The 72,089-nt window shown below is 42.5% G+C and overlaps 1 pseudogene across 1 annotated transcript; it reads left to right on the forward strand.

The window, feature by feature from the left end:
- Positions 1-36,182: 36,182 nt before the first annotated feature.
- On the forward strand, positions 36,183-45,032 carry LOC308512300 (solute carrier family 25 member 36-like; annotated as a pseudogene). The gene is made up of 3 exons: positions 36,183-36,573; positions 36,645-37,009; positions 44,946-45,032. The product of its transcript is annotated as a solute carrier family 25 member 36-like (transcript).
- The last annotated feature ends 27,057 nt before the right edge of the window (positions 45,033-72,089 follow it).

Here is a 72,089-nt window from a genome sequence, read left to right on the forward strand (position 1 = left end):
CTGGCACAATAACTCTATAGTCCTGACCCTCAGGGCTGTGGACTATCAAATTCATCAATCCTCCAATACCATGCAGTGGATGTGTCATAAGTAACCTTCCCCTGGCAACACTCCCCTACTATGGGGAATTTCAACAGACTTGTCTATCATACTACCAAGTGCACTTCACACCAAAAGCCAGCCTCAAGGAGGTCAGTCAGGATAGCATAGAGCAGTCCATATAGTCCAGCCTACAAGCAGTTCTGCCCAAATTAACCTGGCTTTTACCCCGTTTGGGCCCCCTCATACTACTTCTCCTACTCCTGATATTCAGGCCCTGCATTTTCAGGATAGTTACCAAATTTGTACAAACAAGATTACAAGCCCTAGTTAACCAGACAGTAGGATAGTTTGCTTTTGCCCAGATCAAGGGACCCTACAGGCTTATACCCCAGGAAATAATTTAAATTTACTCCTTAGGCGTCCATGACAGACCCTCCCACGCAAGAAGCAGACAAAGAAATGATGACCTCATCTCCTTTCTTTTCCTTTATATATAACCTTTAAGACAGGAATGAGAGGGTTAAAGACGATAAAATGGGCAGAGGAAACTTACTGTGTTTAGCAGATATCTTGAAGAAAGCTTGCAGCCTTGACCTCTGTGTAGCTTAGATAACCAGGGGACATCTGGTGATGGGAGGAACCATGGACCAAACTCATTAGTGAAGCTGTGGGTCAGCAGAAACTGCCTGCAGCCAGCAGAAGCTTATAAAGCCTTGCCTTCCTCTTCAGTTGGGGCTGACTCCCTTTTGGGACTCAGCCTATCTGCACCCAGGTTTTTGAAATAATTTTTTTTTTTATACATTATGGCCTCATGTTATAGGTGCACAACCCTAGTCCACTCTGAACCTTTCACTAAGGTTGGGATGGATTAAATTTCTTTTTATATGAAAACTATCCTGATGCAAAACTTGAGCTTAGCTTTCTCTGTTTTTGTTTAGGTTTAAATAAGGTTTTCATTTACTATTATTATGCTTTTAAAAAGAGATTATAAAGGAAATATTTTATGTTTTTTTGAAATTACTTTCTGTGCTGTATTTCATTAGTTCTTCTTAATGTTAAAACAGCTAGATTTTGCTCACAATAATTTAACTTTCTGTATTTACCTACAAAGTGTTTTGTAACCATGACTAAATGGATAGCAAATGTTTCACAGTAACCAATGACCCTATTTGATCAAGTGTTTTAAAGCTCTCAATGTGTTTGACCAATATTCAAAAATATTCTTTCTCTAACCTGAATGTGCCTTTGAGAGTTTTCAGAAGGATCATTTCAAAGTATCTCTCTCAATACCTCTCTCTCTCTCTCTCTCTCTCTCTCTCTCTCTCTCTCTCTTCTTTCTCTCTAAAAAGGAGAAGTTAAATATACTAGTACTAGTAGCTTGGTGCATGAAATTCATGCACAGTAAAAAGAAATTAATTAGCAGAGATATTTTAATATTGCTATTTGCCCTTTCTCAATAATAGAAGTGTGAGAGATGAAAGAAAATTAGTAAAATGTATATGAAAATAATATATACATTTATTAATAAATAAACAATAACAAAAGGATATAACAACAGAGGCATGATATAAAGATGACAAAAACATGATACAAAAACAATAAAAACATGATATAAAAACAACAGTGATGCAAACAATGACTGAAAAAGTGATTAAACTTATTCTAATATCTCCCTGTACATCACATTAAGAGTGAAAACACTTTTCAGGGTGCTTGACTAATTTCCCTTGCAATGAAGTATTTAGAACTTTAACTGTAATGTCACATGCTCTTCAAACTTGAGAAAAAGCAACATATAACTGACCATGTGTAAAAACGGGTTCAGGTTGGAATATTCCTACTCTGTCTAGAGTTTTTCCTTGTGATTTATCAATAATCATCACAAATGCTGGCATCATGGGAAACTGTCTTTGAATTAATTTAAATGGGAGGCCAGTGTCACATGGGGACAAATCAATTCTTGGAATCAGAACGTCTCCCTCTGAAAATCCTGTTAATACATCAGCTTCGATAATGTTAGGTCATAATCTTTTGATAATAAATCTGGTACCATTACAAAGACCCCGTTTACTATTAAGATTTCTCAATAGCATGATGATTGCACCACTTTCATTTTTAATTTATGACACAGCATTCCCAAAGGAGTAATACTATTAAGAAATTCGATGGCAAAATTTTCCTTTTCAGCATCATCTGTTGAATCAATGGAATCATTACTCAAATATGTGTGAAAATCTCCATCAGATATATCCAAAATTTCTTCATTTAATTTTTCAACGTGCTCATTTTTTTGGACAAAGAATTTCATGTTTAGATATATTTTTAATATTATCTACAGATATACTGTTTCCAAAGGTAGCTTCAGTAAGAGATCCATTATAAATCATTTCACAGGGGATTTCAATAATATCCATTCCTAAATGAAAACTGCTATCAAGTTTGCCATCTCCAAGTTTTACTAACTATTCACTATAAGCAGAATCCTCTGATCTCATATTTGTTTTAAGAGACAATTTATTGAATCATCCCCAAACATTACAGTACTTTGAACTCATTTGTACTATGGCCGATCCCATAACCTGCGGTACAATACTGAGACATTGTTGAAAATCCCCTCCAGGAAGAAGAACTTTCCCACCAAATACAACATTCAGATTCATAATTTCTCTTAGTAATCTGTCTATGGCGTTTATAGCATGACTGGATGCCTTGATGCATTCCTCAATAATGAGAAGTTGGGCCTTTTTCATAGTTTTAGCAACTTCACTGTTTATATCAAGTCTAGAAATTGAAGTTTCATTTAATGGAATTGGTCATTTATATTGGGAATGAAATGTTCTTCCACCAAGAAGTAAATTTGCAGCAATTCCTGTAGATGCTGTGGGTAAAACAATACCACCACAACCTCTAATATAATGTATTAAAACTATTGTGGGGAACTACAGGTTCAAGCCTTGGACTGATGAGAAGGCACAGTCCTCTCATTGCCAGGTGCAAGCCCCAGCTTGGAGGGCAGGGCCCTACCAGCACAATTATAGCTAACAGCTATAGTTGTAAGCTTGAACCTATTGTCCAAACATGTGGCCCCATGTGCCTGTGTGATATGGGCTTGATAGAGTACAGGTGCATGTAGTTGAGTAGGATTGAAACGAAGGCGAATGTTGTAAACATCTTGGTCACACCCTTACTTTGCCTCATGGCATCTACTATAAAATAAAGACACGGCTGTGGGTGTGGTCACTGTCTCTCAGAGAAGCAGTGTCCCACTGAGACACAGATTTCATTCTTTTGTCTGTCTTTTCTAAGCCTTTCAGCAGCCCCCACTCAGGTTCACCCTTGGTCATGCTGGCGCAGCACACTTTATAAATATATGCCTCCACGCTCCAAGGGCGGGTTCCTGCCTCAAGCCCCGCCCTCACCAGAAACAGCTCCAGGAAACAGCTTGGGGGAGGGCACAGCTGTTGCCAAGACAACCCCTGCAGGACTGACTTCCTTCCACTCGGCGGTGGTTCTGGCTGTGATGTTATACCCAGGGTTTTTATATAAGTAGATTAGGCCTATTAGACATGCTAATATTACATGGTCAAGTAAGTGTGATGGCATCTCTACTAACACCAGAGAGGTCTTACTGGACAGCCCTCTGAGTCAGTGTGAAAGGGTTGTCCTCAATCTCCATCTTTGTTTTCTCCTTGAATTTATATGAGAGACCTTGACTCTATTGTGAAAAAAACAATTTATTAAACTAAAGCAAGTACCTATATTGAAAAAAGCAAAGCAAATAAGCATGCATCTGGCTTAGGAAGCACAGATGGGCTCTCAGCTAATCTGAAGAGCAGGTTGGGTGGGGGTCCAAGGCATTATATAGTCTCCTGTCTATAGGCTTCAAAATTACTCTGCTGACCATTTTGGTACAGATTAATTCTTAAGGTCCCTTTTGACTTTGTTGTGGCCTTCCCCAAAATCATGAGAAGCACCTGGCAACTTTATCTTGCCAAGCCTTGAGACTGCTAGCTTCTCTGCTTAGGGAGCAAAACTGCTCTTTTTTCCTTTTCCCTTCTCCCTGCGCCCTTTCTCCATTCTCTCATTAGGGAGGGTCTTAACCATTTGCTCTGGAGTGTCCTTTACTGGGGAAGATAAGGCTTCTTAGTTACAAGCTGGCTGCAAATTACCCACACTGTTGGCCTTGTTTTAACTTTCCTGTCTCAGTTTCCCTATTCTTCCTGCCCTGGAATCCTATAACAGAAGTATAATAATAGTTTTATTTATATACATATATTATTGTTAGTAAAATAAAATGTCCTAAAATTTCACAATTTCTAAAGAACTGAAATAATTTTTTTCATTTGTAACTCTACTTGTTATCTTAAAATGCTGTGTGTTGCAGAGAAAAGCAAATGTATTTGTTAACTGTGTTATAATGAGATACTTAACCATATCATTTAAAGTCTTTATTATTCACAGAGAGTCATTGTCTTATTCTGTTGTCTTGGGCAAGTATTTTTCACTTCAGAGAGATTCATGGAGAGGACTCTGACACTTCATCTACCAAATACAGGTTACTGATAAATTTTTAGATCAGAATATTAAACTGGATGAGGATTTATAGAACTAAAGAAAAACTGGATTCACAAAATTGCTAACAAAAATATCAATATTAATAAGAATTAATAAATGGGACTGTGAACCTAGAAAGATAATTATAATTTTTCATATTGTCTATTATTATTTACCTCTACCAAAATGAGTGCCTTACTAGTGTACCATGGCAGATTCTTGGTTTGGGAGGAGCATGTTGTCTCTACCTCTATGCCAGATTTCCTAGATTATCAGCAGCATCCTTCCTACTTCCCTCCACACTTCTCCCCCATATCTCTTTACCCTTCAGAGTCTTTCTCCACTGGCAGTGGTTTGTAAGGATGAGATTCCAAAGGTTTCTAGTGCTGTAGTTTTCCCTCATCTGCTGTGGAATCTAGCTGCAGCTCCAGGCACCAGTTTTCCATTCAATGGACTTTGCCTGCAGTTCTGGAATGCACACCAGATTTACCATGTCCACATCTATGAGCAGTTGCATCAACAATGCTGGGGGCCTGAGATGCCTGCTAGCATAGAGGGGCACTGGGTATGGCTAGGTATGGGAGAAGGGTGGGGTCAATAGCAAGAATAGGCTATGTGGTTTGCTACAACTCAGCTCAATGAGTTCCCACAATTCCCAAGTGTGTAACTATGTAGGGTGGGCTCTACCTAACTTTTCCCTGATAGCAGGTAGAAGCAGAAGTCTGGAGCTCTGGGCCCAAAAGAGGAAGACTACTAAATCTTACTAGTGTACCAAGATTTAATTTACTAGTGCACAGTGATTTAATCCTTCTCAGCTTTTCATCTTTGACATTTAAGTGACAGACAATAAACTGTACATAACTGATATATGATAAACTGTACATATTCAAAGTGTACATTTGTATGAGTTTTAAGAACTGTGTATATCTGTTAAACAGTAACCACAATTATAATTCACTTCAACTACTTTTTTCATCTTCTTCCATGTTGTACCATATTACTGAGGAGACAGAAGGAAGCTAGATAGTTAGCATCAGGACCATGGGGGGAGGAAGTAAAACTGGGCAAACCAGCTGGCAGGAGTTACTAAGGCAACCCATCTGGGCAGGAAAAAAGAGCACATGTAGAAGAATGAGCTCTAAAATGTATAGATGTTGCTAAGATAGGCAGCTTGCAGATAACCAATCTCAAAGCACTGATGTGTAGAGCCAATCCCAAGAATGTTACTAAGGCAAATTTTTTAAAATAATCTATCAGAACCCAGGAAAGCATTTATTTACTCCTACACAAAGAAGCACACTCCCATTTTCCCCTTTCTCTCTGACACACTGGGTTGCTGGCTCTCTTGTGGCAGGGGACTCTTAGGTCGGAGAGAGCCCATGCAGACATCGGATACATGCAGACATGTGATGAGACAATGGACTTCCCCTGGAATTTCTCACAGATCAATGTGCCAGACACAGATACTGGCTTCTCCACGACCCCCTGCAGCTGAAACTTCCTCAACTGAATACCTCAGCTCATGTCCCCACCCCTCACCCAACTGCAGTATAAAAAAAGCGCCCCCCTCCCTGTTGGTGTGAATCCACGTGCCCTGTCCTGGGGGTACGTGGGTCTCCCGGGGACTCAGAAATAAACCTTTTCCTTTCCTTTCTTTTCTGATTCACTGGACTCTATTTCTTGTGCCGCCTCCTGAGCCACCTAACCTAACATTTGGTGCCTTGAAACCCGGGTGGCGCGAGCACTCCATTTGGCCGTTCCTCCATGGCTCTGGGTGCCCGCCTCTCCCTCCTCGTGGCTCTGGACCCATAAGGACCTCATCTCTTCAGCTTAGCAACTTTTCCCAGTTTGGCAGCATCAGCGGTGAGTCCCGCCCCACCCCCGTGCTGGTCCCATGTGGCCGCCTGCCCGCCGGCATCTCTGTCCGTAAGGCGTGGCCACGTCAGAGATTGCCTCTCAGGACCCTTCCAGGAAGGCTCCTCCGGACCTGGGGGGGGGGGGTGGGTAGCAGGGACGCCTCTACCCCGCCCACGATCCCTCAGTCCCTCCGTAGCGTGGGTTAAACCACTGGGATGCCAGCCTTTAGCCCCGCTACAGGCCACGGGTATCGAGCACCGGGAATCCAAATTCCAAACCTGACCTGAGCACACCTCTAGGGTGCCGGCTCACCGATCTGGCTAAACATGGGGCCTGTCCCAGACCTGCGTCCTTTTTCTGTAACTTAGCATGGCCCCAGTATGAAAACGGGACCCTGACTTTACCATCACACCGATCTCAGTAATTTCTGCCAGCGAACTGGGAAATTTGCCCAAGTCTCTCTCTCTCAGTCTCTCTCTCAGCCTCTCTCCATCTCCCTGCGTTCCCGTCCCTACCCCAAAGTTCCTTCCACTATCTTTCCTCATCCTGTCCTTCCTCCTCCCTCCGGGCTGTCCCTGCACTGTGCCGCTCCTGCACCTCCGAGCCCTACGTGTGTGTGGTGGTGCATGTGGGGGTGGGTTCATGTGCTGTGTGTGGGTGGTCGAGCGCCATAATCATCATCATTGTCTCCGCGTTCTCCCACCCCCCCCTTCACCAGAAGCCACCACAAATTCTCCCATGGAGTAAGCCCCTGTCCGTCCACACTCTCCCCTCCTCCTCCCTACAGGACCTTCCTCCAGCCACGCCTTCCATTGACCCACTGACCCCGCCTCCCCTCTTCTACCCGCCCCATGGCGCCCGAATTTCAAACCGCCTTTTACAACCCCATGCCCCACACGCTGCCGCCATGAGCACTGTGCCCCTTTCCCCGTTCAGCTGCCGCGCAGTCGGTCCCTCCGCGCACCCGGTCCCTCCGCGCACCGCCACAGCCGCTAACCCCATAGCTGCTGCGGGACCCGAAAACTCAAGTCCCCTGCCGCCCCCGCCCCTGCCTGCTTTCCCAGTTGGTACACACATGCATCCGTAGGCTCTACCTTCCTTCTGTCCTTCCTCCTCCGTTCTGCCCGGGGAGGTTGCGGCTTTTAAACTCAACTGCCGATACCTCTCCCAAGCCCACCCAAGCCACCTCTCCCGCTCTCTTCCCTCTCCTTACAGGCCTGCCTTAGTAACCTGTACCCCATGCAGTGCCCTCTGTAAGTCCTAACTGCCCGCCTTCCTCTGTGTGCTCCGCCGAAACTCCGCCCCCATGACTGCCAGCACTTTAATTCACAGGTGGCCGGCCAGTTCCCTTTGCGAGAGGTTGCAGCTGTGCTCTCTTCAGACCCTCTTAACGGGAAGCTTCCTTCTCCCCTAGAGCCCAAATCCTAAGAACCTCAGCTCCAAAATAGCCTCTTCCATTCCTGCGCCCATTCTACCCCTGCCATAGTCCCGTCCAGGGACTGAGGGCATAGTCTGAATCTCTACCCCCCAATCTCTAACCCAACCTTTAAGGTCTTTATTAGTCCTCAAACCCAGGTCCGAGGTCCAGTGAAAAATGGCCTTGAAGGTTCTTTTTTTAAAATATTATTATTAGTTAAGGTATTACAAATGTGTCCTCATCCCCCCCTTTAACCCCCAACCTCCCCCCCCCCACACAAACTCATGCTCCCATCCCCCCGTTGTCCATGTGCATTGGTTTGACTTATATACATGTATACAAGTCCTTCTGTTGATCTCTTCCCCTTACCCCCGCCCTCCCCTACTTTTCTTCTGGGGATTGATAGCCTGATCGCTGTTTCTCAGTCTTTGGGTCTGTCCCTTTTCATCAGTCTATGTTGTTCTCTATAATCCACAAATGAGTGAGATCATGTGGTATTTATCTTTCTCTGACTGGCTTATTTCACTTAGCATAATGCTCTCCAGTTCCATCCATGCTGTTGCAAAAGGCAAGAGTTCCTTTTTTTTTTACCGCAGCAGAGTATTTCATTGTGTATATGTACCACAGTTTTCTAATCCACTCATCTGCTGATGGGCACTTAGGCTGTTTCCAAATCTTAGCTATGGTGAATTGTGCTGCTATGAACATAGGGGTGCATATATCCTTTCTAATTGGCGTTTCTGGTTTCTTGGGATATATTCCTAGGAGTGGGATCACAGGGTCAAATGGGAGTTCCATTTTTAGTCTTCTGAGGTAGCTCCATACTGTTCTCCACAGTGGCTGCACCAGTCTGCATTCCCACCAGCAGTGCAGAAGGGTTCCTTTTTCTCCACATCCTCTCCAACACTTGTTGTTTGTTGATTTGTTGATGATAGCCATTCTGACAGGTGTGAGATGATAGCGCATTATCGTTTTGATTTGCATCTCTCATATAATTAGTGACTTTGAGCAGGTTTTCATATGTCTTTCTGCCTTCTGTATGTCCTCTTTCGAAAAGTGTCTATCTAGGTCTGTTGCCCATTTTTTAATTGGATTGTTTATCTTCCTTTTGTTAAGTTTCATGAGATCCCTGTAAATGTTGGAAATTAAACCCTTATCGGTGGTATCATTGGCAAATATGTTCTCCCATGTAGTGGGTCTTCTTGTTGTTTTTTGATGGTTTCCTTTGCTGTGCAAAAGCTTTTTATTTTGATGTAGTCCCATTTGTTTATTTTCTCTTTAGTTTCCATTGCCCTAGGAGCATTATCAGAGAAGAAATTTCTTCGGCATATGTTTGCGATTTCGCTGCCTGTGGATTCCTCTAGTATTTTTATGGTTTCCCGTCTTACGTTTAAATCTTTTATCCATTTTGAGTTTATTTTTGTGTATGGTGTGAGTTGGTGATCTAGTTTCATCCTTTTGCATGTATCTGTCCAATTTTCCCAACACCATTTATTGAAAAGACTGTCTTGACTCCATTGTATGCTCTTGCCTCCTTTGTCAAATATTAATTGGGCATAGTGGATTGGGTCGATTTCTGGGGTCTCTATTCTATTCCATTGATCTATATGTCTGTTCTTGTGCCAGTACCAAGCTGTTTTAAGAACAGTGGCTTTGTAATACAGTTTGATATCTGGTATTGAGATCCCACCTACTTTGTGTTTTCTCAGGATTGCTGCAGCTATTCGGGGTCTTTTTTTATTCCAGATAAATTTTTGGAACGTTTGTTCTAGATTTGTGAAATATGCCGTTGGTAATTTAATGGGGATTGCATTGAATCTATAAATTGCTTTGGGTAGTATGGACATTTTGATGATGTTGATTCTACCAATCCATGAACACGGTATATTCTTCCATCTGTTTATGTCTTCCTCTATCTCTTTTTTCAGTGTCCTGTAGTTTTCAGCATATAAGTCTTTTACCTCCTTAGTTAAGTTTATTCCTAGGTATTTTAATTTTTTTGGTGCAATGGTAAATGGGATTGCTTCTGTAGTTTCACTTTCTGTAAGTTCACTATTGGTGTAAAGAAATGCCATGGATTTCTTAGCATTAATTTTGTATCCTGCTACATTGCCGAATTCATTTATTAAGTCTAATAATTTTTTGATGGAGTCTTTAGGGTTCTGTATGTACAGTATCATGTCATCTGCAAATAAGGACAGTTTTACTTCTTCTTTTCCAATCTGGATGCCTTTTATTTCTTCTTCGTGTCTGATCGCAATGGCTAGTACTTCCAGTACTATGTTGAACAGGAGTGGTGAGAGGGGGCATCCCTGTCTTGTTCCTGTTTTTAGAAGGAATGGTTTTAGTTTTTGCCCATTGATTATGATGTTGGCTGTGGGTTTGTCATATATGGCTTTTATTATGTTGAGGTATGATCCCTCAATTCCTATCTTGCTGAGAGTTTTTATCAAGAAAGGGTGTTGGATTTTGTCAAATGCTTTTTCCGCATCAATTGATATGACTATGTGGTTTTTTTCTCTCAATTTGTTTATGTGATGTATCACGTTTATTGATTTGCGGATATTGTACCATCCTTGCATCCCTGGGATAAATCCTACTTGGTCATGGTGTATGATCTTTTTGATGTACTGCTGGATCTGATTTGCTAGGATTTTGTTGAGGATTTTGGCATCTATGTTCATGAGGGATATTGGCCTATAGTTCTCTTTCATTGTATTGTCTTTATCTGGTTTTGGGATTAGGGTGATGTTGGCTTCATAGAATGAGCTGGGAAGTGTTCCTTCCTCTTGGATCTTTCGACATAGTCTGAGGAGGATAGGTTTTAGGTCTTCCTTGAATGTTTGGTAAAACTCCCCTGTGAAGCCATCTGGCCCCGGGCTTTTGTTTGCTGGAAGCTTTTTGATTACTGCTTCGATTTCCTCCATAGTTATTGGCCTATTGAGATTTTTAGATTCTTCCTGGTTAAGTTTTGGAAGGTTGTATTTATCTAGGAATATGTCCATTTCCTCCAGGTTGTCTAGTGCGTTGGAGTAGAGTTGTTCATAGTATTTTCTAACAATCCTTTGTATTTCTATGGGGTCTGTTGTTATTTCACCTCTTTCATTTCTGATTTTGTTTATTTGGGTCCTCTCTCTTTGTTTCTTGGTGAGCCTGGCTAGAGGTGTATCAATCTTGTTTATCCTTTCAAAGAACCAGCTCTTGGTGTTGTTGATCTTTTGTATTGTTTTTTTGGTCTCTATGTCGTTTATCTCCGCTCTGATCTTTGTTATTTCCTTCCTTCTGCTTACAGTGGGCTTTTTTTGTTGCTCTCTTTCTAATTCTTCGAGTTGTAGAGTTAGGTCATTTATTCTCATTGTTTCTTGTTTCTTGCAGTAGGCTTGTAGAGCTATGAACTTCCCTCTCAAGACTGCTTTTGCTGTGTCCCATAGGTTTTGGATTGTTGTGTTTTCATTGTCATTCGTTGCCATGATGTTTTTTATTTCTTCTTTGATCTCACTGGTGACCCAGTCATTGTTTAATAGCATGCTATTTAGTCTCCATGTGTTTGATTTTTTTGGATTGTTTTTGTTGTAGTTGATTTCCAGTTTTATGCCTTTGTGGTCTGAGAAGATACTTGATATGATTTCAATTTTCTTGAATTTGAAGAGACTTTGTCTGTGACCCAATATATGGTCTATCTTTGAAGATGACAAATGTGCACCTGAGGAGAATGTATATTCTGTGGCTTTGGGGTGAAATGTTCTGAAGATGTCAATTAATTCCATCTGATCTAGTGAGTCATTTAGGATTGATGTTTCTTTGCTGAGTTTCTGTTTAGAGGATTTGTCCAGTGGCGATAATGGGGTGTTAAGGTCCCCTACTATGATTGTATTGCTGTCAATCTCTCCCTTGATCTTCTCCAGAAGCTTTCTTACGTATTTGGGTGCTCCTATATTGGGTGCATATATATTTACCAGAGTTATTTCTTCTTGTTGGACTGCTCCCTTTAGTATTATGAAGTGGCCTTCTTGATCTCTTTTTATGTCCTTCACTTTGAGATCTAATTTGTCAGATATAAGTATTGCTACCCCGGCTTTTTTTTCACTTCCATTGGCCTGAAAAACCTTTTTCCATCCCTTCACCATCAGTCTGTGTGCGTCTTTTTTTCTGAGGTGGGTTTCCTGTAGACAGCAGATATATGGGTCATGTTTTCTTATCCACTCATTTACCCTATGCCTTTTGACTGGGGAATTTAATCCATTTACATTTAAAGTTATTATTGATAGAAACTTGTTAGTCGCCATTTTTGTTCTTTACCGCTGCGTTCCTTCTTTGTTTCCTGTTTTTTCTATTTACAGCAGACCCTTTAGCATTTCTTGCATTGCTGGTTTGGTTGTAATAAACTCCCGTAGACCATTTTTGTCTGTGAAGCTCCTGATTTGACCCTCAATTTTGATTGATAGCCTCGCTGGGTATAGTATTCTTGGATTCAGACCCTTCCTTTGCATGACTTTGTATATTTCATTCCATTCCCTTCTTGCCTGATGTGTTTCTGTTGAGAAATCGGTCGCTAGTCTGATGGGGGATCCTTTGTAGGTAACTTTCTGTCTCTCTCTGGCTGCTTTTAAGATTCTTGCTTTGTCGTTGGTGTTTGCCAATTTAATTATTATGTGCCTTGGTGTCGGTCTTTTCGGGTTCATTTTGTTTGGGACTCTGTGAGCTTCTTGGATTTGTGTGAGTTTTTTCCTCCCTATATCAGGGAAATTTTCTGTTACTATTTTTTCAAACAGGTTTTCTATTCCTTGCTCAGTTTCCTCTCCTTCTGGCACCCCTATTATTCGGATGTTGTTTCGTTTAGCATTGTCCCAGAGTTCTCTTAGGCTCTCTTCCTGCTTTTTAATTTTTTTTTCTAGAAGCTGTTCTGTTTGGGTATTTTTTTCTACCTTGTCTTCTAGCTCGCTGATATGGTCCTCTGCTTCTTCTAGTCTACTGTTGACGCTTTCTATTGAGTTCTTTATGGCAGTGATGTCGTTTTTCATTTCTTCTTGGTTTCTCTTCATTTCCTCTTGGTTCTTCTTCATTTCCTCTTGGTTCCTACACATATTGTTGAATTGGTCTTCCATTCTTTTCATCCACCTTATGACCATTACTCTGAATTCTTTCTCTGACAGGTTGCTTGCCTCCATTGCCTCTATTTCGTTTACTTCCTTTTCTGAAGATGCCTGTTTTTCTTTCATATTTGGGTTGGTTCTTTGTTTTACCATGATTTCTCTTCTCAAGGTGTTTGGTTATGTAGATCTCTCTCTGTTGCGCTGATTCAAAGGCACAAAATACAACACAACAAGGCACAACGTACAAGGCACCGAACTAAATGCATTCACAATATTAATAACCCCAAATAAAGGTGACCCCCCCGAGCGATGAGAATTAGGGGATAAAGAAGAAAAAAGAGAAAAAGATTAGAGAGAAAAATAAAAAACAAAAAGGAGTGCTGAAATGAGATTTGGAAAAGGGAGAGAAAAGAAAACAAAAAAAAACCACAAAAAGACCAAAAAAAAAAAAAACCCCAAAAAAAACAACAACAAAAACAAAAAAAAAACAAAAAAAATTAAGAGAATGAAATAGAGGTGGGGAAGAGGCTATTTGTATGGGGAGAGCGAGGGATTGGAAATTAGATATATAAGTAGGGTGAAATTTAGACAGTGGGTAGAAAGAAGGAATAGGTAAAATCCAAAGCAGGAATAGGGTAAGAGAAACAGGACAACAAAAGGGGAAAAGTGAGGAAGAGAGTTTTGGCTTAAGGGTAAATGTGAAATAGAGAGAAATGATGCTAAAGGAACGATGAAAATAGAGTGTAGAACACTAATCCCAAAATACAATAAAGAAAAATAAAAAAAAAATAATAAAAAATAAAATGACACTTGAAAAAATGGTAAAAGGATAGCAGTAATACTGGTTAAAAAATGTAGTAATTAAAAAGGTAAAATCAGGTGATGAAAAAAATAAAAAATAAAAAATAAATAAAATAGGTTCTTAATGAAATGGTGAAAAAAGAATTAAAAAAAAATATATATAAAAATATTCGGAAGTGAAGGTGCTTCAGATCTTCCACTCTTCTTTTTGGCACGCCTCAGTCCTGCCAGGCATTCAGGGGAGTGTTGAACTTCCCTGCGATGCACTGTCCCTCCGTGCAGTAAACCACAGACCTGATTTTAAGGCAGATTGTATTTTTTTACCAGACTGCCTTTATTTGTGATCGCAAAAGAGACAGTTCGTGGCTCTGCCTCTGGATGGCAGTGTGTCTGGATTTACCACCGAGGCTCTAAGTCCTCTCTATCAGTAGGGTTTTGTCCTCTATGGTATTTCCAAACTGATTCAGGAAAGACCACTGCCCAGAGCTGGTTCCTTGCCACTGTCCGCTGTTTCCCAGGCTCCCCAAAAAGAACTTTCCCCTACAGGCTCTGCGAATGACCCCAATTGGGGAATCCCATGCGCTGGGTTTAATAATCAAATGCACGGATCTAAGGGGAACTATAACAAGAGCCTGATAGTTGTGCAAATTCGCAAGCCTCCACCTTCCAGGTCTGCGCACAGTCTCCGCGCGCAGTCTCCGCGCGCCCACTCGCCCCTGGCACCAAGCAGCCAGCAGATTGGCAAAGTCCAAGGCTGCTCCTTTACATCCAGTCCAGCTATGGGCTCATTTTTCGCGTTCCCTTCTGCCAGCAGCCCTGTGGGGCCCCTTCCCCACTCGCGGGTCACGCTGATCCCAGCGGCTGCGGACTCTGTGGGGCGCAGATTCCGCCCCGCGCGCGCGAGCTCGGTCCTCCCTCCAACCCGAACTGCAAACCGCACCTTTAGGGGATGTCCAACCTTTCTGTGAGAAGAAGCAGTGCTCTTCTGAGTTCACGCAGTCACGCTGCTTGAGATCCCTTGTTTCCAGGTTAGTAGCTGGTCTCTGGATGCCGGCAACAATCACCCAAGATGGCGCAGTCTCCGCTGCTTAGCTGGCGCACCAGGAGAGGCTTCAGCCGCAGTCTCCAACCGTCCTTTTTTTCCCCTGGGGGGTTCTCAGTCTTTCCTAGCTGCAGACTATCTCTCAGCTGAAAATCCTCTACCTATTCGGGCTGAATGTTACCCGTTTCAGCTGCTCACCCTTATCTGCTCCAGGACACGGCACAGGACACGTCTGCTTATACCTCCGCCATTTTTCCCATCCCCATCCTGCTCTTCGGGGTCTTTTTTTATTCCAGATGAATTTTTGGAAAGTTCGTTCTAGATTTGTGAAATATGCCGTTGGTAATTTAATGGAGATTGCATTGAATTTATAAATTGCTGTGGGTAGTATGGACATTTTGATGATGTTGATTCTACCAATCCATGAACACGGTATATTCTTCCATCTGTTTATGTCTTCCTCTATCTCTTTTTTCAGTGTGCTGTAGTTTTCAGCATATAAGTCTTTTACCTCCTTAGTTAAGTTTATTGCTAGGTATTTTAATTTTTTTGGTGCAATGGTAAATAGGATTGCTTCTGTAGTTTCACTTTCTGTAAGTTCACTATTGGTGTAAAGAAATGCCATGGATTTCTTAGCATTAATTTTGTATCCTGCTATATTGCCAAATTCATTTATTAAGTCTAATAATTTTTTGATGGAGTCTTTAGGGTTCTGTATGTACAGTATCATGTCATCTGCAAATAAGGACAGTTTTACTTCTTCTTTTCCAATCTAATGCCTTTTATTTCTTCTTCGTGTCTGATCGCAATGGCGAATACTTCCAGTACTATGTTGAACAGGAGTGGTGAGAGGGGGCATCCCTGTCTTGTTCCTGTTTTTAGAAGGAATGGTTTTAGTTTTTGCCCATTGATTATGATGTTGGCTGTGGGTTGTCATATATGGCTTTTATTATGTTGAGGTATGATCCTTCAATTCCTATCTTGCTGAGAGTTTTTATCAAGAAAGGGTGTTGAATTTTGTCAAATGCTTTTTCCGCATCAATTGATATGACTATGTGGTTTTTTTTCTCTCAATTTGTTTATGTGATGTATCACGTTTATTGATTTGTGGATATTGTACCATCCTTGCATCCCTGGGATAAATCCTACTTGGTCATGGTATATGATCTTTTTGATGTACTGCTGGATCTGATTTGCTAGGATTTTGTTGAGGATTTTGGCATCTATGTTCATGAGGGATATTGGCCTATAATTCTCTTTCATTGTATTGTCTTTTTTTTTATTATTAGTTAAGGTATTACAAATGTGTCCTCATCCCCCCCTTTAACCCCCAACCTCCCCCCTCATTGTGTTGTCTTTATCTGGTTTTGGTATTAGGGTGATGTTGGCTTCATAGAATATGCTGGGAAGTGTTCCTTCCTCTTGGATTTTTCGACATAGTCTGAGGAGGATAGGTTTTAGGTCTTCCTTGAATGTTTGGTAAAACTCCCCTGTGAAGCCATCTGGCCCCGGGCTTTTGTTTGCTGGAAGCTTTTTGATTACTGCTTCGATTTCCTCCATAGTTATTGGCCTATTGAGATTTTTAGATTCTTCCTGGTTAAGTTTTGGAAGGTTGTATTTATCTAGGAATATGTCCATTTCCTCCAGGTTGTCTAGTGTGTTGGAGTAGAGTTGTTCATAGTATTTTCTAACAATCCTGTGTATTTCTATGGGGTCTGTTGTTATTTCTCCTCTTTCATTTCTGATTTTGTTTATTTGGGTCCTCTCTCTTTGTTTCTTGGTGAGCCTGGTTAGAGGTGTATCAATCTTGTTTATCCTTTCAAAGAAACAGCTCTTGGTTTTGTTGATCTTTTGTATTGTTTTTTTGGTCTCTATGTCGTTTATCTCCGCTCTGATCTTTGTTATTTCCTTCCTTCTGCTTACAGTGGGCTTTTTTTGTTGCTCTCTTTCTAATTCTTCGAGTTGTAGAGTTAGGTCATTTATTCTCATTGTTTCTTGTTTCTTGCAGTAGGCTTGTAGAGCTATGAACTTCCCTCTCAAGACTGCTTTTGCTGTGTCCCATAGGTTTTGGATTGTTGTGTTTTCATTGTCATTCGTTGCAGTGATGTTTTTTATTTCTTCTTTGATCTCACTGGTGACCCAGTCGTTGTTTAATAGCATGCTATTTAGTCTCCATGTGTTTGATTTTTTTGGATTGTTTTTGTTGTAGTTGATTTCCAGTTTTATGCCTTTGTGGTCTGAGAAGATACTTGATATGATTTCAATTTTCTTGAATTTGAAGAGACTTTGTTTGTGACCCAATATATGGTCTATCTTTGAAGATGACAAATGTGCGCCTGAGGAGAATGTATATTCTGTGACTTTGGGGTGAAATGTTCTGAAGATGTCAATTAATTCCATCTGATCTAGTGAGTCATTTAGGATTGATGTTTCTTTGCTGAGTTTCTGTTTAGAGGATTTGTCCAGTGGTGATAATTGGGTGTTAAGGTCCCCTACTATGATTGTATTGCTGTCAATCTCTCCCTTGATCTTCTCCAGAAGATTTCTTACGTATTTGGGTGCTCCTATATTGGGTGCATATATATTTACCAGAGTTATTTCTTCTTGTTGGACTGCTCCCTTTAGTATTATGAAGTGGCCTTCTTGATCTCTTTTTATGTCCTTCACTTTGAGATCTAATTTGTCAGATATAAGTATTGCTACCCCGGCTTTTTTTTCACTTCCATTGGCCTGAAAAACCTTTTTCCATCCCTTCACCATCAGTCTGTGTGCGTCTTTTTATCTGAGGTGGGTTTCCTGTAGACAGCAGATATATTGGTCATGTTTTCTTATCCACTCATTTACCCTATGCCTTTTGACTGGGGAATTTAATCAATTTACATTTAAAGTTATTATTGATAGAAACTTGTTAGTCGCCATTTTTGTTCTTTACCGCTGCGTTCCTTCTTTGTTTCCTGTTTTTTCTATTTACAGCAGACCCTTTAGCATTTCTTGCATTGCTGGTTTGGTTGTAATAAACTCCCGTAGACCATTTTTGTCTGTGAAGCTCCTGATTTGACCCTCAATTTTGATTGATAGCCTCGCTGGGTATAGTATTCTTGGATTCAGACCATTCCTTTGCATGACTTTGTATATTTCATTCCATTCCCTTCTTGCCTGATGTGTTTCTTTTGAGAAATCGGTCGCTAGTCTGATGGGGGATCCTTTGTAGGTAACTTTCTGTCTCTCTCTGGCTGCTTTTAAGATTCTTGCTTTGTCGTTGGTGTTTGCCAATTTAATTATTATGTGCCTTGGTGTCGGTCTTTTCGGGTTCATTTTGTTTGGGACTCTGTGAGCTTCTTGGATTTGTGTGAGTTTTTTCCTCCCTATATCAGGGAAATTTTCTGTTCCTATTTTTTCAAACAGGTTTTCTATTCCTTGCTCAGTTTCCTCTCCTTCTGGCACCCCTATTATTCGGATGTTGTTTCGTTTAGCATTGTCCCAGAGTTCTCTTAGGCTCTCTTCCTGCTTTTTAATTTTTTTTTCTAGAAGCTGTTCTGTTTGGGTATTTTTTTCTACCTTGTCTTCTAGCTCGCTGATACGGTCCTCTGCTTCTTCTAGTCTACTGTTGACGCTTTCTATTGAGTTCTTTATGGCAGTGATGTCGTTTTTCATTTCTTCTTGGTTTCTCTTCATTTCCTCTTCGTTCTTCATTTCCTCTTGGTTCCTACACATATTGTTGAATTGGTCTTCCATTCTTTTCATGCACCTTATGGCCATTACTCTGAATTCTTTCTCTGACAGGTTGCTTGCCTCCATTGCTTCCATTTCATTTACTTCCTTTTCTGATGATGCCTGTTTTTCTTTCATATTTGGGTTGGTTCTTTGTTTCACCATGATTTCTCTTCTCAAGGTGTTTGGTTATGTAGATCTCTCTCTGTTGCGCTGATTCAAAGGCACAAAATACAACACAACAAGGCACAACATACAAGGCACCGAACTAAATGCATTCACGATATTAATAACCCCAAATAAAGGTGACCCCCCCCCCCCCGAGCAAAGAGAATTAGGGGATAAAGAAGAAAAAAGAGAAAAAGATTAGAGAGAAAAATAAAAAACAAAAAGGAGTGCCAAAGTGAGATTGGGGAAATGGAGAGAAAAAAAAAAAACACACAAAAAGACCAAAAAAAAAAAAAAACCCAAAAAACAACAACAACAAAAACAAAAAAAAAATTAAGAGAATGAAATAGAGGGGAAGAGGCTATTTGTATGGGGAGAGCGAGGGATTGGAAATTAGATATATAAATAGGGTGAAATTTAGACAGTGGGTATAAAGATGGAATAGGTAAAATCCAAAGCAGGAATAGGGTAAGAGAAACAGGACAACAAAAGGGGAAAAGTGAGGAAGAGAGTTTTGGCTTAAGGGTAAATGTGAGATAGAGCGAAATGATGCTAAAGGAATGATGAAAATAGAGTGTAGAACACTAATCCCAAAATAAAATAAAGAAAAATAAAAAAAATAATAAAAAATAAAATGACACTTGAAAAAATGGTAAAAGGATAGCAATAATACTGGTTAAAAAATATAGTAATTAAAAAGGTAAAATCAGGTGATGAAAAAATAAAAAATAAAAAAAAAATAAAATAGGTTCTTAATGAAATGGTGAAAAAAAGAATTAAAAAAATATATATAAAAATATTCGGAAGTGAAGGTGCTTCAGATCTTCCACTCTTCTTTTTGGCATGCCTCAGTCCTGCCAGGCATTCAGGGGAGTGTTGAACTTCCCTGCGATACACTGTCCCTCCGTGCAGTAAACCACAGACCTGATTTTAAGGCAGGTTGTATTTTTTTACCAGACTGCCTTTATTTGTGATCGCAAAAGAGACAGTTCGTGGCTCTGCCTCTGGATGGCAGTGTGTCTGGATTTACCTCCGAGGCTCTAAGTCCTCTCTATCAGTAGGGTTTTGTCCTCTATGGTATTTGGAACTGATTTGGGAAAGACCACTGCCCAGAGCTGGTTCCTTGCCACGGTCCGCTGTTTCCTAGGCTCCCCAAAAAGAACTTTCCCCTACAGGCTCTGCGAATGACCCCAACTGGGGAATCCCATGCGCTGGGTTTAATAATCAAATGCACGGATCTAAGGGGAACTATAACAAGAGCCTGAAAGTTGTGCAAATTCGCAAGCCTCCACCTTCCAGGTCTGCGCACAGTCTCCGCGTGCATTCTCCACGCGCCCACTCGCCCCTGGCACCAAGCAGCCAGCAGATTGGCAAAGTCCAAGGCTGCTCCTTTACATCCAGTCCAGCTATGGGCTCATTTTTCGCGTTCCCTTCTGCCAGCAGCCCTGTGGGGCCCCTTCCCCACTCGCGGGTCACGCTGATCCCAGCGGCTGCGGACTCTGTGGGGCGCAGATTCGGCCCCGCGTGCGCGAGCTCGGTCCTCCCTCCCACCCGAACTGCAAACCGCACCTTTAGGGGATGTCCAACCTTTCCGTGAGAAGAAGCAGTGCTCTTCTGAGTTCACGCAGTCACGCTGCTTGAGATCCCTTGTTTCCAGGTTAGTAGCTGGTCTCTGGATGCCGGCAACAACCACCCAAGATGGCGCAGTCTCCGCTGCTTAGCTGGCGCACCAGGAGAGGCTTCAGCCGCAGTCTCCAACCGTCCTTTTTTTTCCCTGGTGGGTTCTCAGTCTTTCCTAGCTGCAGACAATCTCTCAGCTGAAAATCCTCTACCTATTCGGGCTGACTGTTACCCGTTTCAGCTGCTCACCCTTATCTGCTCCTGGACAAGGCATAGGACACGTCCGCTTATACCTCCGCCATTTTACCTCCTCGGCCTTGAAGGTTCTTAATGCCCTGGAGGAGCAGGCACAGTCAGAATGGGAGGCCTGCCTTCCACAGGAGGTAGACCTGCAGACACGCCTTAGTTGTGGCCCTGAGGTTGACGGCAACCGCCATGGCCCTAATGGGGCTGTGAGCGGTGGGGGTGCAATGAAAGGAACGCCACCGGAGAATGCTTCAAATGCGGAAATGAAGGCCACTGGGCAATGCAGTGACCCTGGCCCCAAGCTCCGACCAAGCCCTGCCCAGCATGCTATCAAAATGGTAACTGGAAGAGTGACTGCCCTGGAAAAGTGGCGGGCCTTCTATGCCTCAGCGTAGGGGGGCCACCCTTCCAGGCCAGGACCCACCCGCTGGCCATGTTGGAACTGGCTGAAGACTGAAGAAGCCCAGCCTCGATGACTCCAATCACCCTCGCTGAGCCTCGGGTCACAATGAAGGTAGTAGGTCACTTTCCCGGTTGACACGGGGGCTGCCTTCTCTGTCCTGCCCCCCTTTTTAGGGCCCCTTTATCCTTCCAAGATCTCAGACATGGGTACTGACGGCAAATCCACCTGCCCTCTGTCCACCGGACCCCTTCCCTGCCTCCTTGATGATAGCATTCCCCATGCCCCTGTTAGGATGAGACATCCTCACCATCCTAGTGGCCACTCTGCAGCTCACTCTGAGCCCTTCAGCTTCCCTGCTCCTCCCACTCTTGGCCCCCTCCCTTTACAGGGACACCGATCCTCCACTGCCATGCATCTCGTTATGGGGCCCAGTTGTCCCAGACCACAGTAGCCTAGCTCAGTCTTCGCCTAGCTCAGTCTTCGCCTAGCTCAGTCTTCGCCTAGCTCAGTCTTCACCATGAATGCCTTTTCTCCTTATCTCCTCCACGACTGTCCCCTCCTCTGAACTGAAAACTGCTCTGAGCTCGCCCCATCCCCCTCCAACTTTCCCAAAGGAAAAATGTGGCAACTTTAAAATCCAAGTGGCTAGAGGCCTGGGAACAGGCTGTGCGACCTGCTCCCTCCCTCTCCCTGCCTTTTCTCCAGCCTCCAGGTCCCTGGCTTCCACTGCTCCTTCCATTTTCCCTTGGATAACAGCACATTCTAACATTTTCTCCCGCTTTCACTGCAATACCTACCTCTCTCAGGCTCACTGAGTGCCTCCAACCATCTCCAAAGAAGATTCGGCGACACCATCCAGGACCGGATGACCCATCATTCCTCACAGGCTCTTACCTGGCAAGGGACCCTCCAATTTTGCTCAGGTTTTTCATAGTTTCAGGTGAAATGGACATGGAATGATGAGGGAGTCATCAATTCTACTGTCTGGGATGGGAAATCCTCTAGTGTCACTCTTATTTACGATCCCTGGACCTACTCCTATGCCCACCCTCATCAACACAACTTTCCATCTACTCTTGAACATCAATCCCTCCTCCTCTACATCCTGCTGGATTTCTGTCACTGGCTCGAACCCTCATCATAGCCACTCAATTCCAACCTATTGAACCATCTAACTAAACTCTCTCTAGAAATTTGCAGCTCCTGGCCGGACCTCCTGCCTATGGCCCCGACCAAACTCCGGCTACACCAAGGAGCCCCACCTTCTTGAGCCCTTTTGACCCTTCTTGCTCAACCACCATCTCCTTACTGATCCGCCTCCCCTGGGTCCGTCTCTCCCATATCTGTCTTTAACCAGGCAATTGCTCAGGTTTCTGCCCAAGCCAGAGCCGACCAACCAAGACTCCCAAGACCAGCCCTTCACCCTGGTGACTCAGTCCTCCTTAAGAACCTACAACCACAAGCCTTGGAGCCTAGGTGGACGGGACTTCACACTGTAATCCTCACAGCTCCCACTGTGGCCAAGCTGCTTGGCGACCCCAGCTTGATGACCTGTCCTGGCACCACCTCTCCAGACTCAAGAGGAACCCGGAGCAACATGACATCTATAAATGTGAGGTGTTGGGCCCCACTAAGGTCTGCCTTAACTGCCCTCCCCTCCTCCTTCCTTCTCCTCCCTGCCGTGTGCAACCTACACCCACCCCCTCCCGCTTATGTGTGGAGGCTCAAGGTCCGTGAAACCTACTACCAGAACAGCAAACAAGTCACCTGGCAGGTAGGATCTCAGGACTGCTCTCTGTTCGGATGTCAGACAAAGATCCAGATGGCTGTGGACATCCAGTCAGTGTCCAATACTGGCTGACCCTATGTCTGTTTTGCTTACAACCAGCAGAACCCAGACAGATGTAATAAAGATGTCAACACCTATGGGGTTGCCACGGGAGAGACTGTCATACCACACCGCAGCCAGTCTCACCAAGGCTAGCCCAGGTACCTTCTTTTCGTGCAACGGCACTTTAAGCAACTGCATGAACTCCTCTGACCCCGGGCCTTGCTTCGTGGTCACAGTAGTTCCCCAACTAACCTTGTATGGAGAGTCGGAGCTCACTGGTTGCTCCCTCCATCCCATCCCTGGACCCTCCGGGCTGCCTTCCTCTCTGTCATGTTAGGGGTGAGTGTGGCTGCCTCAGTAGGCCTCACTGGGGGGCCCTCGGGAACAGTCTGGTCACTGCTCAGTACTTTAATGACAAGCTCCAGTTAGCCCTGGAGTCTACTACTGCCTCTTTTTAGCCTCCCTACAGTGACAAGTGACATCAGTAGCCTAAGTAGCCCTGAAGAACCGGCGCACCTCAGACCTTCTGACTGCAGAAAAAGGAGGAACCTGCATATTCCTTCAGGAAGAATGCTGTTACTACATCGAGTCTGGAGCAGTGGAGCAATATGTAAACGTACAGACCCTGACTATGCTGAGCGAAGAACTACATGCAGGACACTTCCAGCACAACTCTCCTTCCGGCTTTTTCCAAAGCCCCTTAGCTACCTGGGTCCTACCCATGATAGGGCCCCTGATTCTCATCTGTGTCTTTTTTCTCCTAGCCCCCTGCCTCCTCAAGTTCATCCACTCCCGGATCACGGAGATGTCACGGGTGACTGTGAATCACCTCCTGCTCCATCCCTATGCTCAGCTGCCTTCCGATCTGCCTCTGCCTAACCCTGGCCTTTAAATCCGCCCCCCCCCCCCCCCCTCGTCGCCCATTGTTAGCTGGAAGTAGCTAGAAAGAGTCGCCGCCCCCTATCACCAAAAGGCCGGGATGTTAGGTCTGAGAGAGCCCAGGATCAGATACATGCAGACATGTGATGAGACAATGGACTTCCCCTGGAATTTCTCACAGATCAATGTGCCAGACACAGATACTGGCTTCTCCACGACCCCCTGCAGCTGAAACTTCCTCAACTGAATACCTCAGCTCATGTCCCCACCCCTCACCCAACTGCAGTATAAAAAAGGGCCCCCCTCCCTTTGGTGTGAATCCATGTGCCCTGTCCTGGGGGTACGTGGGTCTCCTGGGGACGCAGAAATAAACCTTTTCCTTTCCTTTCTTTTCTGATTCACTGGACTCTATTTCTTGTGCCGCCTCCTGAGCCACCTAACCTAACAGGGACATGGTCCCCTGTGTCCACGTGGCTTATGGCCAGATGGGACTCCACACATGCACTAATGGACTTTAATTAGCTTGGATGCTAAACTACACCTGGCCACAATATGGAACAGAAGTTCTGGATATTGACCTGCTTTTAGCTTTCCTAGAACTCCAGCTGCACCTTTCCAGGAGTGGCTTAAGAGGCATGGATCTTGGGGACCCAAAACAAAGAGCTTCACTTGTAACCCATTTTGGGTCTCCTTTCTGCTATCCCTTTCAGCAGGGAGTCATCTGTCTCCCAGTAAACTTTGTTTCTTTTAACCATTTTTGTCTGTGAATTCATTCTTCAATTTTGTGAGACAATGAACTCAGACCCAAACAGAAATTTTGGCATCATCACCTGTACTTCGCTTAATAAAGTGCGCGCGCGTGCGCGCGCGCGCGCGCGCACACACACACACACACACACACACACACACACAAATACCTGTCATTTCAGCCTAAGTGGGCTTTTTTGAGAACAGTACAGAATTACATCTTTGGACTAGACAGCTGTTGCAGAGTCAAAGGCAACTCTAGCAACCAAAGGAGAGGAATGGTATTTTATGAAGAAAAAGGAAGGTTTAGAGGGGCTGTTTAGAATGAAAGGCTGTGGATAATAGTTCAAAGAGATGATCTTTTTTATTGCTGTGTTCTTAGAGCATTCGATTTCTTGTAGGAGACTGAGTATCTCCATTCCTGGCATGAACTATAATGGATGATTTATATTTGTTGAAAATTCTGTTGGGGAATGTCATTGACAATTTTTCTGTTATTGATCTTTTTTGGGACTATGAGAGATCTTTCCCTCCTGCCTCTTGCTGCATTATTGTGAAATTTCCCTTTGTTAATTTTCGCATTGCCTTTGACTCAGATCTTTCCCCAAAGCAAATCAAGAGTCAGGTGTCCTTCATTTGTCACCTTTTGTCCCAAAGTGCCAGAAAGAACCTGTTTTAGGTGTCATGTCCCTGTTGGAGGGAAATTACACAGATTGGAAACCAAATGTGGCAATATTTGAATAACAAGGAAGAATAGAAGGCGCTATACATCCATAGTATTAGAATGATGAGCACTAGAGATAAACTCCTTATTGGGGACATTTTTAAATAAAGATTTTTGCAGGGGAAATCATGGAATCAAACATAATCTGACAATTCCAAGTTGTATGATGGTTCTAAATCAGAAATATACACCTGAAGGTAACTAACTGGGCAAATATATATTGACACTTATTACTGTTTAGGGAAGAATGTCCTCCCTAAAGAAGGAAACCTGTAGTCTTGTTCGTCTCCTGAAAAATCCCCTCTTACAGCAGTGATGGAAGCAGCTATGTAGCAGTGAATATTGCTACAACAAACTGAAAAAAATCAATTGAGTGAATAAAAAGCACAGTGCAGAAATAATATGAAGAAATATCTGATGAATTTTCAGAAAATTTCAAAACAGCATTGTGATTTCAAAAGAACAATGAAAAAAATCATGCTGTGTAAGAAGAATAAAAAGAATCTATATGAGCACAGAATAGTAATTCAGGAAGCACAGATTCAGGTAGCAACCCAAATTGTGCTTCAAAATAGAACAAGGCAAGTGAAATATTTAAAAGTGAAAACCACAAGGGCTTCTTCATTTAGGTCCTTCATGTAAATGAAGTATGATACTGGGTCCATTATGCAAACAAGGAATTCTGGTCCATTAAAAAAATGCCAATTTCAAGGGCAGAATACTCATTGTCAGGTTACTGTAAGGTTTGATTAAATAAATGAATCAATATCCCCTCACCTGGGAACTGAACTTTAGGCCACTTCATACGCTGAGAAAACATTCCACTGCTAAGTCCGTTGTCTCTCCCCTCCAGAGTTCCCCAGAATCTGGACCTGCACCGAGAATTCTCCTCCCAGTAAAATCCCAACTAGAGTCCTTTAAAAACCTCTGACCCCCTGTCACTGGGTGCTGGGCACCATTTTGACACTCAGCCCATCTGGTATCCATATGACCTAATCCTATTTGATAAAAGCCAAATATACAAATCGACCACATGGAGGAATGACCAGACGCTATGATGCTCACTGACCACTAGGGGAATACACTTAATGCAGGAGCTGCCCCTAGCCCACAGGCCCCAGGCCAGCCAAGGCAGGTGCCAGCAGCCCCCTCCCACCCCCTGCATTGTCCCACCGGTTGCAGTGCAGAGGGAGGCGACCAGATGTAGTTGTGAAGGTTGGGGCTGGCAAGCGAGCGGCACCAGGCCAGCAAGGTGGGTGCCAGCAGGGACCCCTCATTGCCCTGCTAGTCACCCCACAGATCAGCCCTGATTGCCGGTCAGGCCTAGGGACACTACCCATGAATGAATTTCTGTACTGGGCCTTTAGTATATGTATAATCCTTTAACACTTTGGCATAATGCCAGTAACCATAGTAAGAAAGAACATAGTTAGGAGATAATCTCACAGTTAACATAAAAGTTCAAAGGTTGATGGGTGGGATATGCATATGGCAGACCTCTTTGTCACCTCTGGCTCTATTTTAATTCCCTTGACATAAATTATTTTATCTTGGCAATTTTTGTTCACAGAATCAAACATGTTATCAATAATATAGCCTGTTTTAGTAACAGCAATTAGACAAATAAAAATAAAAGGCATCCAGATTGGAAAGAAGGTAGTTAAAACTGCTATTATTTTTAGATGACAAACACTACATATAAAGAACCCCAAAGAACACCAAAACTACTAGAACTAATAAATATATTCAGAAAAGTAGAAGGATACATAATAAATATTCAAAAATTGATTGAATTTTTATACTCCAATAATGAACTATCAGAACTAGAAATTAAGAAAATAATTCCATTTATAATTGTATAAAAAGTACATAGGATCAAATTTAACCAAGGATGTAAAACAACATACTTGAAGAAGAAAGAAATGGAAGAAGATACAACTAAATAGAAGCATATACCATGCACATAGATACAAAGAATTAACATCATTAAATAGCCACACTGTCCAAATGAAACCAGACAACTAAGGGGTCCAGGCTGGCTGTCACTATTTGAGCCAAATAAGCAGAAATAGCACTGAATCATATATGAATGATTATTCCAATAATGCTGACATTATAGGAGACCAGCAGGTTATCCACAAAAATCTGCTCGGAATCCTTCCTTCAGCCCTCCATAAGTCCATTGTTTATATTGGCTACAAGGACAAAGATTACATGGGAATGTGGGCAAAAGGGATAAGAATAGGTAAAATGGTTACAAATTACAAGCAATGTGGGTAATGTGGCCTGGGGGTTTTCAAAAGGCAGGGGGCATCAGGGACTCCATTGTTTCCTTTCCTCAACAAGGTTGTTAATCTTTCCATGATAATATTCAGCTCCTGAGGGTGGAAACATTTTCAGGTGAGCTCCTGTATGACTCCAGCCAGATTAGAATGTGCCTCCTTTAATCAGAACCAAACAATCACAGTTAACAGAGCATGATTAATACTTCTCATAATTATTTCTTATGACTAATAGCTAGTTCGAAATATTCTATTTCTGCTCCTGACTCAAAAACAAACTATGATTCAGTGATGTCCCTATGAAAATACCAATGGCATATTTCACAAAACTACAACAAATACTTTTAAAAAATGGAGTCAAAAAAGACTAAAATAGTCTCAAATATGAAACTACCCTATAAGGATATAATAATCAAAACAGCATGATCCTGGCATCAAAATAGCATGCAGCCTACTGCTCAGTCATTTGGTCATCCCTCACTAACCCCGCTGCTGGCTTGGTCATAGGCAGCCATCTTGTGAAGGCATGAGGGTTAGTTTGCATATTACCTCTATTTAAGAACTTAATTCCAAAACTGATAAATAACTCATACAACTCAACCCTGAAAAAGGCCCAAACAATCTAATTTAAAATTAGGCAGAGGAGCTAAACAGACAACTCTCCAGAGAGGACACAAATAATTTATATATATCTATATATATAAAACCCAAGTGACCAGAAGAACAGAATGACCAGAATGACCAGAACAACTGGTCACTATGACAGGCACTATGGTGGCCAACCGGCCTGATCAGGGCCCTGATTCAAATACCCTGCAACCTCCCATGCCCCCTCTACTTCCCACCAATTGGCCCCCATTGGAGCAGGCCGGCCAGACCCCACTCATGCACAAATTTTTGCACCAGGTCTGTAGTCTATATATATAAAAGGCTAATATGCTAAGTATCTGACTGACCAGTTGCAATGATGCACATTGACCACCAGGGAGCAGACGCTCAACACAGGAGCTGCCGTGACACGCACTGGCCACTTAAAGAGAAACAGCAGCAAAGACATGGCACTGATAAGGCAACACTCAGCTTCTCCCAACTGGGACACAGGCCCCACCACCACTCTGGAGAACCAGCCCACCAAATCACAGCCAATGCTGCTGAGACCCCATGGTGCAAAATGCGGCCCAGCCCCAGCCCAGCCTGGAAATAGCGCCTGTGGCACTGGGTAATGACATCAAGTAGCAATGCCCAGTTTCCTCTCCCTAGCAACAGGCCATCTACACTAATAAAAGAGAAACATGTAAATTGGCATCACTCCGCTACACTCACCAGCCTATTGGATGAGTATGCAAATTAGCCCAATAAAAATGTCAGTTAATTTGCATACATAGGCGCCCAGTGGTATGGGTCCTGGGAACATCACTGGCATCCAGGTCACTCTGAGGTGGGCCCTGTGCAGGCTAGGAAGGGCCTGAGCCAGGGAACTCCTGGACAGGGGTGGAGCTGGCCATCGGAGCTGCGGAGGGGCCCCTGCCCAAGCCTAAAACCTCAGCCAGAGGTGTCAGAACTGGGAAGGGGGTGGAGCCAGTGATCAGGGCAGATGGAGGTCCCCTGCCCAGACCTGAAGCCTGGGCCAGAGGCGTCAGACCTGGGCGGGGGGCAGAGCCAGCAATCAGAAGGGTCTGGGGGGTCGCCTGCATCAGGCTTGGGTGAGGGGCTGATCAGGCGATCGGTGATTGAAGGGTGATGGGGGTCGACGCCTCTGGCTGAGGCGTCAGGCCTGGGCAGGGAGCTGAGCCTGCAATCGGTGTGAACTACAGAGAAAACACCTTTTCTGACCGCTCATTGGCTAAACTCCCTGTATGCTGCTGGTAATATTCTTAGTAATTTGGTTAGTAAGAATCCAAAAAGGTGACCTAGGATTTTTTACCACACTCCTGTCAAAAAAAATGAAGGTCCACTACTGGAGGGCTAAAAAATGTCATATCCTGCTCTAGCTCATTTGGCTCAGTGGATAATGTCTTAGCCTGCTGACTGCAGGGTAGGTTTAATTCTAACCAAGAGCATGTACCTAGGTTGCAGGCTCCTCTCTGGCAGGGGCCCAGGTCAGGGCTCATGCAGGAGGCAACCAATCAAAGTGTTCCTCTCATTTTGATGTTTCTCTCTGTCTTTCCCTTTCTCTTCCACATTCTCTAAAAATCAATGGAAACATATCCTCAGGTGAGGATAAAAAAGGAAGGAAGGAAGGAAGGAAGGAAGGAAGGAAGGAAGGAAGGAAGGAAGGAAGGAAGGAGAAAGAAAGGAAGGAAGAAAGAAAGAAAGAAAGAAAGAAAGAAAGAAAGAAAGAAAGAAAGAAAGAAAGGTCATATCCTATGAAAGACACATCTTGAAAATGCCTAAAGAAAGTTGTCATTTTTTCATGGTGAAGGGACTGGAGTCTGTGTTGATGAAAACATCTTGGTGGATGTGGTGACTGGCAGTGGCTGCAGCAGTGGGGTGATGGGGCTGGTGCCTTCTCCTGATCAGCCCAGTTGCCTCTCACAAAGGGAGGCCAGACTGCGGCTTAGGCCCCCTCCCCAAAGGAAGCAGGGAGTGGGCCTAAGCTGTCAGTAGGGCATCCCCTAAGGGCCTCCAGTATGTGAGAGGGGGCAGGCTGGGCTGAGAGACACCCCCAGTACATGAATTTCGTGCACCAGGCCGCAAGTTTAACAATAAACAGCACCACAGACCTGGGCCCACAAAGCAACACTCACTTTACCCAAGTGAGACATGGGCCCCACCATCACCCTGAAGTGACATCCCACCAGATTGCACCTGACACTGCTGACACCCCATGGCACAAAATGCGGCCCACAGCCCAGCCAACTCAGAAATGGTGACTGTGAGTGCCGAGTAATGAGGTCACATAGCAGCACTCAGCTTCCTCAGGCTAGAGATTAGCCTCTTTGCAGATTCCATCAGCCCAGGAACGTGACTTGCTTTATACCCAGGTGCAAACATTTCACACTTTAACAAATGTCTGTGAAACATTTTTCTGTGGCTCATCTCATTTGATCCTCTCAGAAGTCCTGGAGCAGGTAAGTAGGAGACTCAGTGGAATCCTATTTCCTTTTCATTAGCCAGAAAATAGGGATTTAAAAAGCTTAGAAACTTGACCCGACTGAAAAGAAGTAAGAAATGGTGGGCCTTGAAAATGACTTCAAGTTTATGACTGCAGAATATAGTCAAACATTGCTACAGTGACATAATTTACCCTTTGTTTTCTCTATGTGATCTATAATAATAATCTGCTTTGTGTTTATATTTACTGCTGTGCTGCTGACAATTACCTGAAAGAGAAGTTGGGGTGCTTCACTGGGTTGGAAAAAGTTTAGCTATATCAGAAAGCAGGCCTGGTTCTTTGAAAGGATAAACAAGATTGACAAACCTCTAGCCAGACTCACCAAAAAGCAAAGAGAGAGGACCCAAATAAACAAAATCAGAAACGATAGAGGGGAAATAACAACAGACCCCACAGAAACACAAATGATTGTTAAAAAATACTATGGACAGCTCTACTCCAACAAACTAGACAACCTGGAGGAAATGGACAAATTCCTAGAAAAATACAACATTCCAAAACTCAATCAGTAAGAATCTAAAAATCTCAACAGGCCAATAACTATGGAAGAAATTGAAGCAGTCATCAAAAAGCTTCCAGCAAACAAAAGCCCAGGACCAGACGGCTTCACAGGGGAGTTTTACCAACTATTCAAGGAAGACCTAAAACCTATCCTCCTCAGACTACTACAAAAAATTCAAGAGGAAGGAACACTTCCAAGCGCAGTCTATGAAGCCAGCATCACCCTAATACGAAAACCAGGTAAAGACAACACAATGAAAGAGAATTACAGGCCAATATCCCTCATGAACATAGATGCCAAAATCCTCAACAAAATCTTAGCAAATCGGATCCAGCAGTACATCAGAAAGATCATACACCATGACCAAGTAGGATTTATCCCAGGGATGCAAGGATGGTACAATATCCGCAAATCAATAAACGTGATACATCACAAAAAAAAGTTGAAAGAAAAAACCACATGGTCATATCAATTGATGCAGAAAAGGCATTTGACAAAATTCAACACCCGGTTTTGATAAAAGCTCTCAGCAAGGTGGGAGTAGAAGGATCATACCTCAACATAATAAAAGCCATATATGACAGGCCCACAGCCAACATCATACTCAATGGACAAAAACTAACACCATTTCCCCTAAGAACAGGAACAAGACAGGGATGCCCCCTCTCACCACTCCTGTTCAACATAGTACCGGAAGTGTTAGCCATTGCAATTCGGCAAGAAGAAGAAATAAAAGGCATCCAAATTGGAAAAGAGGAAGTAAAACTGTCCTTATTTGCAGACGACATGATATTATACATACAAAACCCTAGAGACTCCATCAAAAAGCTACTAGACTTAATACATGAATTTGGCAATGTAGCAGGATACAAAATTAACCCCAAGAAATCTGAGGCATTTCTATACACCAATAGTGAACTTTCAGAAAGAGAGATTATAAAAACAATCCCATTTACCATCACACCAAAAAAATTAAGCTACCTAGGAATAAACTTAACTAAAGAGGTAGAAGACCTCTACTCAGAAAACTACAGGATGTTGAAAAAAGATATAGAGGAAGACATAAATAGATGGAAGAACATACCGTGTTCATGGATTGGTAGAATCAACATCATTAAAATGTCCATACTACCTAAAGCAATCTATAAATTCAACGCACTTCCCATTCAAATACTAATGGCATACTTCAGAGATCTAGAATGAACTCTCCAAAAATTCATCTGGAATAAAAAAAGACCTCGAATAGCTACAGCAATCCTGAAAAAGAACAAAGTAGGTGGGATCTCAATACCAGATATCAAGCTGTATTACAAAGCCACTGTTCCCTAAACTGCCTGGTAATGGCACAAGAATAGGCATATAGATCAATGGAATAGAATAGAGAGCCCAGAAATCGGCCCGAACCAATATGCTCAATTAATATTTGACAAAGGAGGCAAGAACATACAATGGAGCCAAGATAGTCTCTTCAATAAATGGTGTTGGGAAAATTGGACAGATACATGCAAGAAAATGAAACTAGACCACCAACTTACACCATACACAAAAATAAACTCAAAATGGATAAAGGACTTAAATGTACGACAGGAAACCATAAAAATTCTAGAAGAATCCAAAGGCAACAAAATCTCAGACATATGCCGAAGCAATTTCTTCACTGATACAGCTCCTAGGGCACTTGAAACTAAAGAGAAAATGAACAAATGTGACTACATCCAAATTAAAAGCTTCTGCTCAGCAAAAGAAACCATCAACAAAACAATGAGAAAACCCACTGTTTGGGAAAACATATTTGCCAATGTCATATCTGATAAGGGCCTAATCTCCAAAATTTATAGGGAACTCATACAACTCAACAAAAGGAAGATAAACAATCCAATCAAGAAATGGGCAAAGGACCTAAATAGACACCTTTCAAAAGAGGACATTCAGAAAGCCAAGAGACATATGAAAACATGCTCAAAGTGACTAATCATCCGAGAGATGCAAATCAAAACAACAATGAGGTACCATCTCACACCTGTCAGACTGGCTATCATCAATAAATCAACAAACGACAAGTGCTGGAGAGGATGTGGAGAAAAAGGAACACTTGTGCACTGCTGGTGGGAATGCAGACTGGTGCAGCCACTATGGAAGACAGTATGGAGTTTCCTTAAAAAACGGAAAATGGAACTCCCATTTGACCCTGTGATCCCACTTCTAGGAATATATCCCAAGAAAGCAGAAACACCAATCAGAAAGGATATATGCACCCCTATGTTCATAGCAGCACAATTCACCATAGCTAAGATCTGGAAACAGCCTAAGTGCCCATCAGTAGATGAATGGATTAGAAAACTGTGGTACATCTACATGATGGAATACTATGCTGCTCTAAAAAGGAAGGAACTCTTACCATTTGCCACATCATGGATGGAACTGGAGAGCATTATGCTAAGTGAAATAAGCCAGTCAATGAAGGAAAAATACCACATGATCTCACTCATTCATGGATAATAGAGACCATTATAAACTTTTGAACAATAATAGATATGGAGGCCGAGCTGCCTCAAACAGATTGTCAAACTGCAGCGGGAAGGCCGGGGAGGGTTGGGGTCAGGAGGTAGGGGGGTAAGAGATCAACTAAAGGACTTGTATGCATGCATATAAGCATAACCAGTGGACATAAGACATTGGGGAATAGGGGAGGCTAGGGGACTGTCTAGGGCAGGGGGATAAAATGGACACATATGTAATACCCTTTGTAATACTTTAAGCAATAAATTAAAAAAAAAAGAAAAGAAAAAAAGAAAGCAGGTCTAATGAAGCAAGTTTTTTCTGTAATCCTATCTAATAATAGAGAAACATGGTAATTAACTGTAACTTCGCTACCCTTCCCATTGGCTAATCATGGAGATATTCAAATTAAATGCCAACCAAGATGGCGGGGGTGGTGGCAGCCACACAGCTGAAGTGAACATGGGGCTTGCTTGCTCCAGTGATAGAGGAAGCCAAGGTTCCCCGCCTGCCGCAGCCCAGCTCTAAGCTCCAGATGCAACAATGTTGCAATTATAGAAGCTAAACAAACCCAGATACCTGCATTCAGCCAGCCACAGCCTCAGAGTTGGAGCCAGCTTTCAGCTCCAGTGACAGCTATAGACGGTAAATAAATCCCAGAAAAAAAAAAGAGAGGCTGGGAGCTTCAGTCGCCCGCCAGCCTGAAAATGGCCCTCAGCCCCTCACCCAGACTGGCCAGGCACCCCAGTGGGGACCCCCACCCTGAAGGGGGTGTGACCAGCTGCACACAGCCATCAGTCCCTCATCCAGGCTGGCCAGGCACCCAAGCGGGACACCCACCCTGATCAGGATCACCCTTCAGGGCAAACCACCCAGCCCCCACCATGCACCAGGCCTCTATCCTATATAGTAAAAGGGTAATATGCAAACTGACCCTAACAGCAGAAAGACTGGGAATGACTGGTCACTATGACACACACTGATCACCAGGGGGCAGAAACTCAATGCAGGAACTGCCCTCTGGTGGTCAGTGTACTCTCACAGGGGGAGCTCTGCTCAGCCACAAGCCAGGCTGATGGCTGCCAGTGCAGCGGTAGTGGTGGGAGCCTCTCCTGCCTCCTCAGCAGCGCTAAGGATGTCCAACTGCAGTTTAGGCCTTCTCCCCACTGGCAAGTGGACATCCCCCGAGGGTTGCTGGGCTGTCAGAGGGATGTCTGATTGCCATCTTAGGCCCAATCCCCTGGGGAGTGGGCCTAAGCCAGAAGGTGGTCACCCCTGAGGAGTCCCAGACTGTGAGAGGGCACAGGCCTGGCTGAGGGACCCCTCCCCCCCGAGTGCACAACGTTTTGTGCACTGGGCCTCTATTATATAATAAAAGCCTAGGTGGGGTGATGACCTCATGTAATGACATCACAAGATTGCTGCCACAAGATAGCCAGCAGGGAAGGGCAGTTGGAGGTGATCAGGCCTGCAGAGGAGGGCAGTTTGAGGAGGACCAGGCTTGCAGGGGAGGGCAGTTGGGGTTATCAGGCTGGCAGAGGAGGGCAGTTGGGGGTGACCAGGCCTGCAGAGGAGGGCAGCTTGGGGGGACCAGGCCTGCAGGGGAGGGCAGTTGTGTACAATCAGGCCAGCAGGGGAGAGCAGTTGTGGATGATCAGGTCAGCAGGAGAGGGCAGTTGAAGGCAATCAGGATTGCAGGGGAGCAGTTAGGCATCAATCAGGCCAGCCGGGGAGTGGTTAGGGGTGATCAAGTTGGCAGGCAGAAGCAGTTAGGGACAATCGTCCTGGATTGTGAGAGGGATTTCCAACTGCCCTGAAGGATTGGGCCTAAACTGGCAGTCGGATATCCCTTAAGGCGTCCCTGATTGAAGAGGGTGCAGGCCGGGCTGAGGCACACCTTTCCTTGTGCACAAATTTCGTACACCAGCCACTAGTCTATATATATAAAGCCTAAGCCACCAGTAGGACTGCTTGACTGAATGACTGATGCTCACTGATAAAAAGTTAAGTTAATCTCAATGCAGGAGCTGCTTCCTGTTGGTTGTTGTGCTCCCACAGCCTACCTCCCTGGGCCAGCCATCCTCCTGTAGTCTCTCCCTTCTGGCTGGCTGGGCCCCAGTGGGCCCCAATCAGGACTGGTGAGACGGCCTCAATCTGCCTGATGGCTGGCCAGGCCGAGGAACCCCACCTATGCACAAATTCGTGCACCGGGCCTCTAGTAGACATATGAAAAGATACACTAATTATCATAAACTGAAGCAAATTAGAACCATTATGAGATGTTGCATCAGATCTGTCAGAATGGCTATCATCCATAAATCAAAATATACATGTTGCTGAAGCAGACTCAAGCATAAAGAGTGGGCTGGGTTAGGGGTTTGGGTGAAGAGGTGAAGGGATTAAGAAGTACAACTTGAGCCCCCAGCCCTCTCACTTGCTCTCCAGCCCTGTCATAAGCACCTGGCTAGAGCAGGAGATGGCACCACTCCTGGCTGCTGGGAGGAGCCACTGGCAACTTTCTGCAAATGTGCCTCTGCCAGCTTTTCGTGGTCACCTTGAGTCATTGTGCAGTTTCAGTGCCCTCGCAGCCTTTGCAGTAGTCTGGGTCTGCTTTCCACCTTAGCGCCAGGAGGACATGTGGGAGAGAGAATGAGCCAGAGGGATATGCTGGCTCATCTGTTTGTCAGGAGATATGGTGGACCCTGGGAGCTACTCTGACATGCCCACTGGAAGTTGTAAAAACATGGCTACAGTCATATTTTCTGACGCCTGATATCTCTGAAGTTCAGCTGAACACCATTGCTGGAGCCAGTGTCCACCGATTAATGTCTCCTTGACTGCTTCATTGCCTGAAGGTGATCTTGGAGAAAGAAGGGTCTTGTTCTATGTTTAGAGGATTAGGCCTGAATTTAGTGGAAGTGGCTCCTCCAGAGCAATATATTTAGTGCTTATTCAAACTGCAAGAAAAAATTAAATGATGTATTTGATCTTGATTCTACCCAGGCACACATGATTTCAGCTGCAATGGCAGGCATTTACCGTACATTTCTCCTGAGAAAAGTCTAAGATCATATCATCTCATGCTTCCCATCTGCAGGCCACTTCCTGTAGAAATATGGACTAACAAACCTCGTTTTACCTCAATTACTGCAACCAACCCTATTTGGCTTATAAAGACTTGATTACAACTTGAGGCAAGAAACCATGGGGAAAGGAAAATGGGCACCTTTCAATGTGTTTCTAATGTGTATCAGACAGACTTAGAGGATTTTATAGGAGTATGTATGCTTCATATGCTGGAATATCAGAGAGTTATCCGTTTTGTTATTTATGAAAGGATTAAGCAAAAATTACTGGAATATAAGATTGCTTCAACAATGCAAAATGATGAAGAGTCTGTAAAAGAAGCATCACATTTTGTGGGAATGATGCTGGCTGCTGACACCTTGAAAACTTGTGCTACAGGCCAAGGGTGGGTAGGGGGGTGACAGTTAGGGGTGACCAGGCCAGCAAAGGGGGGCAGTTGGGGATGACCATGTCAGCAAGGGGGGACAGTTGGGGGTGACCAGACTGGCAGGGGCACAGTTAGGGGTGATCAGGCCAACATGCAGGTGAGCAGTTAGGAGCCAGCGGTCCCGGATTGTGAGAGACTGAAGGCTGGGCTAAGGGGAAACCCCCTCCCATGCATGAATTTTGTGCACTGGGCCTCTAGTATTTTTTATAATAAAGTAAAATAGAGAAAAGAGCATGTAAATAAAACCAGAAAGAAGAAAAATACATTTGTAGTATTGTACATATTAAAAGATATTTGTATATAAGCAGATCTATGCAAGTCAAACCATGTTGTCCAAGGGTTAACTGTATACTAGGTGAAATAAGCCAGACACAAAAAATATTTATTATATGATTTTACTTATAAGGAGGCTCATAGAATAGTCAAATTTATAGAGACAAAAAGTAGTGGTTACCATAAGCTAGAGTTTGGGAAGGTAAGTGGAAATAAAAATTTGTTTTAAAAAATGGCTAGACATCTCTAATACTTTATTTTTTTATTGTTTAAAGTATTACATTGTTCTCCTTTCCCCCCATTGACACCGCCTAGCTACTTCCACTCCCCAGGACAAGACCCCACTGCCCCAGTGTGAATATCCATTGGTTATGCTAATATACATGCATACAAGTCTTTTGGTTGCTACACACACACCTTTCCTCTAAGGTTGGACAGTCTTTTTGATGCTTCTCTGTCTCTGGACTTATTTTTGTTCACCAGTTTACTTGTTCATTGTATTCCACAAATGAGTGAGATCATGAGATATTTATCTTTCTGAAACTGGCTTATTTTGGGTAGCATAATGCTCTCCAGGTCCATCCATGCTGTTGCAAATGGTAGAAGTTCCTTCCTTTTCATAGCAGTATTCCATTGTGTAGATGAACCAGTTTTCTAATCCACTCATCTTCTGATGAGCACTTAAGTTGTTTCTAAATCTTAGCTCTTGTAAATAGTGCTACTATGAACATAGGGGTGCTATATTCTTTTTGATTGGTCTTTCTGATTTCTTGGGATATATTCCTAGAAGTGGGGTTACTGGGTCAGATGGAAGTTCCATTTTTAGTTTTTTAGGAAACTTCATACTGTTTTCCACGGTGGCTGCACCAGTCTGCATTCCCACCAGCAGTGCAGAAGGGTTCCTTTTTCTCCACATCCTCCCCAGCTTTGCTGTTTTTTGATTTGTTGATGATAACCATTCTGACAGGTGCAGGTGTGAGGTGGTACCTCATTGTCCTTTTGATTTGCATCTCTCAGATGACAATGAGCATGTTTTCATATGTCTCTTGGCCTTCTGTATGTCCTCTTTCAAAAAGTGTTTATTTAGGTCCTTTGCCCCTTTTTTGATTAAATTTCTAATCTAAATTAGAGTTTAGAGTTTAGAGTCTAATCTAAATTAGAGTTGTTGAGTTTCATGAGTTCCCTGTAAATGTTGGAGATTAAACCTTTATCAGAGATAACATTGGCAAATATGTTCTCCCATGTAGTGGGCTTTCTTTTTGTATTGTTGATGGTTTCTTCTTTTTTTGTGTGTGCAGAAGCTTTTTATTTTGCTGTAGTCCCAATTGTTTATTTTCTCTTTAGTTTTAATTGCCCTGGGTGCTATTATTAATAAAGATATTGCTAAAACATAAGTCTGATATTTTGCTGCCTATGGATTCTTCTAAGTCTCTTTTTGGTTTCCTGTCTTATATTTAAGTCCTTTATTCATTTTGAGTTTATTTTTGTGTACATTATACGTTGGGGGATAGTTTCATTCTTTTGCATGTATCTGTTCAATTTTCCCAACACCATTTATTGAAGAGACTGTCTTGACTCCATTGTATGTTCTTGCCTCCTTTGTAAAATATTAATTGAGCATAATGACTTGGTTGATTTCTGGGTTCTCTGTTCTGTTCCACTGGTCTAAATGTCTGTTCTTGTGCCAGTACCTGGCAGTTTTGAGTACAGTGGCTTTGTAATATAGCTTGATATCTGATATTTTAATCCCTCTAACTTTGTTCTTCTTTCTCAGGATTGCTGAAGCTATTCTGGTTTTTTTGTTTGTTTGTTTTGTTTATCCCAGATGAATTTTTGGAGAGTTTGTTCCAGGTCTGTGAAATATTTCATTGGTATTTTAATGGGGATTGCATTAAATCTATAGATTGCTTTGGGTAGTATGGACATTTTAATGATGTTGGTTCTACTAGTGCATGAACACAATATATCCTTCCATTTGTTTATATCTTTCTCTATTCCTTCTTTCAATGTCCTGTAGTTTTTTCAAGTATAGGTCTTTTACCGCCTTAGTTTAGTCCTAGGTATCTTTTTTTTTTTTTTTTGTAAATAGGATTTTTTAATTTTTAGTTTCTTTTTCTGCGAGTTCATTATTGGTGTATATATATATATATATAAAAATACATAGATTTCTGGGAGTTAATTTTGTATTCTGATACATTGCCAAATTCTTTTATTAAGTGTAGTAGATTTTTGATGGAGTATTTAGGGTTTTCTATGTACAATATCATGTCATCTGTGAATAATGACAGCTTTACCTCTTTTTTTCCCATTTGGATGCATTTTATTTCTTCTTCTTCTCTGATCACTATGACTTACACTTCTACTACTATGTCGAACAGGAGTGGTGAATGTGGGCATCTTTGTCTTGTTCCTGTTCTTAGGGGAAATGATTTTAGCTTTTGCCCATTGAGTATGATGTTGGCTGTCGGTTTGTCATATAAAGCTTTTATTATGTTGAGCTATGATTCCGCTATTGACACATTGCTGAGAGTTTTTATTAAGAAATGATGTCAGATTTTGTCAAATGTTTTTTCCTGCATCAATTGGTATGATTATGTGATTTTTGTCTCTCAATTTGTTTTTTTTTTAATTTTCCCTTTCTTTATTGATTAAGGTATTACATATGTGTCCTTATCTCCTTATTGCCACCTCCTCACTGCTCATGCCCTCACTCCCCTGGTGTCTGTGTCCATTAGTTATGCTTATATGCATGCATACAAGTCCTTTGGTTGCTCTTCCCTAATCCCCACCCTCCCCTATCTTCCTTCTGAGGTTTGAACATCTGATTGATGCTTCTCTGCCTCTGTTTTTGTTCACTGGTTTATGTTGTTCATTATAATTTATTTATAAGTGATGTATCACTTTTATTGATATTGTACCAGCCTTGCATCCCTGGAATAAATCCCACTTGGTCATGTTATATGATCTTTATAATGTAATGCTGGATCTGATTTGCTAGAATTTTGTTCGGGATTTTAGCATACATGTTCATCAGGGTTATTGGCCTGTAATTCTCTTACTTTGTGGTATATTTATCTGATTTTGGGATCATGGTAATGCTGGCTTCATAGAAAGAACTTGTGTTTATTCCTCTTAAATTTTTTGAAATAAGAAGATAGGTTTTAGTTCTTCTGTGAATGTTTGAGAAAACTCCCTTGTGAAGCCGTCAGACTAGGCTTTGCTAGAAGTTCCTTGATTACTGCTTCAATTTCGTTGGTAGTTATTGGCCTATTCAGGTTTTTTTATTCTTCCTGATTGAGTTTTGGAAGCTTGTATTTTATAAGAATATGTCTATTTTGTCTAGGTTGTCCAGTTTGTTGGAGTAGAGTTGTTTATAACATATATATAATCTTTTTTTTTTTTTTTTTTTACAATCCTTTGCATTTTTGTGGGTCAATTACTACTTCACCTCTTTCATTTCTGATTTTGTTAATTTGGGTCCTCTTTCTTTCTTAGTGAGCCTGGCTAGATGTTCATCAATCTTGTTTATCCTTTCAAAGAAGTAGCTCTTGGTTTTATTGCTCTTTTGTATTTTTTTGATATCTACGTCATTTATTTCTCTTCTGATATTTATTACTAGAGGCCCAGTACATAAAATTTGTGCATGGGTAGGGTCCTTAGGCCTGGCTGGTGATCATGGCCAATCTGTGGGGCAACTGATGGGGTGATCAGGGCATGCCTGCTGGCACCTGCCTTGGTTGGCCTGGCACCACCCCCTTGCCAGTCCTGCCCTCCCTCCGCCATTGCCACCCTCTGTGGGGTGATCTTCAGGGTGATTGGGGGGCCCCTGCTAGCACCTGCCTTGGCTGGCCTGGAGCATGTGGGCTGGGGCCAGCTCCTGCATTGAGTATCTGCCCCTTGGTGGTCAGTGCATGTTACAGCGACTGGTCTTTCATAGGATCATTTGGTTGTTCAGTTGATTAGCATATTAGGCTTTTATTATATAGGGTTTCTCTCCTTCTGCTCACTCTGGGCTTTTCTTGTTGCTCTATTTCTAATTCTTTAAGTCATAGGGCTAGATTATTTATTACTATATATATATATTTTTTTTTTGAGGTAGGCCCGTAGAGCTATGAACTTCCCTCTCAGGACTTTCACTGTGTCCCATAGATTTTGGATTGTTGTATTTTCATTGTCATTTGTTACCAGGATGCTTTTTATTTCTATTTTGATCTCTTTGGTAACACAAGCTTTGTTTAATAGCATGCTATTTAACCTCCAAGTGTTTGATTTTTTTCATTGTTTTTTATGTAGTTGATTTGTAATTTTATGCCACTGTGATCTGAGAAGATGCTTGATATGATTTATATCTTCTTGAATTTAAAGAGACTTTGCCTGTGTCCTAATATGTGGTCCATCTTTGAAAAGGTCCCCTGTGCACTTGAGAAGAATGTATATTCTGTAGCTTTGGGATGAAATGTTCTGATTATTTCAATTAAATCCATCTGATCTAGTGAGTCATTTAGGATTGCTGTTTCTTTGCTAATTTTTTGTTTAGAAGATTTACCCAGTGGTGTCAATGGGGTATTAAAGTCCCCTACTATGATTGTATTGCTGTCTTGATATCTTCCAGAAGTTTTTTTTTTTTTTTTTTTTTTAATATATATATGGGTGCTCTTGCATTGGGTTCATATATGTTTACCAGAGTTATATCCTCTTGTTGAATTGCTCCCTTTAGTATTATTTAGGCTTGTGTGTCCTGGAAGAGAATGTGGCAACATTGCTGGTTTTGCATCTTTAACAGATGCTGAGCACCCTGGAGCTTATTCTATACCAACTACAGGAAGAAAATGGTCCATGCCCTCCAGAACCACACCTTTTCTTTCAAATATAACTGATTTGGGTTTTTGATGGGCAGGGTACAAGGGTTATTTCCTGGGTTCTTGTCAGATGGATTCGAAGAATGAAGCCATGAACAAAAGATGATAAGTGAGAGGTACAGAAACTTTATTGCAAGCAGGTACTACTTCTGAAACTTCTAATTCCAAGTTACTAATCCTAAGACTGTCTCTCCTAACATGGGGAGTCAGAGGGGTCCCTAAGGAGGGTGGCTAGTGCTCTCTTTAAGATATTCTATATTCAGGAGACCACTCTTTCCTTTATTGAGTCTTTCCAACCCTGAAACCCTAGCCTAGTAATCAGTTCCTATGACCACCACATCCACACTTCTCATCCTTTTGGTTATCTTATCTGTTCAGGTTGGATTTGCTTTTGATTTCCCTTATAGCTCTCTCTCAGTTGTCCTGGCTGGAGATGTTTTATTACCCCTTATGGCTCTCCCACCTTCTCAGGTCAGGGCTGCTTTTGATCTTCATTATGGCTGCTTTAATTCTCAGGCCAGAAATACCTCTGTTCTTGGTTTATGGATGTTTTCATTGCTCAGGTCAGGAATAACTTCATCCTCTCAGGACCATCCCCCTTCCTGTCTGCCTAAATAATCTAGCTAGCTAACCCTTATCAGAAGCCCAGAGAAAGCTAGGTGTATGAGGGCCACAGATGCAGGTTGGACAGGTGGTTAACCTCAGCGGAATAATTCTGACAAATATGGGAGGTCATGGTAGTTTGGCAATAAAAAGTTAAGATTAAAAAAAATGATGTTGGCTAGTCATAGAGGCTAATGGTGGCTGAGAACTGTCTCTTGCTTCAAGGATGTTTGTATGGCACAGACACAGGGGAACCCCTTCTTCCAGCCTCTGACCCCCTCCAATGTCTTTTCTAGTCACCATCTCAGTCACATTCAGCCTCTGAAAGGCCTTTTAAAAAATATATATTTTATTGATTTTTTACAGAGAGCAACAGAGAGGGATAGAGAGTTAGAAACATCGATGCGAGAGAAACATCGATCAGCTGCCTCCTGCACACTCCCTACTGAGTATGTGCCTGCAACCAAGGTATATGCCCTTGACTGGAATCGCACCTGGGACCCTTTAGTCCCCAGGCCAATGCTCTATCCACTGAGCCACACCAGTTAGGGCATGAAAGGTCTTTTTTAATAGACAAAATCTTCAGGTTTGAAGTGTGATGCTAAAGGTCTTCATTTCCCTGGAATAAAAGAAAAGACTGCTCTATCAGAACATGGTTTGTATTAAAAAATTTTTTCAATTATACTTTATATTCAATGTGATTTGGTTTTATTTTCATATATATAGCATGATGTATTGACGACCATATACTTTATAAAGTGTTTCTTTCCTTTAAAAAAAAAAAAAACTTTGTTAAAAGTATTACTTGTCACCCTTTGATGTCTTACAGCCCTCCCCCACCCCACCCCACCCTATAGCAACACCTATGCTATTGTAGGTGTCTGTGGATTAAGTGTATATGCACACAATTTCATTGGTTGATCTTGTCCCATCTGCCCACTGTCCCCTGCCTTCCCTCTGAAGTTTGAGAGTCTGTTCAATGCTTCCATGTCTCTGCATCTGTTTTTGTTCCTCAGCTTATTTTGTTCATTAGATTCCACATATAAGTGAGATAATGAGACACTTATCTTTGACTGGCTTATTTCACTTAGCATAATGCTCTCCAGGTTCATTCATGCTGTTGCAAATGGTAAGAAATAATTTTTACTGCCCCATAGTATTCCATTGTGTACATGTACCAGTGTTTCTTTATCCACATAACTGCTGATGGGCACTTGGCTGTTTCCAAATCTTAGCTATTGTAAATTGTGCTGCTATGAACATAGAGGTGTATATATCCTTTCTGATTGGTGTTTCTGACTTCTTGGGATATATTTCTAGAAGTGGAGTCACTAGGGAGTTCAAATGGGAGTTCCATTTCAACTTTTTGAGGAAACTCCATACTGTTTTCCACAGAGGCTGAACCAGTCTGCATTCCCACCAGCAGTATATGAGGGTTCCCTTTTCTTCACATCCTCACCAGCACATGTCATTTGTTGATTTGTTGACAACAGCCATTTTGACATCTGGTAGGTTATACCTCATTGTTTTTTTGATTTGCATCTCTTGGATGATTAGTTACATTGAACAATTTTTTTTCATATGCCTGTTGGCTTTCCTATGTCCACTTTTGAGAAGTGTCTATTTAGGTCATTTGCTTATTTTTTAATGGGTTTTTTTTTATCTTCCTCTTGTTAAGTTGTATGAATTCCTTATACATTTTGGAGATTAATCCCTTATAGGATCTACCACTGGAAAAATATATTCTCCCTTGTAGTGGGCTCTCTTGTTATTTTGTTGATTTTTTTTTTTTTTTTTTGCAGTGTGGAAGCTTTTTATTTTGATGTAGTCCCATTTCTGCTTAGTTTCCATTGTCCTAGGAGATGTATCTGTAAACAAATTGCTAGGAGAGATATCTGAAATTTTGCTGCCTATGAGTGGATTGCAATGGCTCAAGGTGATTTCCTGACCTGGTAATCTTTACATTTGTTTACCAAATTTTACCTTTGATCTGCCTATATGCATTACTAGAGGGCATATGTGTATTTGAATAAATAAAAAGCAGACAAGGCCAGAGGTCTCGGTGTGCCTCTTCAGGAAAGAGGTCTCCACCTGGCCCCCAATGCTTTTTAAATTCATATTTCTTGTATAGCATTTTCATTTGTGCATTGGCCCCTCCTTCAGGTCCTGAACCCCGCTGCGAAGTTTGCAGCATGTGGCATCCAAACAGGGACTGGAGGAGAAGATTTGCCTGAGAAAAAAACCAAGTGAAAACAGAAAAGTAGAAATTCACCAGAAAGGTGGAAGTTCATCACGCACAAAGCCCCTGCCTGCTTTGAAGTTGCAACTGTAAGTGAATGGGGACGTTTTTAATCAGCCAGGTTTTAATGGGGAAGAATTCAAGTAAAGGAAAAAACATCATTGTACATTTTTAGCTTGCATGCTCAAAGATAAAGAAATTAAGGTGTCAAAATGTACTCTCTTAAATAAGACTCAAGGAAAATGAGTGCCCTTGTCATCTTTAACTATGTGGGCTCTTTCTTGTTCAAACTGCATTATGCCCACTTCATATTGTGGATCAAAAGTCCGTAACAACTAAGGGCCCTGAGCCTCCACATCTGGTGTGGGAAGGCTCATGAACTAAAGAAAATGGAGCGAACAGTCCTTTTATAAAAAAACTCCTTAATGTTTGTCTGAAAATTACCATATGATGCTTTGGGACAGGAAGATTTTAGCTAAAGCGACTTTAGATGCCAGTCAATGCCATGAAGAGCAGAATATGATAAGATCTGTGAACAACAGGCTAAGACCTGGGCCACATATGGCTCTAAGTCCTAGGCAATGTAGAACCTGAAAGATCCATGAAAAGAACTCTGATTTATTAAGTCTTGTCGATGTGTTATGCATGCCTGTCTGTTGATTGTTGTTTTATCTTTCTCTTTTGTTTGGTTTAATTTGTTTATTGTTAGTCTATTACGCATGCCTTTAACTTATCTTCATAGAAAAGAAACAGTAGGTTGCCAGGCCATTACTGAATTTCCCAGAGCAAACAGGATGAGGGGGTAGGGAGAGAGAATATAAGTGGTATATGTGGCTAATAACACAGGTCCTAGGAAATTCCCCTAGACATAGGGAGGCAGAGGTGACTAAAAATGCCCCAGCCCATTAATTAGTAGGCCTCTTGCCCATGGCCTTTATTGTGATCTTGTAAAATGGACACCCGCTCTCAGGAGTGTTATTAAAAGTCTCATTTTGCCATGTTTTTATTTCCCAGTCTGTCATTTGAAATTTGGATGAGCCATTTCTCACAATTTAGGAATTCCATCTGGGACTTCTATACCCATGAAGAGAAAAAGCTAGTTTAAGAGAAAGGTGCTCCACTTGATTTTGGGTGGTCTCTTGGCCTAAGCCCCATCTCTTCATGGATGCTATGAAGTAAGCCCAAGACTGGTTTTCTTCAAAAGATGGTAAAAATGACACAAGGAAAATATAGAGGCTGGGTTTGGAAAACAAGATTAATGTTTCCATGATAATGGGAAGTTCTTGAATAAGAATAAACTGCATTCCAAGGTTGCCTCCCAGGTCCCAGGGGGCACTCCTGTTTTTATAAAGAAAAATAAAATAAAATAATATGTTAACATTAAAGCTACTGAAAGCCAGTGAGTTATCTCTGTTACATAATTTGCCAAGGAAAATACCTTGGGTAAAATAATTGGCTTTAAGATCTCAAAGTTGCTAAGGCAAAATATATAAAATTAAAATGAACAATTAGATGGTAAAAAATCTTTTTCAGTGATAATTATATGTCACTAAACAAAGTTTAACAAAATCTTTGGTAACTTAAAACTTTGAAGTTTGATATATAATAAAAATTATTAAGTATCTAGGTGTTTGAAATAACAGACTATACTAATAGAAGAGTAATATGCTAATTAGACTGGCTGGCCTTCCAGGAGACCTTCCGGACAAAGCCACGGTGGTGGGGCTGAGGCAGAGGCGGTTAGGGGTGATCAGGCTGGCAGGGGGGAAAGTTTGGGGCAAGCTTGCTGGCAGGGGGGCAGTTGGAGGTGAGCAGGCCAGCAGTGGGGGGCAATTGGGAGGGAAAAGGCTGACGGGGAGGGGGGGGGCGGTTGGGGAAGATCAGGCTGGCAGAGCGGGCATTTGGGGGAGAGTGGGCTGGCAGGAAGAGCATTTGGAGGCAAGAAGGCCAGCAGGAGGGGGCAGTTGGGAGTGATCAGTCCAGGAGGCAGAATGGTTTGGGGCGATCAGGCAGGCAGGCAGGAGAGTGGTTAGGAGCCAGCAGTCCTGTATTGCGAGAGGGATGTTTGACTGCTGGCCTGATATGGACTAAACTGGCAGTTGGACATCCCCTGAGGGGTCCCAGATTTCAGAGAGTGCTGGCTGGGCTGATGGACACCCTCTCTCCTGTGCATGAATTTTGTGCAACAGGCCACTAGTACTGAAATATTAATCTAAGTTTGCCTTGTATGAAAAATCTAGAGCATAGATTTGAATCTATTAATTGGAATAAGTTTTGTATTTTATTTTCAACTAGAGGCCCGGTGCACAAAAATTTGTGCACTCGGGGGGAAAGGGGGGCCCCTCAGCCTGGCCTGTGCCCTCTCGCAGTCTGGGACCCCTCGGGAGATAACGACCTGCTGGCTTAGGCCTGCTCCCGGGTGGCAGAGGGCAGGCCCAATCCCTAGGTGCAGCCCCTGGTTGGGCTCAGAGCAGGGCCAATTGGGGAGTTGGGGCACCGCCCCCTGTCATGCACAGAACAGGGCTGATCGGAGGTTGTGATGCCACCCCCAGTCAAGCTCAGGGTAGGGCCGATTGGGGGGTTGGGGCACCACACCCTGTCACACTCAAGGCAGGGTCTATGGGGAGGTTGCGGCACCACCCCCTGTCACGCATAGAGCAGGGCCAATCCAGGGGTTGAGGCGCTGCACCCTGTCACTCATAGAGTAGGGCTGATAGGGAAGTTGGGGCACCGCCCCCTGTCACACACAGAGCAGGGCGGATAGGGGGTTGGGGCGCCGCCCACTATCACCCACAGAGCAGGGCCGATCAGGGGGTTGGGATGCCACCACTCTCATACTCAGGTCAGGGCCAATGGGGAGGTTATGGCTCTACCCCATCACACACAGAGCAGGGCCCGTGGGAGGGGTGGGGGTTGTGGCGCCACCCTCTATCACCCACAGAGCAGGGCCAATCAGGGGGTTGGGGCACCGTACCCTGTCACACACAGAGCCGCAGGGTGGTCAGAAGTTGGGGGAGCTCCCCCATATCAGGCACAGAGCAGGGCTGATCAGGAGGTTGGGGCGCCTTCCCCAGTCACACACAGAGCCGCAGGGCAATCAGGGGGTTTGGGCGCTGCCCCCTGTCACGCTGATCCCAGTGCCGGGAGGCCTCTCGTCTTCACTGATCCCGGTGCTGGGAGGCATATTACCCTTTTACTATATAGGATAGAGGCCTGGTGCATGGGTGGGGCTGGCTGGTTTGCCCTGAAGGATGTCTTGGATCAGGGTGGGGGTCCCTACTGGGGTGCCTGGCCAGCCTGGGTGAGGGGATGATGGCTGTTTGCAGCTGGTCACACACCCTTCAGGGTGGGGGTCCCCATTGGGGTGTCTGGCCAGTCTGGGTGAGGGGCTGAGGGTTGTTTTCAGGCTGGCAGGTGACAGAAGCTCCCAACCGCTCCTTTTTTTCTTTTTTCTTTTTTTTAATTCTGGGCCAGCTTTAGCTCTGAGGCTCCAGCTCTTAGGCCTCTGCTGCTGAAAGTAGGTAATTGAAACAATGTATAACTCCAGCTCTGACTCCAGCCCTGAGATCCCAGCTTGCTCAAACCTGGTTTCTGGGGTTTTGTTTTTTAGCTTCTATATTTGTTAAAATGTTTCAAACTGCAGGCTCAAAGGCCTGCAAAGCAGGCAGGGAACATTGGTTTCCTCTGTCACTGAAGCAAGCAAGCCTCATGTTAGTTTCAAGCTCCCTGGCTGCCGGCCACCATCTTGGCTGACAGTTAATTTGCATATCTCCCTGATTAGCCAATGGGAAGGGTAGCAGTCTTATGCCAATTACCATGTTTCTCTTTTATTAGATTAGATATCCATTAAAATATGAACATATTAATAAGAAATGCTAATATTTAATTTGCCTCCTAAAATTTGAGCTTCAAAGAGGTAAAAGATAAAATTAAGTTGGAAGAAATTATATAGTTGTGATAACAGAATACATAAATATAGCAATTCATTTTTTAGAAAAATAACTCTTGTGTTTTCTCTGGAAAAATTAGTAGTTCAAAATATATTGTAGTCTTTATATGTATGTGTGTCTGTGTACTACATGGGGTAAAATTTCAACCTAGGATATAATATTTCATTGGCTTGATTAAAAAAAAAAGATTAATTCTATGGTCGGAACCAAATTTTTAATATTAAAACTGACTTAAATTTAATTGATGTACTTAGAATAATTACAAAAAGTATGTAAAATAATCTTTGGGTTATGTATATTTGATAGTTTTTCCAAGTTAAATTTTAAGACTTTAACCGAGAGATAACTTTGGGACATTTCAAGGGTATTGGAATGATTCAAGGGTTTATTCTCTTTAAAAAAAATATTTTTGAACTAAATTAGGCCAATCTAGTATACTTGAAATTACATGGGAAGCTTTGTCAAATAAAAATTAATAAATGTGTTCTATTATATACATATATTTTAAATGTTATAGAAGTTTCCCTCCTGCACTTAATACTGGTTTGGGGGTATGTACTGCCCCAGAGCTGGTTTTCTGGTCATTTCTCCCTGCTCTAATCCCCAGGTTCCACAAAAACAACTTTCCCCTGCAGTCTCTGAGAGTGTTTTTAATTGGGTGATTCTATGTACTGGGCTTAGCAATCAAAAGCAAGGATTTTTTTTTTTAATTTCTTTTTTGGTTAAGTTATTACAAATGTGTCCTCATCCCCCCATAAACTCCCACTCATGTTCTCATCCCCCTGTTGTCCATGTCCATTGGTTTGGCTTATATGCACGCACACAAGACATTTGGTTGATATCTTCACCTTACCCCCACCCTCCCCTACTTTCCCTCTGGGAATTGATAGTCTGATCGCTGTTTCTCTGTCTTTGGATCTGTCCCTGTTCATCAGTATATGTTGTTCTCTATATTCCACAAATGAGTGAGATCATGTGGTATTTATCTTTCTCTGACTGGCTTATTTCACTTAGCATAATGCTCTCCAGTTCCATCCAAGCTGTTGCAAATGGCAAGATTTCCTTCTTTTTTACCGCAGCGTAGTATTCTATTGTGTAGATGTACCACAGTTTTTTAATCCACTCATCTGCTGATGGGCACTTAGGCTGTTTCCAAATCTTAGCTATGGTGAATTGTGCTGCTATGAACATAGGGGTGCATATATTCTTTCTGATTGGTGTTTCTGGCTTCTTTGGATATATTCCTAGAAGTGGAATCACTGGGTCAAATGGGAGTTCCATTTTTAGTTTTCTGAGAAAACTCCATACTGTCATCCATAGTGGCTGCACCAGTCTGCATTCTCACCAGCAGTGCACAAGTGTTCCTTTTTCTTCACATCCTCTCCAGCACTTGTCGTTTGTTAATTTGTTGATGATAGCCATTCTGACAGGTGTGAGATGATACCTCATTGTTGTTTTGATATGCATGTCTCGTATGATTAGTGACTTTGAGCATGTTTTCATATGTCTCTTGGCTTTATGAATGTCCTCTTTGAGATGTGTCTATTTAGGCCCTTTGACCATTTTTTGAATAGATTGTTTATCTTCCTATTGTTGAGTTGCATGAGTTCCTTGTAAATGGTGGAGATTAAACCCTTACTGGTGATATCATTGGCAAATATGTTCTCCCATGCAGTGGGCTTTCTTGTTGTTCTGTTGATGGTTTCATTTGCTGTGCAAAAGCTTTTTATTTTGATGTAGTCCCATTTGTTTATTTTCTCTTTAGTTTCCATTCCTCTAGGAGCATTATCAGAGAAGAAATTCCTTCTGCATATGTTTGCGATGTTGCAGCCTGTGGATTCCTCTAGTATTTTTATGATTTCTGGTCTTATGTTTAAGTCCTTTATCCATTTTGAGTTAATTTTTGTGTATGGTGTGAGTTGGTGGTCTAGTTTCATCTTTTTGCATGTATCTGTCCTATTTTCCCAACACTATTTACTGAAGAGGCTGTCTTGACTCCATTGTATGCTCTTGCCTTCTTTGTCGAATATTCATTGGGTATAGTGGTTTGGGTCTATTTCTGGGTTCTCTGTTCTATTCCATTGATCTATATCTCTGTTCTTGTGCCAGTACCAAGCTGTTTTAAGAACAGTGGCTTTGTAATACAGCTTGATATCTGGTATTGAGATCCCACCTACTTTGTTCTTCTTTATCATGATTGCTGCAGCTATTTGAGATCTTTTTTTATTCCAGATGAATTTTTGAAATGTTCTTTCTAGATCTGTGAAATATGATGTTGGTAATTTAATGGGAATTGCAGTGAATCTATAGATTACTTTGGGTAGTATGGACATTTTAATGATATTGATTCTACCAATCAATGAACACGGTATGTTCTTCCATCTGTTTATGTCTTCCTCTATCTCTTTTTTCAGTGTCCTGTAGTTTTTCGCATGTAAGTCTTTTTCCTCCTTAGTTAAGCTTATTCTTAAGTATCTTAATTTTTTTGGTGTGATGGTAAATTTGATTAATTTTTTTAGTCTCCCTTTCTGTAAGTTCACTATTGGTGTAAAGAAATGCCTTAGATTTCTTGGCATTCATTTTTGTATCCTGCTACATTGCCAAATTCATTTATTAAGTCTACTAATTTTGGGATGGAGTATTTAGGTTTTTTTATGTACAGTATCATGTCATCGCAAATAAGGACAGTTTTACTTTTTCTTTTCCAATTTGGATGCCATTTATTTCTTCTTCTTGTCTGATTGCAATGGCTAGTACTTCCAGCACTATGTTAAACAGGAGTGGTGAGAGGGGGAATCCCTGTCTTGTTTCTGTTCTTAGGGGAAATGGTTTTAGTTTTTGCTCATTGATTATGATGTTTGCTGTGGGTTTTTCATATATGGGTTTTATCAGGTTGTGGTATGACCCTTCTATTCCTACCTTACTGAGAGTTTTTATCAAGATGGGGTGTTGGATTTTTTTCAAATGCTTTTTATGCATCAACTGATATGTTTATGTGTTTTTTTTCTTTCAATTTGTTTATGTGATGTATCACATTTATTGATTTGCGGATATTGTACCATCCTTGCATCCCTGGGATAAATCCTACTTGGTCATGGTGTATGATCTTTCTGATGTATTGCTGGATCTGATTTGCTAGGATTTTGTTGAGGATTTTGGCATCTATGTTCATGAGGGATATTAGCCTATAATTCTCTTTCATTTTGTTGTCTCTATCTGGTTTTGGTATTAGGATGGTTCTGGCTTCATAGACTGACTTGGAAGTGTTCATTCCTCTTGAATTTTTGGAATAGTCTGAGCAGGATAACTTCTAGTTCTTCCTTGAATGTTTGTTAAAACTCCCCTGTGAAGCCATCTGACCCCAGGCTTTTGATTGCTGGTAGCTTTTTAATGACTGCTTCAATTTCTTCCATAGTTATTGGCCTGTTGAGATTTTTAGATTCTTCCTGCTTGAGTTTTGGAATGTTGTATTTTTCTAGTAATATGTCCATTTCCTCCAGATTGTCTAGTTTGTTAGAGTTGTTCATAGTATTTTTTAACAATTCTTTGAATTTCTAAAGGGTCTGTTGTTATTTCACCTCTTTCATTTCTGATTCTTTTTATTTGAGTCCTCTCTCTTTGCTTCTTACTGAGCCTGGCTAGAGGCTCATCAATATTGTTTATCCTTTCAAAGAACAAGCTCTTGGTTTCATTGATCTTTTGTATTGTTTTTTTTTTTTCTTTCTTGGTCTCTATGTCATTTATTTCTGCTCTGATCTTTATTATCTCCTTCCTTCTGCTCACTCTGGGTTTTTCTTGTTGTTCTCTTTCTAATTCTTTGAGTTATAGAGTTAGATGATTTACTATCATTTTTTCTTGTTTTATGAGGTAGGCCTGTAGTGCTATAAACTTCCCTCTCAGGACTGCTTTCACTGTGTCCCATAGGTTTTGGGTTGTTGTGCTGTTATTGTAATTAGTTTCCAGGGTGTTTTTAATTTCTTCTTTGATCTCACTGGTAACCCAATCATTATTTATTAACATACTATTCAGCTTCCAAGTGTTTGAGTTTTTTTGGATTTTGGTTTATTTCTAATATTATGCCATTGTGATCTGAGAAGATGCTTGGTATTATTTCAATCTTCTTGAATTTGAGGAGACTTTGCTTGTGACCCAATATCTGGTCTATTTTTGGAAATGTCCCATGTGCACTTGAGAACAATATATATTCTGTGGCTTTGGGGTGAAATGTTCTGAAGATGTCAATTAAGTCAATCTGATCTAGTGAGTCATTTAGGATTGCTGTTACTTTGCTGATTTCTTTTCTAGAGGATTTATCGAGTGATGTCAGTGGTGTGTTCAAGTCCCCTACTATGATGGTGTTGTTGTTGATCTCTCCCTTGTTATTTTCCAGAAGGTTTTTTATGTATTTGGGTGCTCCTGCATTGGGTCCATATATGTTTATCAAGGTTATATCCTCTTATTGTATTGATCCCTTTAGTATTTGAACTGGCCTTCCTTATCTCTTGTTATGGCCTTCACTTTGAGGTCTATTTTGTCCGATATAAGTATTACTACCCCAGCTTTTTTTTCTATTTCCATTTTCCTGAAATATATTTTTCCATCCCTTCACTTTCAGTCTGTGTGAATCCCTTGTTCTGAGGTGGGTCTCTTGTAAACAGCATATATATGGGTCATGTCTTTTTATCCATTCAGCCACTCAATGTCTTTTGATTGGAGCATTTAGTCCATTTACATTTAAAGTTATTATTGAAAGGTACTTGCTTGTAGTCATTTCTATTTTTGTGCCTGTGTTCTTTCTTACCTTTATATTTCTTCTTTTTACATCATTCCCTTTACAATTTCTTGCATTGCTTGCTTGGTAGTGATAAACTCCCTTAGCCTTTTTTTTTTTCATCTGCAGAGCTCCTGATTTCCCCTTCAATTTTGATTGATAGTCTTGCTGGATAGAGTATTCTTGGATTCAGTCCATTGTTTTGCAACACTTTGTATACCTCCTTCCATTTCCTTCTAGCTTGATGTTTCTGTTGAGAAATCATTTGATAATCTGATGGGGGATCCTTTGTAGGTAACTCTCTGTATCTCTCTTTCAGCCTTTAAAATTTTCTCTTTGTCTTGTACATTTGCCATCGTTATTATGACGAGTCTTGTTGTGGGTCTTTTGGGGTTCATATTGCTTAGTACTCTCTGTACTTGTGTAACTTTTTTCTTCCCCATATCTGGGAAGTTTTCTGTCATTATTTCTTCAAATAGATTTTCTAATCCTTGCTGCTCTTCTTGTCCTTCTGGCAGCCCTATTATGCGTATGTTACTTCGTTTCATGTTGTCCCAGAGCTCCCTTAGGCTCTCCTCCTGCTTTTTAATTTTTTTCTCCAGTTGCTGTACAGATTGAGCTTGTTTCTCTACCTTATCTTCTAACTCACTAATTTGGTCCTCTGCTTCTTCTAGTCTACTGTTGAAAGCTTCCATGGTGTTTTTTATTGTAGCTATATCACTTTTCATTTCTTCCTGATTCTTGCATAGGTTGTTGTTGTTCTTATCCATCTGGTGAATGAATTGTACAACCATTACTCTGAATTCTTTTTCTGTCATGCTGCGTGCTTCAATTTCATTAATTTCCTTTCTTGGTGACTCCTCATTTTCTTTCCTCTGGGGGTTGTGTCGTCTCCCCATTCTGATTATCTCTAGATGGTTCAAATGTTGAGTTGCATGGGTCTGGGCCATGTGCAGTGGGAGCCTCACCCCACCCTCATGTCACTGAAGCGCTCTGACACTAAGATGTGTGGTTGTGGTGGGTTGGTGGGAACCAGGTTCGCTCAGAGGCAGTGTTACCAGGGCGCAATGTGGCCCCGTGTGCGCCCTTAGAATCAGGGACCCTGCCTGCACCGTGCCGAAACAGAGACCCCCCTGGAGTATGTAGAAAATCAGAGGCCCTGACGTTTGCCAGGAGTTAGAGTTCCCCAAGAATCCAGTATCAGAGTCTCTGTTGCTTCACGTAGCCTCACATTGAGAATCAGGATCCCTGTGTGTCCATGCACCAAGAATTGGAGTCACTGGCTCTTAGTATGAATGCACAGGGAATCAGGAATCCCATGCACAGGTGATAAGAAACACAGTCAAGTCACTGGTGCTTGGTGCTGCCTCCTGCCCAGAGAATCGGGGTCCCGGGTACCGCGCTATGTGGGACAAGTTCCTGTTGTTCACACGTTAGCTTCCAGGCCAGGGCACCTGTAGCCAGCACCATGCTGGACCAGTTCCCAGTGTTCACGTGGTAGCTCCCAGGCCAGGGCACCTGTAGCTGGCGCTTTGCAGGACCAGTTCCTGGTTTTCAGGCACTTCCAGGCTAAAGTTACTGAAGTAGTACTGAGGCCTGGGAAGGGGTGGGTCTATCAGTTACTATGGCGCTGCCCACAAGCCTGGGGGGAGGGGGTGGGCTCTGTTACTCACGGATTTCCCCCGGGGATTTCTGGACTCTTGGTGTCCGTGGGTCTGTAGCTGTGTTCGCAGGTCTCTGTCCCCATTGGCTGCAGGGTCCTGGTTTGTATCTGAGTCCAGACTGGGTGGTGCTGAGACCAGGATCCCAGTCTCAAGCAGCTCTGTTTCTCAAGATGGCATGGTCTCTGTGCCTGTGCTGGCCGCCCAGGGGTGTCTTCACAGGGAGCGGGATTCCACAGTCTAAGACTGCCCAGTTTAGCAGCCCCTTAGAAGACCTCCAGAATCTAATTGTCCCTAGCTCATACACACACACTCCACACACGTCCACACACTCCTCTATCACTCCCTCATGCTCTCACACTCTCTCCCTCCCTACCTGCCGGTTGCCATCTTCCTTCCCTCCAAAAGCAAGGATTTAAAGAGAAAAAAAGAGCCAGAGGTTTTCAGACTGTGAAGATGGAAAGGGATCTGTCTCCATGGACTCCTCTTTCAGGATAAGGCAGATGACTGTCCCCTTGTCATTCTGGAATATTGCCTCGCATGCCACCTCTTGCCTCTCATCTTAGGAAACTCACTGCCTGATTGTACACTTACAGGAGATGAGATGGCTGATCTTCCAGGAAAGTGGAAACCACAGTGCACACCGCACCTTTTTCAGATGCTGGTGTTACCCAGGCCCTGGAGGATGAGCAAGGAAGCTGGTGGAATGGCAGGTGTGGAAGCCCTTCCAGCAGAAATCTATTAGTGGTGGGAGCCTAGCCCCTCCTCTTTTCAGCAGGAGAGCCTGGATTCTGGGTGAAAAGAGAAAGGATCCTTCTGTGAAAGCTGCTGGCTTCTCAGATGTCAGACTAGACAGGAGTTTCTGCAACACAGAGGCACCCAGCAGTGCCCCAGGACCAACATCTGCAAGTCTGTCCCTGAGCCTATGAGGCGGTGGCATTTGCAATAAGCGCTTAGGAAGATCCAGGAAGTCAGATGTGATCAAGGCCACCAGTTCTTATCCCTACTGGGACCTCTGGCTGCTGTGAAATGCTACAGTCACACCATGTGTTCATGTGGAAACTTTTCCCTTGTGGGTAAACAGCCACAGCCCAGGGCCCTCCCCTGGATTCCCTGCCTCATACCAGCCTGCAACCAAAGTGGAACATAGGGCCCAGCAGGGGGCCTCTGGGAGCTGGCTCAGGTGACAGCTATGATTGGTCAGTGTGCACCGCCGCCCCTCCCCCCTTAAATATTTTAAATATCCCTCCTTGCTAGCTGTATCCAACAGTGAGAGACCAGAAAGCGGACTTCCTACAGAACCCTCACCACCCACCTTCCTCTCCCACCCCTTTTCTCTCTAGCCCAGCATTGGCCAGTTTACAATGACAGGGAGTTTTTCATATAAAATGTCTTTTCCTATGAGCAGGAAGATCAGCCCTTTTCTCATTCTGATGGAAACCCCGATTCTCCAGGCCACAAGGAAATTGTCCTAGGTCAGGAGAGGGCAAACTTTTTGTGAGGGCGTGCCAAAACCAGCAAAATCTCTGACTCAAAATTCTTCTGTATGCCAACCCTAATTTTTTGAGAACATGTTATGCCTACTTGATATCTCTTAAGGTGTACGTATGTGAAGAACCCTGAAGAAATAATAAAATTCATTTGAGCGACAAAAACACAGTATATGATTATGAAAAATATATTTTTTAATGTATACATGTACACTGATAGTCCGACAGAAAACTTTATGACTCTGATATTATCAGTGGGACTTTTGCTGCTGCATCACTGATGACAGAGATTTTACGTCAGGTTTATATCTTCAGAGATACTCACGAGCTACTACTTTCATCCATCAGACTACTCCTATTACGAGACTTAACAAAATTCATCACTGAGAACAAAGATTCACAAGCGTATGTGGATGCAAACATGGAGAGTAACACTGTTGCAAAGTTTTTTAAACAGAAAAAATTTTTCAGGAATGTCATTCCAAGTCCTCAATAGTTCGTTTTTGGCACTTCTCTCTGGTGCTTCTGTCTCTAATTGGTTTTTTTCAATGTTTTCCAAGTCAACTCTAAGGTCAATAAATTTCTCTTCCAAATTGAAAAAAAAAATGTTATAGAAGTTTCAGCTTCAAGCTTGGCAGGAGAAGGTTGCTGAATACTTAAGCAAAACCATAATATTCAGGAGCAGAATTTCAAAACAGAAGCATACATAATGCCTCAGACCCCCACCAACCTGCTCTTCATATTAGCTGGGATTGGGATAGCATCTGTACTTCATAGGTCAAATATATAGGTTTGCTTACTTTGCTTTTTCAATAAAAGTGCATATTTTATTACTTAATAAGTTAGCTTTTCACAATATAATCAAGATCTCATATAACCTCATTTATATGAGAAGCTAATATTTTATGAGCAACTGGTTCTAGTAAGTCCAAAGTAAAATTTGCATATATATGCAAATAAGCACTAGCCAAAATATGCTGTTTAGAAGTAAATTTAAGCTTAAAAAGGAGAAATTTTAAAATCTCCTCCACTGCTATTTACAAAGTAAACTAAAAATTATTACTCAAGCATTAAATCTCACCATTAATGAGACACCATAAGTATAAAGAAAGTTACTTTTACTTGAGATGTATGCATTGCAGTATTGGCCAACATATTTCTCTCCTATTTTCTTTTCTGAAAGGCAACCAAGTTGGTTGTTCTGTTTAAAAGAAAGTGAAAGTCTTTAATGTAGCAATTTATGACAAGCTCACAGAATACGCAAACTTTAGCAATGTTTACCCAATTAAAAAAGAAATTTCCTAAATGAGGCTTAAAAATTTCTCCCAAAAAAGGTACAGAAAGAAACGCCCTTTAAATATCTAAAAACTGTAATTGAAAATAATGTATTAGGCCTCAAAAGGTAAAAATATGAAAAGTATCTTAAGACATTAACTGACTTTTAGAAATTATTAGGGAACATTGATTAGTTAAGACTTTATCTAAAAATCTCTACAGGAGAAATGAATTTACTCAATATATTTAGGAAATCCTATGGGAGCTTTTATTAAGTGTGTGCAGAGACCTATGGAATCATTTTCTGATTTAGTAGCTTGCCTCACTCGAACAATAAGATGGCAAATACAGCATAAACTGCAGTTTGCAACCATCTAAATTCTAGAAAATATAAATGCCAAGCAGTTTGGGGGCCATATGGTAAATCCTATCTTCCCTAAACCAAGGACACTTAAAAGTAAATTTGCATTTAGTTTCCCTGAACAAAGGGTAAATAGCTTATGTCAATGTACTCAAGAAGACTGATAGCAGAAAATCCAATTAGTGTCATTTGCTGCCCACACCCAGAACAAATGAAATTAGAAAATAAACCTTATTTCAGACTAATTTATTTTAGTAAATTGAAATTGGTGAATATTCAGGGGAACTTAGTTGTCACCTACAAATAACAAACAACTGAACAAACAAGTTACTACAGTTTTTTATTATACCCTTATTACTATACCAAAGAATACTAGACAGGAACCTATTATGCTCCTGGAGCATTAACTGTTTTTACTGATGGTTTATCTACTGGTAAAGCTTCTTATCATGCAATGGATTCAAACTGAGTCATCCAGACCAGTCATACTTCTGTGCAAAGAATTGAATTAAAACTATCAAGGCTGCACTGCAGGATTTCCAAGAACCTCTTATTATTATTTCTTATTCTGTCTATATTGCTGACCTGGTAAACAAAACTGAGACTGATCAAATAAAATGTCTCAATGACCAAAGTCTATTTGTATTATTTAAACAGGTACAGCAAATTGTACAGCAAAGACAATATCTCTTTTATATTATTCATATCAAAGCTCATACCAACCTGCCTTTTCCTTTACCAAAAGGAAATGCATATGCTGATCAGTTGATTGCCTTATTACAGCAAGCCACAGAATCCCATCAGATTTTACATCAGCCTGCCAAAATGTTGCCTAAACAATTCTCAATCACTCGACAGCAGGCAAAACAGATTGTCAAGGAATGTCCCACTTATATGTGACATCTGCCTCAAGGGCCTAATATAGGAGTTAACCCTTGAGGATTAATAAGGGACCATCTATAGCAAATAAATGTAACACATTCTACTCCTTTTAGATGTCTTGGGGCATTGCACATATCTGTAAATAACTTTACAAAGGTCCTATGGGCCACTGCATCTACAGGAGAAATGGTAAACAGGTCATTAATCATTGGCTAGCTGCTTTTGCCGTCATGGGAATTACAAAAATTATTAAAACTGACAATAAACCTAGATACACGAACTCATTTCCAGCAATTTTATAAAAATTCAACACATTTCAGGAATAACATACAGTTTCCAAGGACAGGAAATTATAGAATGCCAACATAAGTGGCTAAAATCCAAACTTGAAAAACAAAAAGGGGGAATAGTGATGCTGAAGGAATCTTCTGTAGGTAGACTATACCAAGCCTTAATTATCTCAATTTTTTTTCTCTTGTAACACTGATGGCAAGACACCAATGAAATTATACTGGTGTCATAATAAGCCAAAAGAAAAAAAGGCTCGATTAAATGAAAAAAGTCTAAGTCTGGTGTTTTGAAAGTTCCCAAAGGTTTTTTTTTTTGTTTTGTTTTGTTTTGTTTTGTTTTGTTTTTGCTTTTATTAACCTTTGGTCGAGAATATGTTTATGTATTTCCAGAAAACTCCTCCAAGCCCATGTGGATTCCTGCAAGGAACATCAAACTCCAACAAAGAGCCATGTAAGGAACTGACCAAACTAATGAGGACCTTGCACCTGAATCCTCAACCTGGACCTATGGCCACAGACAGACGACTATTCCAGCCCCAAATAGCAGAAGCCCCAGGCAAACTTAGAGACTAATTCCTTAAATGCCTGACAACAATTTTAAAAGGACATGAAGGAACTCAATCCTTTTCATTGGATCTCTACATTTGCCTCTTAGTATAACCATTATTGTCCATCTCATTCTTAGTCTTATTTATTTCTAGTCTGCAGAAGAAGAATGAAAAGTCTTAAAAAAGCCTCAAGCCATAAATAGGGCATATGCTTTTCAAAATTTGTTAAAACAAAAAGGAGAAAATTCTGGGGGCTAAACCAAACAACAGTTAACATTGGAAGACCAATGGACTTTGATATTCAGCAGGGCTGAATCCTGACATTATTGCAATGGCTTGAAGCAATTTCCTGACCTGATAATCTTTACATTTGTTTACCATACTTTACCTTTGATCTGCCTATATGCATTGCTAGAAGGCATATGTGTATTGGAGTAAATAAAAAGCAGGCCAGGCCAGAAGTCTTGGTGTGCCTCTTCAGGAATGAGGTCTCCACCTGGCCCCCAATGCTTTTAAATTCATATTCCTTGTATAGCATTTTCATTTGTGTGTTGGTTCCTCCTTCAGGTCTTGAACCCTGCAGCAAAGGTCATGGCACCTTTTTTTGTCAAATACTGATTGAGCAAAATGGCTTGGGTTGACTTCTGGGTTCTCTATTTTTGTTCCATTGATCTATTTGCCTGTTCTGTGCAAGACCTGGGCTGTTTTGAGTATAGTGACTTGGTAGTATAACTTGATATCTGGTATTGTGATCCTTCCAACTTTGTTCTTCTTTCTCAGGATTGCTGTGGTTATTTGGGGTCTTTTTTTATTCCTTATAAATGTTTGAAGATTTTGTTCTAGATCTGTGAAATATGTCGGTATTTTAATAGGGATTACTTTGAATCTATAGATTGCTTTAGGTAGTATGGACATTTTAATGATGTTGATCTACCAATCCATGAATGTGGTATATTCTTCTACTTGTTTATATCTTCCTCTAACTCATTTTTCTTTCTTTTTTAAAAAGTATATATTTTATTTATATCTGAGAGGGAGGGAAAGGGAGAAAGAGATAGAAACATCAATGATGAGAAGAATCATTAATTGGCTACCTCCTGCATGCCCTTACTGGGGATGGAGCCTGCAACTTGGGCATGTGCCCTTGACCAGAATCAAATCCAAGACAGTGCAGTCTGCAGGCTTACAATCTATTCACTTAGCCAAACTGGCTAACGCCTTCTAACTCTTATTTCAATGTCCTGTGGTTTTCAGAGTATAGGTCTTTTACTTCCTTGGTTAAGTTTATTCTATGAATCTATTTTTTGTTTTTGCAAATGGAAAATGTTTTTTTTTAAATTTTTTTTATTTTCCTTTCTGTGAATTTATGATTGGTGTATAAAAATGCTATAGATTTCTGGGTGTTAATTTTGTATTGTGCTACATTACCAAATTCATTTATTAAACCTAGTAGTTTTTTGATGGAGTCTTTAGGGTTTTCTAAGTACAATATCATGTCATCTGCAAATAATGACAATTTTACTTCCTCTTTTCCAATTTTAATGCCTTTTATTTTTCATCTTGTCAGATTGCTATGGCTAGAACTTCTAATACTATGTCAAACAGGAGTGGTGAAATTGGGCATCCCTGTCTTGGTCCTGTTCCTAGGGGAAATGGTTTTAATTTTTTCCCATTGAGTATAATGCTGACCTCATAGAAAGGGCTTGAAAGTGTTCCTATCTATAGAATTTTTTCAAATAGTTTGAGGAGTATAAGTGTAGTTCTTTGTATATTTGTTTAAACTCCCCTGTGAAACCATGCAGACCAAGGCTTTTTTTTCTGGGTGTTTTTAAATTACTGCTTCAATTTCATTGGTAATTATTGACCTATTTAGGTTTTCTGATTCTTCCTGATTGAGTTTTGGAAAATTTTATTTTTCTAGGAATATGTCCATTTCATCCATGTTGTCCATTTTATTATAATAAAGTCATTTATAATATTTTTTCACAGTTCTTTTGTATTTCTCTGGAGTCAATTATTTCACCTCTTTCATTTCTGAATTTGTTTATTTTGGTCCTCTTTCTCTGCTTCCTGGTGAGTCTGGCTAGAGGTTTATCCTTTCAAATAACCAGCTCCTGGTTTTATTGATCTTTTGTATTTTTGTTTTGTTTTGTTTTTATGTCATTTATTTCCATTCTGATCTTTATTATTTTCTTCCTTCTATTTACTCTGGGTTTTTCTTGTTGCTCTCTTTCTAACTCTTCAAGTTGTAGAGTTAGAGAATTTATTACCAGATTTTTTTTAAGTAGGCTTATAGTGATATGAACTTCCCTCTCAGTACTGCTTTTACTGTGTCTCATTGATTTTGGATTATTGTGTGTTCATTTTCATTAGTTTCCAGTTTTTGATTTCTTCTTTGATCTATTTGGTAACCCATTCATTGTTTAATAGCATGCTATTTAGCCTCCAGGTGTTTAATTGTTTTGAGTATTTTTATTGTACTTGATTTCTAATTTAATGCCATTGTGATCTAAGATGTTTGATACGATTTCAATTTCCTTGAATTTGGAGAAATGTTTCCTGTGACCCAATGTGTGGTCTATCTTTGAAAATGCCCCATGTGCACTTGAGAACATATATTCCATAGGTTTGGGGTGAAATGTTCTGAATATGTCAATTAGTTCCACCTAATCTAGAGTGTCACTTAGAACTGCTCTTTCCTTGTTGATATTTGTTTCTAGATGATTCATACAGTGATGTCAATGGGGTTTTGAAAGTCCCTCACTATGATTGTATTGGGTTCTCCAGACCTTTTAAAAATATATTTGGATTCTCCTCTATTAGGTGCATTTTTGTTTACCAGAATTATATCCTTTTGTTAAATTGATCCCTTTAGTATTATGAAGTGGCCTTCCTTATCTCTTGTTATGGCCTTCACTTTGAAATCTATTTTTGTCAGATATAAGTATTGCTTCCACAGTTTTATTTTTTTTCTTTCTCATTTCTATTTCCCTAAAAAAATTTTCTCATCCCTTCAGTTTCAGTCTGAGTCCTTTGTTCTGAGGTGGGTCTCTTGTATCCAGCATATTAATCATTCATGTTTTATTAACCATTCAGCTACTCTATGTCTTTTGATTGGAGCATTTAATCCATTTACATTTAAGGTTATTATTTATAGGTACTTATTTGTTGTCTTTTTTATTCTTAATGCTGTGTTTCTTCTTCCCTTTCTATTTCTTCTTTTTACAACAGTTCCTTCACCATTTCTTGCATTGCTGGTTTGGTGGTAATAAACTCATTAGCCTTTTCTTGTGTGTGTGTGTGTATGTGTGTGTACGTGTGTGTGTGTGTGTGTGTGTGTTTGTGTGTCGATGAAGCTCCTGATTTCACTTTGAGTTTTGAATAATAGCCTTTATGGATAGAATATTCTTGGATTCAGTCCCTTCCTTTTCATCACTTTGTACACTTCATGCCACTCCCTTCTGACCTGAAGTGTTTCTATTGAGAAGTCAGCTGATAGTCTAATGGGAGATCCCTTGTAGGTAACTTTCTGTCTCTCCTGCAGCATTTAGAATTCTTTCGTTCTCTTTAATATTGCTCTTTTAATTATGATGTGTCTTGGTGTAGGTCTTTTTGGGTTCATCTTGATTGGGACTGCCTGTGAAGCTCAAAATGCATATTGTGGCAGGCTGTACTACCGAGGACAGGTGTGTTTTTTTTTTTCGTGTTTTTTTTTTCTTTACCTGTACTTTGGGTATAGAGCAGCTAGTTCCGCCCAGGAAAAATGACCATTCTGTTTTAGATGCATATGGACACCCCCATGCAGGACTCTTGGCTACTGCTTTTCCAAGTCTCCCTGCATTGCCTCTTACCCTAGTGTATCCTTAGGCACCTTGAGTTCATGCCTCCCTCCCTGCACCAAAAACCTTGGGAGAGTAGTTGCAAATGAAAACTCCCATGCTCTTGGTTTAGATGAAAATAAAAAGCAAGAAAACTGTGGCTCTCTCCAACCAACTAAGATCTTCTGGCTCTAGACTCTGCCTCCAGCAGCATCCCTTCCACCTTTAGCAGCTGGTTGGATGTTATGTGCACTGCAGGTCATGCTGCAGGTTGCAGCTTTGTTGTTTGGGCCTGTGGAACCCAGCCTGGGCTCAGGCTTCTATGTCCTGAGGGAAAAGACCCTCCCCATAGTGCAACACTCCCTGCTCTCTCTTGGCTCCCCTCCTCTTGTGACCTTGCACTTCCTAACAGTTTCCAGGTGTTTGCTGTAAGTCACCTCAGCTTGACCTCAGCAGTAATTCCTGGCTATTGCTTTTCCATGTCTCCCTGCCTTGTGTTCCACCCCAGCCTCTCAGGCACCTCAATTCCTGCCCTCTCTCTCTGTACTGAAGCCTCATATGAGTAATTGCAGAAGGGTTAGAGCCTGGCTTCCAGGCCTCTATCTTCTGAGCATACAAACCATCTTGTTACCTAGCTTTCCTACCCCTCAGCCTAGTGGTCTGCCACCCCTAGTGGATCTGCTCCTCTTCAGGTGTTGTCTGTACTTCCAGGTGAATGTTCTCCAAATTAGTTGTATTTCCAGTCTAGACCTTTGATGAGGTGCTAGACAAGTCTGCCTATTTGACCACCATTTTCTCCTCCCTACAAAAAGCTTCTTCTGATATTTCCAGTGCCCGCCTGACACCATTACAATATTATTGACTGTATTCTCTATGCTATACTTTTCATTCCTGTGACTGTTTTGTAACTACCACTCCATAATTCTTAATTCTTTCATCTTCTTTACCAAGTCTCCCAATCCTTTCTGCTCTGGCAACTCTGAATTCGTTCTCTGTATCGAGTCTGTTTCTATACATTTACTTGTTCTTTAGATTCCACATATGAGTGATATTCATATGGTATTTATACCATATATGGATATATGGATATCATATATAGATATCATATAAATCTTTCTCTGACAGATTTTATTTCACTTAGAATAACATATTGCTACAAATAGTAAGATTTCATTATTTTCATGACCAAGTGATATTTTATTGTGTAAATGTACCTCAGTTGTTTTTTAATCCACTTGTCTACTGATGGGCATATGGATTGCTTCCATAGCCTGGGTATTGTAAATAATGCTCCAGCAATCATAGGGGGTGCATATATTTTTATGTATTAGTATTTTGGTTTTCTTTGAACATATACCCAAAAGCAAAATAGATGAGTCATAAGGCACTTACCATTTTTAATTTTTTGAGAAAACTCCATACTTTCTTTCAGTGGCTACACTGGTCTGCATTCCAACCAACAGTGCACAAGGGTTCCCCTTTCTACACATCCTCACCAGCACTTGTGTTTATTGATCTATGGATGATAACCATTCTGACAGGTGTGAGGTAATATCTTGTTGTGGAACTATTTTACATACGTTGGATGATTAGTGATATTGAGCATGTTTATAGATGTTTATTGGCCACGTGTATGTTCTGCATGGTGTAGGGAAGATTCTTTAACCAACTGATCCACCAAGCAAGGCTGTCGCTGTCCATTCTGCCAGGGGCAAATGTGTACCAGTCTGTAAGTGACACAGAAAGCAAATTCGCTGTGTGCAAACTCTGGCGTGTGCATCAATGCGAAGAGCAAATGATGACAGCCAGGAAAAGGCCAGAGGATTATATATACTTCAGAAGGGGGGTCAGGGAGGAGTTTGCATGGAGGGTGGTGGCCGGCAGTGGTGCTGGCGAAGGAAGGGGTGGAGCAGAGTGGGGTCAAGTGCAATCTCGCTCACTGATCGAAGTCCATGTGCAAAGAGCATCTTGTGCATGGCCAGCGCACCCAGCATAGCTAGTGCATCCTCCTTTCCACGAGGTGGCCCCAAACCCCCTGTGTAGGAGACACACCCCTTAAAACCAAGACTATGCCTGAAGGATCCAGATAAGGGACCTGGGGACATGCAATGAGCTCCAAGCACTGCCACCTGCTTATTGGCAGCTGCCCAGTTCAGGACCAGTGCCACCTGGTTGGGGGGGAGGGGGCGGGTCCTTCTGGGTCAGTAGACTGCGGATCTCGCCAGCACTTTGGGTTGGAAGTGTACCCGCAAGCGCCCTTTGGGTGAACACAGGATCTTGTGTGTACTGGTGCAGGGCGGGGAGTGGGAGGGACCACGCAGGCCAGGGCAGGGGGGGTGGCGAGGTGACCTCCACATTAAGCGTGACGCTGTGCAGAAACCGAGGCCCTAGGAGGTGAGGGCCCAGGGGCTGCTGGGGCGGAGCAGTTACTGGACGTGGACCTTCTCTCCTAGGTGGTGAAAGCTGAGGCTAGGGACAAAATGAGTGCGGCAGAGGAGGCGGAGTCCCAGGTAGAAGCAGAGGCGAAGCCTGAGGAGCAGCGAGCAGAGCCAGGGCCCAGTGGGACAAGCACCCGGCCCGCACTGGAGGTGCTGGCGTCTCTTCAGGTCCAGCTGAGCACTGAGAGCGCCCGAGCTAGCAGGGCCTATGTTCAGGTGAAGCGCAAGACCTCTTGGCATAGAAAGCCCATTCTTGAGTGCAGAAGGGCCATCATCCAGTGCATCCCCAACTTCTGGGCCCAAGCTGTATCCTTGCCTGAGCCCTTCCGGCTTCACTGCTGACAAAGACCACAGGGAGTAAGTGGAGGAGGAGCCAGGAGAAGGTGAAGGGGAGGAGGACAGAGGAAAGGGCCTCCCCTCCCCAGTGGCACAGCACTGGGCAAAGCGATGGCCGGCTTCTAGGTGTCAGGTCAGGAAGTATGGGCACAACGTACCAAACCACAATCAGATAGTGGAAGGGCACCTTTTCCGGGCAATAGAAAGATCCTTGGAGGTAGTGTTTTGTGTTTCTTCCTTTTTGACCAAAATGCTCAGTGTAAACAGCTCGTTTTAGCCAGGTTTAAGCCGAATGCTTCCAGTGTCCTCTCTCAACACATCAGATGCCCATAGGAATTCCAGGCAGGTTTCCTCCCTCCCACAGTCACACACACAGATATACACAAAGGAGCAGAGGTACACACACACACACACACACACACACACACACACACACACTCACTCACCCTTTTATTGCAACTTGTGTGCAATAAAAGGCTTATTTCCAACCCAGAATGCAGCCTTTGTGACCCACACGGATCTCTAGAGGATGTGTGCTGCCATTGTTTCTGGAGACCATATATTCTGTGTCAGCAATCCCAAAGGACAAGGCCAGAGTACATGCAGACACCCTTAGCACTGCGTCATCTGCACAGGCGCACAGAGGACAGGGAGGGCTCAGAATATGTTAGGAAATGGACCCTCCCATTCTTAGGGCAGGAGCTCAGGTGAACATGAACCCACAGGTACCCTTGTTGTGAGCATGTGTGAAGAAAGGTAGGCGATGAGGAGGTTGAAACAGAGGCAATGTCTGCCATCCACGGTCAACTCTTCATTGTCCCCAGAATGGTTCCATAGCTTTTAGCTGCCCATTTCCTTTCACAGCCTCTGAGAGCTCCTTGACCAAAGAGCAGGTCGGGAACCACCCGTAGATATCAGCCATCATTGGTGATGAAGATGAAGACCTGCTGAACTACTTGATCAATGTGGAGGTCAGACTGGGAGGCAGAGTGGAGCCTGGGATGGGGGCTTGGGCACCCTGTGGGATGTGTCCGAGCAGAAAGAAGGGGAGAGGAGGTGGGTGATTCCTGCAAGCAGACTCGCTCCAGAAGCTGGCAGACAAGACACTTTACTAGTTGCATCTCTTGGCAGGTGAAGAAAGTGAGCCTTCCCTAATACCGCTGCAGGTTGATGTTTTTCTTCCGAAGCAACCCCTACTTCCTGAACGAAATGATCATTAAGCAATATGATGTCAGCCTTGCAGATGAGTGACAGTTCCCAAGATGGGCCTTTGGAAGAGCAAGCAAATGGTGGATGGGTGGGTGTGGATATTAGGCCGTTGGGAATCCAGCCTTCCAACTTCCTTCCTGGAGGGTACAAGGCTTCTAGTTCCACTCCAATCCTCTGGTTCTGGGATTATGAATGTGGAGCCCCCAGCTGCTGGCAAGACACAATCAGCATCAGCTTCTTCAACTGGCTGTCTGAACACACCCTGCCTGGGTCAGGCAAGATTGCTGAGGTGATATTTCTCTGGCCACTGTCAAAAAAGGTGATGGTGGAAGCCCTACGTGCGTGGAAAGCAGACTAGCAGACGGTCAATTCCCCCTCTGCCCTGTGTTCCCCTTTCAGTGCCTCTAATTCACATTTCTTTCATACACACTGCTCAGCTCCCCTCAGCTGAGTCCAGAATGCTGGCAATGGCAGCAGGCTCTCTGTATGAGAATATTGAAGACCTGGGGTAGGAAAATTAAACAAACCAGGAAAAAACAAAGTGTACTGACTGTGGATACATGCTTCAGAAGGGCCCAGCACACCTTCAGGCACATGGCAGTGTCTGTGAGTGTGGGTGTGTATGTATAGAAGGGGACACTCCAGATTCAGAGGAGATGGAGCAGAACATCAAATATGGCCACGAAGGACAGAAACTATGCAGAGTGTGCCCACACACCAAGGTTGGCTGAGGGATTCTGTCCATTCCCTTTACACAGGAGGAAAAGAGGAGAAAAGGATCACCTGCGGAAGAGTCAGAGAGCATATGCCACCTAACATGAGTGTCACTCAAAGAACCATAACGAAGCTTGCAAGGTCTTGCTGTCTCTGCGTTGTTGGTAGCAGGGAAATGTAACAGTATTGGACAAAGACTTCACAAGGGGCTGTGGAAGCAGCATCTCCTGCATTTGAGCCTGCCTGGAAAGAGGCAGGGCTACAGAAGAGAAGACACCAGGCCTCGGAAGGTCTTCTGATGTTCCCTTCTTTCAACTCCCTTGGCTTGAGCGGTCACTCACATAGACATGCCATGGTCAGACAGAAGACAGCTGACCTTTTCAAGATGGCTGCACTGCTCAACAGAAGCCATGGGCCCTGTCCTGTGAATGTGAAAGTTTACAGGTAGAGCCACCCTCCCTGTGTGGGGTAGGCTTGCAAAGAAGTAAGCAAGAGCATGGGTCAGAGGAATTGCACACCAGGGAGGATGCTAAGGCCTGGGTGTATGGAGGCAGGTGTGCACTGCAGCACCTTGCATGGGTTGCACTTGGGAAAGAGAAAAGTGTGTCAGTAGACCAAAGCCTTCCTTGTACAGCGGCAACCACATAAGCCAATCAGAACATTCTAGAGGAGAGGAAACCTCAACACAACAAAGTTTATCTTCATGTCAAGCAAGGGTGAAATGTGAAACCCATTCCCAAAGGAGGCGAGCACATGAACAAAACTTGCCTTTTGTTAAAGCGGGGGACTGGCGTGCCTTTCTCCATTCCAGTTTTCACACTCAGCTTTTGGTGAGGATTTTGGTGTGTGAGGAATATGCAGAGGATATGATGGGATTGGGTGCTGGTGAGCACTGCACCTGGAGTCCGGACTTGCCCTTGATCCTGGTTCAATATAACTCATGATGTAGCCACCATTCCATTCCTCTTTTGGTAGCAGGGCTGCAAATGCTGCAAAGGAATCAGCTGCTGACTGAGACCTGTTTGTACATATACTGCCTGGGTGACCAACCCGTAGCTTCAGTGTGTTTCCCTGGAAGAGAGAGTATTTCTTACAGCTACTCTCAAAGACTTGTGCACCTTCCCAGCCTTAGAGGAGACACAAGTTTCTCTGTGACACATGAGAAAAATCATTGTTGAAAGGAGTGGGAACACAAAGTTCCAAATTCTACTTGGTCATGTGAATGGGTGCCTATGAAAGAGAATAGGTCTTTTATTTACTAAGTAACTTTTTCAAAAGAGGAGTTTTCTTTATTTAAGGCATTTTTCTGGCTATAGCTCACTAAAACCCAAGGTGGAGAGGGGAGGAGTGAAGGAGAGAAAGTGATGAGTAGAGAAATGGGAGACAGAGGAAAGTAATGAACAGATTGAAAATGACAACCTAAACACAGTAAGAATGAGCCCCCCTTTTTTGGCCATTGTTATTTTAAGCATTTAACTTTGCACGAATGGAGTCACAGGCCTTCCTGTGACCTGCAGTTTGGGTCTCAGATATGTAATAGCCTGGGATAGATAGCCTCGACTGCCCAGGACACATGTCCCTGTCTCTTTTAGTAGGGAACTTTTGGGTCAATGGGAAAGTGATCAGAAAAGTAATTCAGTCGTATAAAATTCTGGTTAGTCTTCAATGAAAACAACAGGAGATGACCCCCACCTAAGGGCCTATGAGGTATTAGTGTTGGGCTCTCTGGGGACTCTTGGGCTGCAGTTGGGAAGCCATTGCCAATTGGGGAAAATGAGGGTAGGGTTGTGTAGTTTGTTTCTTGCCTTCTCACTGATTGGAGGACATGTGCAAAGACCAGGTTGTGTGGCCAGCAAACTGCCCTTGCTCATAGCAACTTTTATACCACCTGCTGGTACCCCAAATCCCTGAGAGTATGTACCCAAACACAGTGTCAAATCAAGAATCTTGATCAGGATAGTGGCAGGTACATGAGCAGTGGGCTCCACAGGTTATCAGACCAGATATTTTCTTTTCTAAAAAATTGATTTCGGAGAGGAAGGGAGAGGGAGATAGAGATAGAAACATCAGTGATGAGAGAGAATCATCAATTGGCTACCTCTTGCACACCCTTGGGCATATGCACTGACTGGGAATCGACCCTTGACCTCTTGGTTCATAGGTCAACACCCTACCACAGAGTCATGCCGTCCAGGCAGTCAATTACTTTCAACACTTGCTCTTTGGAAGCTGGTAGGCTCAGGACCTGGGCCACATGGCAAGTAGGCTGGGTCTAGGAAACTTCAGGGATCTCCTGTTATTTGTGTTACCTTAGTTCTCAAGGGAACTTTAAGTAATAGAGGTCATCAGGATGCAGTAGTGGGTATAGGTCAAGACTGCCAAGAATGCTTTTAAGGACTTCATGTTGGAGGAAGTATAGGAAACTAAGACCCCAGAGGTGAGGGCACAGGTGATATTGAGGGCAGAGTTGTTGCTTGAGATGTAGGAACCTACATAGGTTGTGGAAGTCAGATCAGGGATGAAGTGCTGGCAGAAGGAGAAGTGGTACCTATTGAGGAGTTTTCTGGTTACCACAGAGGAAGTAGAGGAGCAGTGGGAGTAGGAGTAGGGGCTGGAATGGGAGTTGGTGGAGGAGGCAAATGGTTAAAGGCAGAAGGGATAGAACAGTGGGAGGAGATTAGAAAGATTCTTGAGCTGCAGTTGGGAGGAGAAGGTAGTTGTGGAGGAGGACTGAGAAGAAGGTCAAGGAAAAAAAGGGGTGGTGCATTTGGAGGAAACAGTGGAGGAGGAGCGGGTGAATGGGAGGAGGTTGTGATAGAGCTTGAGGCTGTGAGGAAGGAGTTGGTGCTGGATGTAGGGTTTGTGCTGGAGGTGGAAGACTCTATGCAGGTAGTGGAAGTGTCAGCAAAGGAAGAGGTGGTGGTGGAAAGGTAGGAATTTGTGCCATATCTAGAAGTGGGGAGGAGGTGGTAGCTGAAGAGCAGTTGGTGGAGGAGAAGGAGTTTGGGGTAGAGCAGGGGCCCGAGAGTGAAGAGCATTGGGAAGTGAAGTAGATGGAGGGTGAAGTGGCAGCAGCTGATGAGATTTTGGGGGAACTGGAGGTGGGGAGGGAGGAGGAAGTGGTGGCTGAAGAGCAGTTTGTGCAGGAAGAGGAGAGTGAGATGCAGCAGGGGTCTGAGGAGGAAGGGCTGGAGGGGGAGTTGGTGGTACAGGAGCAGTTTTTCGTGGAGGGTGAGTACCTCTTGCAGGTAGTGGAAGTGGTAGCAGGGAATGAAGTGTTGGTGGCAGGGGAAGAAATCTTGTGGGAGCTGGAAGTGTGGAGGGA

This window comes from Myotis nattereri, assembly GCF_964212035.1.
Source record: "Myotis nattereri genome assembly, chromosome: Y".
NCBI classification, from domain to species: domain Eukaryota; kingdom Metazoa; phylum Chordata; class Mammalia; order Chiroptera; family Vespertilionidae; genus Myotis; species Myotis nattereri.